Source organism: Canis lupus, chromosome 16 (assembly GCF_048164855.1).
Source record: "Canis lupus baileyi chromosome 16, mCanLup2.hap1, whole genome shotgun sequence".
In the NCBI taxonomy this organism is placed as follows: Eukaryota; Metazoa; Chordata; class Mammalia; order Carnivora; family Canidae; genus Canis; species Canis lupus.
Genome location: NC_132853.1, coordinates 39,166,083 through 39,227,030, shown reverse-complemented (window position 1 = coordinate 39,227,030; position 60,948 = coordinate 39,166,083). Strand labels below are relative to the sequence as shown.

At 38.8% G+C, this 60,948-nt stretch overlaps 3 protein-coding genes and 1 long non-coding RNA gene across 6 annotated transcripts in view; 3 read left to right on the top strand and 1 right to left on the bottom strand.

The window, feature by feature from the left end:
* Positions 1-15,638: 15,638 nt before the first annotated feature.
* On the bottom strand, positions 15,639-23,855 carry LOC140607512 (uncharacterized). Of its 2 annotated transcripts, none has more exons than XR_012009511.1 (3): positions 23,719-23,855; positions 17,566-17,666; positions 15,639-16,338 (listed from the first exon to the last, which is right to left on the bottom strand). It is a non-coding gene; the product is annotated as an uncharacterized lncRNA (long non-coding RNA). The 2 variants fall into 2 exon arrangements; XR_012009510.1 differs by having other exon boundaries at positions 17,591-17,666.
* LOC140607511 (keratin, type I cytoskeletal 26-like) lies at positions 15,925-21,540 on the top strand. Its single transcript, XM_072782204.1, has 8 exons — positions 15,925-16,449; positions 17,104-17,186; positions 17,573-17,729; positions 17,861-18,022; positions 18,131-18,256; positions 18,634-18,851; positions 20,281-20,348; positions 21,105-21,540. The coding sequence occupies exons 1-8, from the start codon at positions 16,021-16,023 to the stop codon at positions 21,254-21,256; spliced, it is 1,395 nt and encodes a 464-aa protein (XP_072638305.1). The 5' UTR covers positions 15,925-16,020; the 3' UTR covers positions 21,257-21,540.
* An 8,180-nt stretch (positions 23,856-32,035) lies between the features above and the next one.
* On the top strand, positions 32,036-39,203 carry KRT25 (keratin 25). The gene is made up of 8 exons (XM_072782203.1): positions 32,036-32,717; positions 33,220-33,302; positions 33,726-33,882; positions 36,357-36,518; positions 36,602-36,727; positions 37,118-37,335; positions 37,938-38,005; positions 38,830-39,203. Exons 1-8 carry the CDS (start codon positions 32,289-32,291, stop codon positions 38,937-38,939), a joined length of 1,353 nt encoding a protein of 450 aa, XP_072638304.1. The 5' UTR covers positions 32,036-32,288; the 3' UTR covers positions 38,940-39,203.
* Positions 39,204-58,603: 19,400 nt separating this feature from the next.
* KRT24 (keratin 24) overlaps positions 58,604-60,948 on the top strand; it is a 5,025-nt gene continuing 2,680 nt past the window's right edge. Inside the window, exons 1-3 of one of the 2 annotated variants that reach the window (XM_072780486.1) lie at positions 58,616-59,158; positions 59,399-59,598; positions 60,403-60,485. In XM_072780486.1, the coding sequence (XP_072636587.1) occupies positions 58,954-59,158; positions 59,399-59,598; positions 60,403-60,485 (488 nt within the window). In that variant the 5' untranslated portion in view covers positions 58,616-58,953. Of the gene's footprint in view, positions 59,599-60,402; positions 60,486-60,948 lie in introns of both variants that reach the window. The other variant, XM_072780485.1, reaches the window with a different exon arrangement.

Below are 60,948 nucleotides of genomic sequence, written 5' to 3'. Positions count from 1 at the left end.
AAAACTCTTCAGAGTGTAGGGATAGAGGGAACATTCCTCAGCACCTTAAAAGCCATCTACAAAAGCCCACAGCAAATATCATTCTCAATGGTGAAACACTGGGAGCCTTTCCCCTAAGATCAGGAACACGACAGGGATGTCCACTCTCACCACTGCTATTCAACACAGTACTAGGAGTCCTAATCGCAGAAATCAGGCAACAAAAAGAAATAAAAGGCATTCAAATTGGCAAAGAAGAAGTCAAACTCTTCCTCTTTGAGGATGACATGATACTATACATAGAAAACCCAAAAGCCTCCACCCCAAGATTGCTAGAACTCATACAGCAAATCGGCAGTGTGTCAGGATACAAAACCAATGCCGAGAAGTCAGTGGCATTTCTATACACTAACAATGAGACTGAGAAATTAAGGAGTCAATCCCATTTACTATCACACTCAAAAGCATAAGATATCTAGGTATAAACCTAACCAAAGAGGTAAAGGATCTATACCCTAAAAACTATAGAACACTTCTGAAAGAAATTGAGGACGACACAAAGAGATGGAAAATATTCCAAGCTCATAGATTGGAAGAATTAATATTGTGAAAATGTCAATACTACCCAGTGAAATTTACACATTTAATGCAATCCCTATTAAAATACCATGGACTTTCTTCAGAGAGTTGGAACAAATCGTCTTAAGATTTGTGTGGAATAAGAAAAGACCCCAAAAAGCCAGGGGAATATTGAAAAAGAAAACCAGAGCCGGGGGCATCACAATGCCGGATTTCAAGTAGTACTACAAAGCTATGGTCATCAAGACAGTGTGGTACTGGCACAAAAACAGACACATAGATCAATGGAACAGAATAGAAAATCCAGAAATGGGCTCTCAACTCTATGGTCAACTCATCTTCAACAAAGCAGAAAAGAATATCCCCCGGAAAAAGGACAGTCTCTTCAATAAATGGTGTGGGGAAAATTGGACAGCCACGTGCAGAAGAATGAAACTAGACCATTCTCTTACACATACACAAAGATAAACTCAAAACGGATGAAAGATCTAAATGTGAGACAAGAATCCATCAAAGTCCTAGAGGAGAACCCGGGCAACACCCGTTTTGAACTTGGCCACAGCAACTTCTTGCAAGATATATCTATGAAGGCAAGGGAAACAAAAGCAAAAATGAACTATTGGGACTTAATCAAGATAAAAAGATTCTGCACAGCAAAGAAACAGTCAACAAAACTAAAAGACAAACTACAGAATGGGAGAAGATATTTGCAAATGACATATCAGATAAGGGGCTAGTATCCAAGATCTACAAAGAACTTAGCAAACTCAACACCAAAGAAACAAACAATCCAATCATGAAATGGGCAAAAGACATGAATAGAAATTTCATCAAAGAAGACATACACATGGCCAACAAGCACATGAGAAAATGCTCTGCATCACTTGCCATCAGGGAAATACAAATCAAAACCACAATGAGATACCACCTCACATCAGTGAGAATGGTGAAAATTAACAAGACAGGAAACAACAAATATTGGAGAGGATATGGGGAAAGGGGAACATTCTTGCACTGTTGTTGGGAATGTGAACTGGTGCAGCTACTCTGGAAATCTGTGTGGAGGTTCCTCAAAGAGTTAAAAATAGAACTACCCTACGACCCAGCAATTGCACTGCTGGGGATCTACCCCAAAGATACAGATGCAGTGAAACGACAGGACACCTGCACCCCAATGTTTATAGCAGCAATGTCCACAGTAGGCAAACTATGGAAGGAGCCTCGGTGTCCATCGAAAGATGAATGGATAAAGAAGATGTGATATATGTATACAATGGAATATTACTCACCCATTAGAAATGACAAATACCTACTATTTGCTTCAGTGTGGATGGAACTGGAGGGTATTGTGCTGAGTGAAGTAAGTCAATCAGAGAAGGACAATAATTATATGGTCTCATTCATTCAGGAAATATAAAAAATAGTGAAAGGGAATAAAGGGGAAGGGAGAGAAAATGTGTGGGAAATATCAGAAAGGGAGACAGAACATGAGAGACACCTGACACTGGGAAACGAACAAGGGGTGATGGACAGGGAGTTGGGCGGGGGTTGCGGTGACTGGGTGATGGGCACTGAGGGAGGCACTTGACAGGATGAGCACTGGGTGTTATGCTATATGTTGGCAAATTGAACTCAATTAAAAAAAAAACAGGAGAAAAATTGGAAAATTAAAAAATTCGTAGAAATTAACTAATACTCCTAAATAACCAATGCATAAAAGATGAAATCAAGAGGAAGAATTATTTTTAAATCTTGAGACAAATGAAAATGAAAATTTAGCATATCAAAACTTATGGGATGCATCAAAAGCTTACTACGAGGGAATTTTATCATGATAACCACCAATATTAATAAAGAAGAAAGTTCACAAATAAACAATCTAACTTTACGTATCAATGAACTTGAAAAAGGAGAAATTAAGCCTAAAACTAACAGAAGGAAAGAAATAATAAAGATTAGAACAAAAACAAATGAAATAGAGACTAGAAAAGAAATAGATAAGATTAACAAAACTGAGAGGTGGCTTTTTGAAAAGATAAAATCGACAAATCTTTAGCTGAGTTCTACCAGAGAGAGAAAGGACTCAAAAATTGTAAGTGAAAAAAGAGACATTACAAGTGCTGCCAGAAATACAAAGGATTATAAAAGAATACTGAAACACTAAATGCCAACAAATTGGATAATCTTTTTTTTTATATAGTAGAATACATTTATCGAGTTTAATTAAGTAGCAGATACTTTTCCAAGCACTCTACATGGATTAACTCTATTATCTCTTTTTTTTATTTTTTTAATAAATTAATTTTTTATTGGTGTTCAATTTACCAACATACAGAATAACACCCAGTGCTCATCCCGTCAAGTGCCCCCTCAGTGCCCGTCACCCATTCACCCCCACCCCCCTCCCTCCTCCCCTTCCACCACCCCTAGTTCGTTTCCCAGAGTTAGGAGTCTTTATGTTCTGTCTCCCCTTCTGATATTTCCCACACATTTCTTCTCCCTTCCCTTATATTCTCTTTCACTATTATTTATATTCCCCAAATGAATGAGTCCATGTAATGTTTGTCCTTCTCCGATTGACTCATTTCACTCAGCATAATACCCTCCAGTTCCATCCACGTTGAAGCAAATGGTGGGTATTTGTCGTTTCTAATGGCTGAGGAATATTCCATTGTATACATACACCACATCTTCTTTATCCATTCATCTTTCGATGGACACCAAGGCTCCTTCCACAGTTTTGCTATTGTGGACATTGCTGCTAGAAACATCGGGGTGCAGGTGTCCCAGCGTTTCATTGCATCTGAATCTTTGGGGTAAATCCCCAACAGTGCAATTGCTGGGTCGTAGGGCAGGTCTATTTTTAGCTCTTTGAGGAACACACACAGTTTTCCAGAGTGGCTGCACCAGTTCACATTCCCACCAACAGTGTAAGAGGGTTCCGTTTTCTCCACATCCTCTCCAACATTTGTTGTTTCCTGCCTTGTTAATTTTCACCATTCTCACTGGTGTGAGGTGGTATCTCATTGTGATTTTGATTTGTATTTCCCTGATGGCAAGTGATGCAGAGCATTTTCTCATGTTCTTGTTGGCCATGTCTATGTCTTCCGCTGTGAGATTTCTCTTTATGTCTTTTGCCCATTTCATGATTGGATTGTTTGTTTCTTTGGTGTTGAGTTTTTTTTTTTTTTTTTTTTTTTTTTTTTTTTTTTTTTTTGGTGTTGAGTTTAAGAAGTTCTTTATAGGGATCCCTGGGTGGCGCAGCGGTTTGGCGCCTGCCTTTGGCCCAGGGCGCGATCCTCGAGACCCGGGATCGAATCCCACGTCGGGCTCCCGGCGCATGGAGCCTGCTTCTCCCTCTGCCTGTGTCTCTGCCTCTCTCTCTCTCTGTAACTATCATAAATAAATAAAAATTTAAAAAAAAAAAAAAAAAAAAAAAAAAGAAGTTCTTTATAGATCTTGGAAACTAGCCCTTTATTTGATAGTCATTTGCAAATATCTTCTCCCATTCTGTAGGTTGTCTTTTAGTTTTGTTGACTATATCCTTTGCTGTGCAAAAGCTTCTTATCTTGATGAAGTCCCAATAGTTCATTTTTGCTTTTGTTTCTTTTGCCTTCATGGATGTATCTTGCAAGAAGTTACTGTGGCCGAGTTCAAAAAGGGTGTTGCCTGTGTTCTTCTCTAGGATTTTGATGGAATCTTGCCTCACGTTTAGATCTTTCATCCATTTTGAGTTTATCTTTGTGTATGGTGAAAGAGAGTGGTCTAGTTTCATTCTTCTGCATGTGGATGTCCAATTTTCCCAGCACCATTTATTGAGGAGACTTTCTTCCAATGGATAGTCTTTCCTCCTTTATCGAATATTAGTTGACCATAAAGTTCAGGGTCCACTTCTGGGTTCTCTATTCTGTTCCATTGATCTATGTGTCTGTTTTTGTGCCAGTACCACACTGTCTTGATGACCACAGCTTTGTAGTACAACCTGAAATCTGGCATTGTGATGCCCCTGGCTATGGTTTTCTTTTTTAAAATTCCCCTGGCTATTCGGGGTCTTTTCTGATTCCACACAAATCTTAAAATAATTTGTTCTAACTCTCTGAAGAAAGTCCATAGTATTTTGATAGGGGTTTCATTAAACGTGTAAATTGCCCTGGGTAACATTGACATTTTCACAATATTAATTCTTCCAATCTATGAGCATGGAATATTTTCCATCTCTTTGTGTCGTCCTCAATTTCTTTCAGAAGTGTTCTATAGTTTTTAGGGTATAGATCCTTTACCTCTTTGGTTAGGTTTATTCCTAGGTATCTTACGCTTTTGGGTGCAATTGTAAATGGGATTGACTCCTTAATTTCTATTTCTTCAGTCTCAGTGTATAGAAATGCCATGATTTCTGGGCATTGATTTTGTATCCTGTCACGCTGCCAAATTGCTGTATGAGTTCTAGCAATCTTGGGGTGGAGGCTTTTGGGTTTTCTATGTAGAGTATCATGTCATCGGCGAAGAGGTAGAGTTTGACTTCTTCTTTGCCAATTTGGATGCCTTTAATGTCTTTTTGTTGTCTGATTGCTGAGGCTAGGACTTCCAGTACTATGTTGAATAGCAGTGGTGAGAGTGGACATCCCTGTCTTGTTCCTGATCTTAGGGGAAAGGCTCCCAGTGCTTCCCCATTGAGAATGATATTTGCTGTGGGCTTTTCGTAGATGGCTTTTAAGATGTCGAGGAATGTTCCCTCTATCCCTACACTCTGAAGAGTTTTGATCAGGAATGGATGCTGTATTTTGTCAAATGCTTTCTCTGCATCTATTGAGAGGATCACATGGTTCTTGGTTTTTCTCTTGCTGATATGATGAATCACATTGATTGTTTTACGAGTGTTGAACCAGCCTTGTGTCCCGGGGATAAATCCCACTTGGTCATGGTGAATAATCTTCTTAATGTACTGTTGGAATCTATTGGCTAGTATCTTGTTGAGAATTTTTGCATCCATGTTCATCAGGGATATTGGTCTGTAATTCTTTTTTGTGGGGTCTTTGTCTGGTTTTGGAATTAAGGTGATGCTGCCTCATAGAACGAATTTGGAAGTACTCCATCTCTTTCTATCTTTCCAAACAGCTTTAGTAGAATAGGTATGGTTTCTTCTTTAAACGTTTGATAGAATTCCCCTGGGAAGCCATCTGGCCCTGGACTCTTGTGTCTTGGGAGGTTTTTGATGACTGCTTCAATTTCCTCCCTGGTTATTGTCCTGTTCAGGTAATCTATTTCTTCCTGTTCCAGTTTTGGTAGTTTGTGGCTTTCCAGGAATGCGTCCATTTCTTCTAGATTGCCTAATTTATTGGCGTATAGCTGTTCATAATATGTTTTTAAAATCGTTTGTATTTCCTTGGTGTTGGTAGTTATCTCTCCTTTCTCATTCATGATTTTATCAATTTGAGTCTTCTCTTCTTTTTAATAAGGTTGGCTAATGGTTTATCTATCTTATTAATTCTTTCAAAGAACCAACTCCTGGTTCTGTTGATCTGTTCCACAGTTCTTCTGGTCTCAATTTCGTTGAATTCTGCTCGAATTTTAATTAACTCTCTTCTTCTGCTGGGCGTAGGGTCCATCTGCTGTTTTTTCTCTAGCTCCTTTATGTGTAAGGTTAGCTTTTGTATTTGAGTTCTTTCCAGTTTTTGAATGGATGCTGGATGCTTGTATTGCGATGTATTTCCCCCTTAGGACTGCTTTTGCTGCATCCCAAAGATTTTGAACGGTCATATCTTCATTCTCATTAGTTTCCATGAATCTTTTTAATTCTTCCTTAATTTCCTGGTTGACCCTTTCATCTTTTATCAGGATGGTCCTTAACCTCCACGTGTTTGAGGTCCTTCCAAACTTCTTGTTGTGATTTAGTTCTAATTTCAAGTCATTATGGTCTGAGAATATGCAGGGGACGATCCCAATCTTTTGGTATCAGTTCAGACCCAATTTGTGACCCAGTATGTGGTCTATTCTGGAGAAAGTTCCATGTGCACTTGAGAAGAATGTGTATTCAGTTGAGTTTGGATGTAAAGTTCTGTAGATATCTGTGAAATCCATCTGGTCCAGTGTATCATTTAAAGCTCTCGTTTCAATTGAACACCAATAAAAATTATTTTATTTAAAAAAAATAAAGCTCTCGTTTCTTTGGAGATGTTGTGCTTAGAAGACCTATCAAGGGTAGAAAGAGCTAGATTGAAGTCACCAAGTATAAGTGTATTATTATCTAAGTATTTCTTCACTTTGGTTATTAATTGGTTTAAATATTTGGCAGCTCCCACATTCAGGGCATATATATTGAGGATTGTTAAGTCCTCTTGTTTGATAGATCCTTTAAGTATGATATAGTGTCCCTCTTCATCTCTTACTACAGTCTTCGGGGTAAATTTTAGTTTATCTGATATAAGGATGGCTACCCCTGCTTTCTTTTGAGGACCATTCAAAGGTAAATGGTTCTCCAACCTTTTATTTTCAGGTTGTAGGTGTCCTTCTGTCTGAAATGAGTCTCTTGTAGACAGCAAATAGATGGGTCCTGCTTTTTTATCCAGTCTGAAACCCTGCGCCTTTTGATGGGGTCATTAAGCCCGTTCACGTTCAGAGTTACTATTGAGAGATATGAGTTTAGTGTAACCATGATATCTATTCAGTCCTTGTTTTTGTGGATTGTTCCACTGAACTTCTTCTTAAAGGGGAATTTTAAGAGTCCCCCTTAAAATTTCTTGCAGAGCTGGTTTGGAGGTCACATAGTCTTTCAGTTCCTGCCTGTCTTGGAAGCTCTTTATCTCTCCTTCCATTTTGAATGAGAGCTTCGCTGGATAAAGTATTCTTGGTTGCATGTTCTTCTCATTTAGGACCCTGAATATATCCTGCCAGCCCTTTCTGGCCTGCCAGGTCTCTGTGGAGAGGTCTGCTGTTACCCTAATATTCCTCCCCATAAAAGTCAGGGATTTCTTGTCTCTTGCTGCTTTAAGGATCTTCTCTGTATCTTTGGAATTTGCAAGCTTCACTATTAAATGTCGAGGTGTTGGACGGTTTTTAGTGATTTTAGGGGGGGATATCTCTATTTCCTGGATCTGAATGCCTGTTTCCCTTCCCAGATTAGGAAAGTTTTCAGCTATGATTTCAAAAACGTATTCTGGCCCTCTGTCCCTTTGGCGCCCTCGGGAACCCCAATTAAACGTAGGTTTTTCTTCCTCAGGCTGTCGTTTATTTCCCTTAATCTGTCCTCATGGTCTTTTAATTGTCTGTCTTTTTTTTCCTCAGTTTCCCTCTTTGCCATCAACTTGTCTTCTATGTCACTCACTTGTTCTTCCACCTCGTTAACCCTCGTCGTTAGGACTTCTAGTTTGGATTGCATCTCATTCAATTGATTTTTAATTTCTGCCTGATTGGATCTAAATTCTGCAGTCATGAAGTCTCTTGAGTCCTTTATGCTTTTTTCTAGAGCCACCAGTAGCTGTATAATAGTGCTTCTGAATTGGCTTTCTGACATTGAATTGTAATCCAGATTTTGTAATTCTGTGGGAGAGAGGGCTGTTTCTGATTCTTTCTTTTGAGGTGAGGTTTTCCTTCTAGTCATTTTGCTCAGTGCAGAGTGGGCCAAAAACAAGTTGTATTGGGAAAAGGAGAAAAAGAGAGGAGAGAAAGAAGGAAAGAAAAGAGAAAAAGAAAAAAGAAAAAAGGAAAAAAGAAGAAAAAGAGAAAGAAAAAGAAAGAAAGGGGGAAAAAGGGTGGGGGAAGCAATCAGAAATTAAAAAAAAAAAAAAAAAACACGGGGGAGTATCTTCTGATTCTGTATACTTTAAGTCCCTTGACTTCCCCGGGAACTTGTCCGTCTAGCTGGTCTTCTGGGGGAGTGGCCTGTTGTGCTGATTTTCAGGTGTTAGCAGTTGGGGGAGCTGCTCTGCCCCCTGCCTGATGCAGGGCTCAGTGGGGGTTGTTTACCCCGTGAGGCCCCAGGAGGAACAACCGCAGTGGCAGCGGCCAGCTCTGGAAATCTGGATTCAGCCCCCGCAGTAACCCCGGAGCTCTCCGTCTGCAGGGCCTGGAGGCTCCGGGGTGGGGCCGCTGATCTGCTCAGCTCGGGGCAGGAGCGTCCTTGCTGTCCTGGGCCCTCCCGGCCTCTGCCTGTCCCGGGGAAGGCCGGATCCTGGGCTGTGTCCCGGCGCCCAGTGCTCCGGGGCCTGCGCTGTTGGATTCGCGCTCCCGCCCCGCAGCCCCCTCCGCGGAGCCGCCGCCCGAGCCCCTCCGAACTGCTCCGGGTCCCGCCGTGCGCGCTGCAGCCCTTAGGGAGCTCGGGGCACTCTCCTGGGCGAGCAGGTGTCTGTTACTGTCCCAGGGAGCCCGAGGGCATCCCCGCCCTCCTGGGGTCCTGCTCCAACTCCCTGCGAGCCCCTTTCCGCCCGGGAAGGTTGGTGCAGCTCCTGCTTCTCCGGGACGGGGCTCTCCTGTCCTGGGGACACTGCCCCGGCCTTAGCCCGGCTCCTCGTGGGGCCCCTCCCCCTCGGAGGCCTTTTGTTTCTTTATTTCTTTTTTCCCATCTCCCTACCTAGATGGAAGCGCGAAATCTTCTCACTGTAGCGTTTCAGCTGTTCTCTCTTTAAATCTCAGGCCGAATTCGTAGATTTTCAGGATGATTTGAAGGTTATCTAGGTAATTTGGTGGGGACAGGTGATTTGGGGACCCTACTCTTCCGCCATCTTGCCCCTCCCTCCCAAATTGTATAATCTAAAAGAAATAAATTCCTAGAAACACACAACCTCCCAAGAGTAAATCATGAAAAATAGAAAATCTAAGCAGACCAATGATAAACGAAGAGATATAATCAGTAATCAAAAACCCTTTCAACAAAAAGCCTAGGACCAGGTGTTTTCACTGATGAATTCTACTATTTACAGAGGAATTAATGCCAATCCTTCTCAAGCTCTTCCAAAAACTAAGAGGAGAAAAAAACTTCCAAACTCATTGCATAAGGCAGCATCTCTCTTATACCAAAGCCAAAGATGCTACAAGAAAAGAAAATTACAGGCCAATATCCTTGATGAATATAGATGCAAAAATCTTCAATAAAATTCTAGCAAAACAAATTCAACAGCACACTAAAAGAATCATATATCATGATCAAATGTGAATTATCCCTGGGATGCAAGAATGGTTCAACATACACAAATCAATAAATATTATATACCACATTAGCAGAAGGAAGGGTAAAAATCATATAGTCATCTCAATAAATAAAGAAAAAGCATTTGACAAAACTTGACAGTTTTTCATGATAAAAACGCTCAACAAATTAGTTATAGAAGGAATGTAACCCAATATAAAAGGCCATATAAAACAATACTACAGTTAATATCATACTCAATGGTGAAAAACTGAAAGCTTTCCTGCATACTAGGAATAAGAGAAAAATGTCCACTCACCCCTTTTATTCAATACTGGAATTCCTAGCCAGAGCAATTAGACAAGAAAAAGAAGTAAAATTATCTCTGTTTGCAGAAAATAGCCTCTTATATATAGAAAACCCTAAAGACTTTATCAAAAAACTGCTAGACGTAATAAATAAATTCAGCAAAGTTGCAGGATACAAAATCAACATTAAAAAACCAGTTACATTTTTATACACTTATAATAAATTATCCAAAAAGAAAATTAAGAAAACAATCCAATTTATAATAGCATCAAAAAGAATAAAATACTTAGGAATAAATTAACTAAGGAGATAAGAGACTTGTACCCTGAAAACTACAAAACAGTATTGAAAAATATTAAATCAGACACAAATAAATCAAATGACATCTCATCTTCACTATCTAGAAGAATTAATAATGTCTAAATAGTCATATTACCAAAGCAATCTGCAGATTTAATGCAATCCCTGTCAAAATCCCATTGGCATTTTAAAATAATAAATAGAAAAAAATCCTAAAATTCATATTGATACCAAAAAAAAAAAACCCTTAATAGCTAAAGCAATTTTGAGAAAAGACAAATCACACTTCCTGATTTCAAAATACATTACAAAGCTAGAGTAAATAAAACATCATGGAAGACGTAAAGATATGGAGAAATTAGAACACTTCTGCACTGTTAGTGGGAATACAAACTGGTGCAGCCCCTAACAAAAACAGTATGACAGTTTCTCAAAAAATTAGAATTAGAAATACCATACGTTCCAGCAATTCCACCTCCTGATATAATCAAAAAAATTTGAAAGCATGATCTTAAAAAGATATTTTTCACCCATGATCAGAGCAGCAACTAAAATACAAGCAACAACTAAATATAAGCAACCCAAATGATCACTAATAATGAATGAATAAGCAAAATGTGGTGCATGCTTACAGTGGAATATTATTCAGCCTTTAAAAGGAAGGAAATCCCGATACATGCTACTACAAGGAGTATGTTAAGTAAAATAAGCCAGTCACAAAAAGATAAATACCATATGATTCCACTTATATAAGGTACCTAGAGTTGTCAAATTCATAGAGAGAAAAAATATAGAATGGTGATTTCCAGGGGCTGGGAAGAAGAGAATGGGGAGTTATTGTTTAATGGGTATGCTTAAGTTTTGCAAGATGAAAACAGTATGGAGATGTATATTGGTTGCACAACATTATGAATGGATTCAATGTCACTGAATCATACACTTAAAAATAGATAAGGAGGGACACCTGGGTGGCTCAGTGGTTGAGCCTCTGCCTTCAGCTCAGGGCATGATCCTGGGTCTGTGGATTGAGTCCCAAATCGGGCTCCCTGAGGGGAACCTGCTTCTCCCTCTGCCTGTGTCTCTGCCTCTCTCTGTGTGTCTCTCATGAATAAATAAATAAAATCTTTTTAAAAATAGATAAGGAAATAATTTTATGTTCTGTGTATTTTACCACAATAGAAAGAATAGAGAGCCCAGAAATAAATCCACATATATACATTGCCCTAAATTCAACAAAGGGGCCAAGGATATGTAATGGGAAAAAGATAGTCTCTTTAAGAAGTGGTATTGGGAAAACTGAATAGTCACATGTAAAAAGGGCCCCATGTGAAATTGGGCCTCTATCACACACTATACACAAAAATCAACCCAGAATGGATTAAACACCTAAACATAAGACCGAAAACAGTAAAACTCCTCAACGAAAACATAAAAGATAATATCAAGTGTGTTCAGGGTGGTATGGCAATATTGATGGGAGAAAGCTCCTTGACATTGGTCTTGGCAATGATTTCTTGGATGGGACACCAAAATAAAGGCAACAAAACCAAAATATGTGCAGGATTTTTTAAATGATTTCCAGGAAAGAATCAATAATAGTGATACCCAGCACTTTGAACTCTATTCTAAGCATCATTTAATTCTCAGAACTCTATGAGATAGGTACTATTGTCATCCTCTTTTATACATAAGGAAACTAAGGTAGACTGTGGCTAAGTAACTTTCCCAGCATCACACAACTAATAACTGGAGTTGCTGGAATGCTAATCCAGGTGTTCTGGCTCAGAGTCTGTGCTTAACTCCAACATAACACCATGCTATTGAGAACCTCATGATTCCAGTTTCCTTCTAGTGAGAGAAGGGAGGAAAAAACTAAGCACATTCTGAACTCCAATCAGTCAAGATTAAGCTGCCATCAGAGTCCCTTATAAAGAGCAAGGGACCCTGCAAAGTGACTTTGGGTAGTATCTGATTTCATTTCTCAGGTCCACCATTCACTTCAGGGCAAAGTGGAAGTACCAAAACCAGGGAAGCCATTTTGTGGGAAGAATTAGCACACCAGAATCTGATTCCCAGAAAAACTAGATAGCTAGTGATAAAACAAACCTCATTCAGTCTGAGAAAAATACCATTTCAACTTGGATAACAGAAATGTAGAGTGTAAATTTTAAAAACCAGCAAAAAATATTGAAAAACCTAAATGTGAGACAGAAATCCATCAAAATCCTAGAGAACACAGGCAACAACCTCTTTGACCTTGCCCACAGCAACTTCTTGCTAAACACATCTCCAAAGGGCAGGGAAACAAAGGCAAAAATGAACTATTGGGACTTCATCAAGATAAAAAAGCCTTTGCACAGAAAGGGAAACAATCAACAAAATTAAAAGGCAACTAATGGAATGGGAGATGGTATTTGCAAATGGTGTATTGGATAAAGGGCTAATATCCAAATATGTAAAGAACTTATCAAACTCAATACCCCTAAAAACAAAAAAATCCAGTCAAGAAATGGGCAAAAGACATGAAACAGACATTTCTCCAAAGAATATATACAAATGGCTAACAGGCACATGAAAAAAATGTTCAACATCATTCAGCATCAGGGAAATACAAATCAAAACTACAGTGAAATAACATCTCCCACCAGTCAGAATAGCTAAAATTCACAACTCAGAAAACAACAGATGTTAGCAGGGATGCAGAGAAAAGGAAACCCTTTTACACTGTTGGTGAGAATGCAGACTGATGCAGCCACTCTGGAAAACAGTATGGAAGTCCTTCAAAAAGTTAAAATAGAACTATGCTATGACTCAGCAATTGCACTACTAGGTATTCATCCAAAAGATGCAAACATAGTGCAATGTTTATGGCAGCAATGTCCACAATAGCCAAAATATGGAAGGGCCCAGATGTCCATCAATAGATGAATGGATAAAGAAGATGTGATATATGTATACCACATATATTACTCAGCCATCAAAAAGAATGAAATCTTGCCATTTGCAAGACATGGATGGAACTAGAGGATATTATGCTAAGCAAAAAAGTCAGTCAGAGAAAGACAAATACCATAAAATTTCACTCATATGTGGAATTTAAGAAACAAAACAGATGAATATAGGGGAAGGGAAGAGAAAATAAAATAAGATGAAAACAGAGAGAGAGACAAACCATAAGAGACTCTTAACTATAAGAAACAAACTAAAAGCTGCTGGGGGGAAGTGAGTGGAGGGATGGGGTACCTGGGTGATGGGCATTAAGGATGGCATGTGATATAATGAGCACTGGGTGTTATAGGCAACTGATGAATCACTAAATTCTACTCCTGAAACTAATAATACACTCGATGTTAACTAAATTGAATTTAAATTTAAAAAAACTTTAAAGATATTGAAACAAGTTTGAAATTAAACACTAAATTTATCATATGATTGTTAGAATAAGATAATGTGATGAATTTCATTATCCTGAGGTGAGCAGACATTTACACTGCATAATTTACAGTTCAATTCAATTATTTTGGAGTACCTAGAACATGTGTATTATATGAACATTCTAGTACCTAATAGAGTTTCAAGAAAGGATAATGATATATGGTTGAATATTTCTTACCATGAATAAAAATAACCACCCTCAAGGAAGAGATGAATGGATAGAATTCATTAAGTCTATCCCCCACTTCTGGAAAGGACTAAAATCTATCTAAATTTCTGTAGCAGGTATTAGTGTAGAGGAAATCCATGATTAAGAAAAGTCAAAAGATTTGCCCTGATGAGTAAACAGATGACAGTGTTTTCAGGAGTTAAGCATCATACATTCCAATCCTGCTTGGATATAAAAATGCTTTGTGATCTGTGTTGCCACTTAGCTTCACAGCCAACTCATCCCCGAAATGGTTCTGATAATATATGCTTAACTTGTTCCACAAAAGATTACAAGTTAATTAGTATTTATAAAATACCTAGAGATAAGTAGATTACATTAATAATACTTTGCAGCTTCATAATACTTCTTGTACAAGTCTCAGGACTTAAAAACTATTACCCTGACCCCATATTCTATTTTTCTTGTTTTATTCATGGGAAATTTGGGCAAAAGATTAAAATTGTGACCAAGTCACAACAAAATCAATAACAACTCTCTAGGGCAGCCTTGGTGGCTCAGCAGTTCAGCGCTGCCTTCAGCCCGGGGCGTGATCCTGGAGTCCTGAGATCAAGTCCCACATTGGGCTCCCTGCATGGAGCCTGCTTCTCCCTCTGCCTGTGTCTCTCCCTCTCTCCCTCTCTCCCTCCTTCCCTCCCTCTCTCTCTCTCTCTCTCTGTCTCCCATGAATAAATAAATAAAAATCTTAAAAAAAAAACAATTCTTTAAATATAAACTGCATCTCTTATCACACATTATTCTGAAACTGTTGAGATGGTCTGAATTACAGTTTTATATATATTTGGTCAAAAAAATCCAGGCATTCTGGCCCACCAATTATTATCTATCTTTCAGGAGCAATAATGTTGGGTGTTTCCAAATTATTTGATACTCAGAGCATTGAAAAATCTCATTCAGAAAAAAAAAATAGTTTCAAAACAATCTAAACCCATAATCAGTAACTAATCAATTTGTACCATTATAAATCATAGAGACTTGACCCTGTCTGACATGTTCACTTTATTATAATAATTTAAATAATTAACATTTACAAAATGTTTGTGCCCTTCAGACTGTTTTACAGTCACTAATTATTTAAACTACCCAACATGCAGTGTTATTATTTTCTTTTGCCCAAGAGGGAAATGAAGCACAACCAAATGGAACGACTTCCCATGGGCATTAAGAAAAGAGAACGAAGAGGCTGCTTACCTATAACAAACAACTAATCTTTCATCTCGAGTACCATAATTATTGGTTTCCTAAGGAGGGATGAAAACACATCTCTCCTTCATATATCTTACTCCTTAATTATCAATAGGAAATTCCAAAATAATTCTGAATACTTAAAATACATAAATTTAAGCTAAAAGGCAGTACGCAGTATTTTTGAGGTAGAGAAATGAATTATTTGGAAACTTAGAAGTTTGTTGAATGGATACTCTCCTAGACTAAGCCAAGAAATCTCAATACAAATAGTTTTCTGACACTGCCACATATTCATTAATTTCAGTTAAATTCATAAGCAAAGTGTTGCAGGACTTCTCTTACTTCTGTTTCAGCTTTAAAAAATCAATTAAAAAATTCCCACTACCAACAGATCACTGTATATTGAGAGCATCTAATATTAATAAGAAAGGAAATGCCCAATAAAGCATGAACAATAGACATACTCCATCAACATTTGCAGGAAAAAACCAGTGGAGATTTCTCATGTGAATTATTCTTTATTATCTAGAGGAAAAAAAAACTAGACTCTCTTCCAGAGGTCAAAAAGATGTATGTTTACTCACATTTAATATTGACCTTTGAAACTATGATTTAGTATTACTCGGCCAGGCACCTTTTCATAGATCAACATACCCTTGGGGCACCTTTCCACCTACAGACTGGACACAATTAAAAATCATCCAATTATGAAAAACAACAATTAGGGAGCAAGTAATTTTTATTACAGATTGAAAGTCAAGACTGAAAGAACCTACTGAGACCTATAAAAGGCCAATGGAGATCACTTCTTCACTTCTATGGATGGTGTGCTTTTGCTTTGCTCCTTGCTGAGAAAGGGTCACTCCACTGTACTGTCACCATGTCTTTTCAACTTTCTAGTGGAGCTAGGAGAGTCTGCTCACGAGCTAGCCCGGGGTGGCTGTCTGGTGGCGGTCCAGGCTTTGGAGCTGGGAATGTGTGCCGTGGATCTGGAGCAGGAAGTAACATTTCTTGTGCTCTTGGGAGCATTTCTTCTGGAGGAGGTTTCTATCATGGTGGTGGGGGTGTCTGTGCTGGTTTTCTGGGAAATGAGCATGGCCTCCTTTCTGGGAATGAAAAGGTGACCATGCAGAACCTCAATGACCGCCTGGCGTGCTACCTGGACCATGTACGAGCTCTGGAGGAGGCCAATGCAGACCTAGAGCAGAAAATCAAGGCCTGGTATGAGAAATATGGGCCTGGTTCTTGCCGGGGACTAGATCATGACTATACTAGATATTTCTCTATCATTGAGGATCTTAAAAAGCAGGTAAGAAATATGGACTTCCATAATTTTACTATAGACATTGGGTGTACATAACCTAAAAGAGACAAAATATAAATTATAAAGTGCTTAAAATTTTGACATGATGGGGCAGCCCAGGTGGCTCAGCGGTTTAGCGCCACCTTCAGCCCAGGGCCTGATCCTGGAGACCTGGGATGGAGTCCCACATCAGGCTCCCTGCATGGAGCCTGCTTCTCCCTCTGCCTCTGTGTGTATGTGTGTGTGTGTGTGTGTGTGTGTGTGTCTCAGGAATGAATAAATAAAATATTTTTTAAAAATTTTTTGACATCATGTAGAATTTGCTCACTCTCCATTCCCAGTGCTTAAAGCAGTGTCTTGGGGGAAAAAAATTATATAATTAAAGACAAATAGTTTCAAAACATATAACCACCTTGTTGATCTTATATTTAGCTCATATTTTTAAATCAAGAGTATAAAAGTATCTGTAATTGTAAAAACTTATACTTTGCCTCTTAAGCTCTGGCTATTCGTTATCTGAAGAAAAAGCCAGATTCCTTTCACATAGAAAAAAATGACACTAAAGCAGATACTTGATGGGTTGTGAAGAAAGAATCACATTGAAATCTGGACTCGCCCTTAACTATCAGCACCTATTTTTGTACAATCTATCCTATTTAGATTATTTCTGTGACCACCAGTAACTCCAGCATTATACTACAAAATGACAATGCCAGACTGACCGCTGATGACTTCAGGCTGAAGTAGGTGAAAATAATGTAATTAATTATAATAAAGGTAAAATACTACAGTTGGAGTAAAAAAACAGACCTTTTGCTTTAAAAACCGAGATATGAGACTAAATCACTGAAGAAATTAAATGTGCCCTTACAAAAAGAGCTATCATAAATTTTAAACATTTTGATTTAACTACAAAGCACAGTGGATGATAAAAACTGAAGGCACAACTCCTCCAAAACAATCACCCTAAATCAGTAGGTATTCCAAAGTGTATCATCTCTTTGCCGATGTGGTAAGTTTCAGAAGCATGGACAGAACATCCTGTCTTTTGGTATATGAGATGTTGGAGAAAGTTAGGCTTTGCACCTGCCTGGGATTACAATTCTCAAACACTTTACTAACCTTTCAGGTATGAAAACGAACTTACTCTACACCAGAGCGTCGAGGCCGACATCAATGGTCTTCACAGGGTTCTGGATGAGTTGACCCTTTGTACAACTGACCTGGAGATACAGTTTGAAACACTCAGTGAGGAATTGGCATACCTCAAAAAAAATCACGAGTCGGTGAGGGACCCCACAGGTGGCTTCAGATAGTATCTGATTTCATTCCTCTCAGGTCCACTGTTCACTTCAGAGCAGAGGGGGAATATCGGTCAAAATTTTACCTTGGGTGTTAATACTGATCCCTTTTCCAGGAAATGAAAGTCCTGCAGTGTGCAGCGGGCGGGGATGTGAATGTGGAGGTGAACGCAGCCCCAGGTGTGGACCTCACAGTCCTGCTGAACAACATGAGGGCCGAGTATGAGGACTTGGCCGAGCAGAACCGCAGGGACGTGGAGACCTGGTTCAACGAGAAGGTATGTCTATGGCAATGACATAGACAAAGGTATGTCTATGGTATGTCTATGTCTATGGTTGGTAGACCACTGAGCTGGTCACTAACCCTTCTGATGATTATGCTACAGAGTGCTTCACTGCAACAGCAGATTTCTGATGATGCAGGAGCGGCCACCACAGCTAGGAATGAGCTGACGGAGCTGAAACGCAATCTGCAAACCTTGGAAATAGAACTTCAGTCAGTCATGGCTACGGTTCGTAGGAGTCCCCACTGATTTGAATGTGTGTGTGCATGTGAAGAGATAAATGTACTTCTAACAAAGTATATATAACTAATCGCATATAATTTAATGTGTATAAAATGTGGTAGATCATAAGAACATTGTCCCTAAACATGACTTCTGACTTAACAATCCCAAAACTTAAAAATCAAACTTTTCTCAATGGGGAGAAAAATGTTTGTTTGTTTGTTTGTTTGTTTGTTTGTATAAAGAATTCTGGTTTACGCTAATTTTTCCATTGAAAAGATTTAGACTTTGTTCAAATGCTTTTTTCCATCTTGAGAATGTTTCAAATATGAACATGCCATTTATCTGTTACCCACACAAGCCTTGCTTTGTTCTTCCTTCAGAAACATTCCTATGAATGCTCCCTGGCCGAAACGGAAGGCAATTACTGCATCCAGCTCCAGCAAATTCAGGACCAGATTGGAGCTATGGAGGAAGAACTGCAACAAATTCGCACAGAGACAGAAGGCCAGAAGCTGGAGTATGAACAGCTCCTTGACATCAAAATATTTTTAGAGAAAGAAATAGAAACGTATTGCAAATTAATAGATGGAGAAGAAAGGTAAATACTAACTTGTGAAAAAAAATCATCTCACATCAACTAGATTTTATTGGAATCCACGTACACCAGTATCATATCCTAGAACTTCCTACTGTAAGGATCATATTCATCTGTGGTCTCAGGAATTTATTATTGCACCCAAGTTAAATGAAAACAGGCAGCCATATCAAATGTCCAAGTATGTGAGGTGTGTGTGTCTACAATAACACATAGGATGCTTAAATACCCAATGTTAAGTAATCCCTGTACTCCAGGGGGAGTGATTCTGTGATTTAATGTTGGAGCACATTTCCTTTAACAACACACTCTATATTATTGGTGCTTCACTAGTGACCACATGTGCACCCTGTATGAGGTGAGCTATTACATTTTCATTTGAAAGATGAACAATGACTATTTCATTGGCGAAGTCACCATAGCTTGGTAGCCAAGAGCAACAGCCCTGGAAATGTAACCGTGGGTGAATGTGAACACATGGCTTAACCTCTTTATTTTTTTTTTTAATTTTTTTATTTATTTATGATAGTCACACAGAGAGAGAGAGAGAGAGAGAGAGGCAGAGACACAGGCAGAGGGAGAAGCAGGCTCCATGCACCGGGAGCCCGACGTGGGATTCGATCCTGGGTCTCCAGGATCGCGCCCTGGGCCAAAGGCAGGCGCTAAACCGCAGCGCCACCCAGGGATCCCGGCTTAACCTCTTTAAATCCCAGTTTCCTTATTGGTATGATTGTGATGACACCAAAACAACACTTTGTGTTCATGACCATAATGCTTCACTGTGTAGGTAAAGTGGTCATGAGAGTGGCTTGCACCCAGAAGGTACTGGGTAATCATCAGTGTCTGTTACCACTAAATGCTTGCCCATGGTCCATAGCAGGAGTCCATACCATCTCCTGCATCTTCCAAGGCTAGTGTCAGCCCTCTACAATCTATTTGCATAGGAACTCAACAATGATGCTCCTTGGAACAAAGTGCTCATTACAGCATTCCTTATTCACTTCTTCCACTATACATTTCATGCCATGTTCTGGCTAAATTTTTACACTATACTTCATTTTCAGTGGTGTAAACTGATTGCATCATCACTCTATATTTTCTACAGCACTAGCCCACCGCCTTCTGCATTGTGGCATCCTGAACATCTTCACTGGCCAGAAGACTCACTGAAAAGTCAGAGTCAGAAACTGGAGTCCCCAGATAGTGAGACAAAAGAGATAGCTGGTCACAAGGGGATTTCTGACCATAAACACTCATTTACTCTCTCCCTTCACTATACTGGGGTCATGAAAAGCTTACTTATATGTCTTTTAAACATAAGAGGAATTGAATCCTGTGGAAACCAGAACTCCAAAACTTTTATTCCCGATTCAGTTATTTATGAGCTTCCTCATGAAAGAAAAAAATGCAACAATTACTCTTCTCTTCACAGAAAAAGCAAGTCCACATGCTACAAATCAAAAGGACGTGGGCCCATACATTCTGAAAATCAAGTCAAAGGTACAGAAGGTTTTTTTACTTGGTATAAATCTTTTCAACTCTAGCAATTTTATTAAATAAGTCGCTTATTTGTAAACTAAATCAAATTGTTCTAAGGTTAATTGCAGTGAATGAAGAAATCAGGGGTCATTATAGCAGCTGGGTTTTTTTAAAAGATTTATTTATTTATTCATGAGAGACACACAGAGAAAGGCAGAGACACAGACAGAGGCAGAAGCCAACTCCCCAAGAGGATCCCGATATGGGACTCGATCCCAAGACCCCAGGATCACACCTTGAGCCAAAGGCAGACGCTCAACCACTGAGCCACCCAGGTGCCCCATTATGACAGCTTCTTAATGGTTGCATTTTTATATTCCTGTAGAACAGGCATTGTGAAATTTCTGAAATGGAGACTCAATCCCCAAACATTTTTCTTACCTAGAACCTATTATTTTCCCAGTTTCAATTCTTTGGTGAAAGAGCTACTGTATTTTAAACCACAAAAGTAGGCCAAGTTGGCATTTAAAAGAAGACATTACTTGCCTCAGGCCAGTACTGACCTGATAATTAGGTTGCTTTAATCTACATTTTACTTAAACTTTCAAACACTCATTGTTCTAAAAGACAGTGGTAAATATAAGATAGTTCTGGGCCTTGCTGAGCAGTCTTCAAACACAGTCTTGCAAACACTATTTTTTAGAAGCATACCATTGTGACTAAGTACCTTTCAGCCTATTAAGAATGAGTACTAAATTTGCATTTATTTTATTTTAGACTCAAAAGAAGAAATTGTTGTCAAAACAGTGGTTGAGGAACTAGATCAACTTGGTAATGTCCTTTCATTGAGGGTCCATTCAGTTGAAGAAAAATCCTCTAAAATAAGCAACATTACAATGGAGCAACGAGTGTCTTCTAAAGCACCATAGTGAGAAAACAAGTTATTTTAAAAAAACAAAACAAAACAAAACAAAAAAAAAAAAAAAAACCAGAGCCTGCCTTTGCAAAATCCCACTGGCCAAATAACCCAAGGAAATAATTCATTTCTGTTCTTAAAAATGCAAGGGCTAGAATTTGTTTTCCTTCTCTTCTTTTTCTCATGTTCTTTCCATGTAATCCTTCTCAGGAGTAAGAAAAATCTTGTTCTCATTATTTTGTTTCTATTTCAGGGTACTTTTTGGGCACTCATTAAAAATTTTTCTGTTGCAAATTATTTCTGATGAATCTGGTGCTTTTGAATTTCTACAGTTGATCCCAACGTGACAGTACTAAGAGTAGGTTGGTAAAATAAAGTGCCTCACACAGTCACATTTACTTCAATTCATGATTAGATAAATTGGATAGAGCACCAGACCTAATCTCTGGTCTCAAATCGGCCCCTGATCAATCATATAAATAACTAGATCTCCTTGGGCTTTTGTGGATGGAAAAGAAGAGTATCCCCGTTGATCACTAGGATTTGTTCACCTTTATAATGGCCAGTCTGCATGGGTGTTCAGTTAACATGAGTTTGTTGAATTTGAATTTTGATAGCTATTTTTCCATTTTGCAGTACATTCATCTTTCTGCTCCAACCCCAGGGGAGAAAGCTTACTGGTTCAGAATAGTGGAAGAATTCTCAAAAACAACAACAAAAATACATGTTCAAGGAACTGACTGACTCTCTAGAATCCAGGAGAGATTCAGGACTTAGAAGAACCAAGTATGATGGTGAACCAGTCTGAGAGATAAAGCTGAGAGCAGGGTGACTGACAGGTGAATTTACCATGACAGAAATGCATAAGCTTCAGATCCCTCATCAGTGCAGGAAAGGCCCTAGCATTATGTTTATAGAGTCATTTTTTTAAAACTGTTGCAAAACTAAGATAACTTTAGCACCATCAATTAAGTCTCCTATCTCTTTCCACTCCAATTTCTCCTCCATCACTCTTTCCCTCATGTCTGGGGTGATCTATCATGTCTAAGATGGGGTGACCATACAATGTATTATGCAAATGTAACATTTGAGAGAGAGTTAAGGATGCTACTAACCAGATGTTTTAGCAGATGTGAACTGACCTATTTTGGCATTTACACATAAAGTCACCCTAAGTCAAGAGGAAGTTAAAATGAGTGTGATGGAATATATTAATGACGTTCTCATCATTTCCATGGGAGGCTTCCAGGAATATTCCTACTGCCCACTGTGCCCATGCAGTATCATATTATAAAGGAACAAGGTTGCAAGTTGTGACATGAACAAATCCTATAACACCCAGGCCCAGAAATATGTAGATAACAGAAGAGATATAAGGTATGAAGTGTGTGGAACAGAAGCTCATCTATGGAAAAATCTTTTTAGTCATCAAATGTGTAAAATTGTGGAGAATTAATTTTCACTGATGCCTACTAAAGACAAAAATCTCCTTCTGTCAGGAATGTAATGGGTAATGTAACATATTTATTGTTTTTAGTATTGCTCTGTGCTCCTTATATACAAGAATTTTTATAAATTTTATTTTTGCACAATTCCTATAAAAATCTTCACATATGACAACTCCATACTTATGAGAATTGCATTCCCCTGGGAGTGAGCACAAGGCATATGGCTCTTTATAACTCATTTTAATGCACTCTACAGAACACTCCAGAGAAAGAGCTCCACAACTATGTGGACAAGCTGATTCATCTTGTGGAGGTCAGCCAACCTCCCTCTTCCCCACTTCAATGCTTGCACACTGAGCCCATTGTCAAAGTGGCCATTGTGACAAATATGGAGGCTATAGCTCAGACTCCATCTCTCTAAGGCTGGTCAAGTTATTGACCTGCCATCAGCAGACATAGAAACTGAATATATTAATGAATATTCATTCCATAGAAACTTTTTTTAGAAGGAAAACTAATCATATGCTGTCAGGATGATTCTGCTGAATCCCTTTATCTTGGAGGGAACAACAAATTTTCCTTAACAAAAGTAACACATTTCATTCAAATATAGGTTTGCCTATCAATTCCTGCTAGCACTACCATCTGAGGAACAAAAATTGAGTAAGCTTCAGGCCCTCAGAACAGGCCCTGGATCTACCCCTAGCAATTGGTTTAAAGTCAGAAAGCTTCCAGAAAGATAGCTTCCAGAATGGCTTCCAGAAGGATAAAACAGAGACAATTGGAGTAAAGCAATATCAGAAGAGATAAAGAGCTAAAATTTTTCCAGAACTGATGAAAGACACCAGTTCACAGATTAAAGAAGTCCTATGCATTGAAATAAAATGAACTGTACAGGAATCAGATCACAGTAAAGCTGAAGACAAGATAAAAAGAAATTCACATATGGATAAATCATAGTGAAACCACAAAACAATGAAGATAATAGAATATCTTTAAAATCAGGCAAATGGGGAGAAATGTTTACCTTCAAGTGAGTGGCAGCAAGAATGAACGCCAACTTCTCAGCAGCAACAATGGGAATCCAAAGGACAGTAGAAGGATATCTTCAATGTGCTGATAGAAATCCTAAATGCCAATAAATGTATGAGTGTTCAACCTCACTAGCAATCAGAGAAATAGAAACTGAAACCACATGAGATACCATTATCTAACTCCCAGCTTGGCAAAACTTTTTAAATATTTGGCACAATTTATCCATTCTACTGTTGAATTGCTTCCAGTTTGGGACTAGTATGAATAATACTACCATAAACATTCTGTACATGGCACCTACTACATGTGCATGTGTTTCTCTAGAGCACAACCCACATAAATGCTATCTACAAGATTCACTTCAAACATACCAAATACAGGTAGATTGAAAGTAAAAGAATGGTAAAAGATATATCATGAAAACATTAATCCAAAAAAAATTATTTTTACTTTGTAAATACATGGGGTGATGGATATTCTTGACTTACTGTGGTGATCATTTTATAATATATACATATATGGAATCATTATGTTTTACACATGAAATTAATACAATGTTACATGTCAATTATACCTCCATTTTTTTAAAAAATTTAATTTACTTTTAATAAATCAGGAGTGGCTGTATTAGTATCAGACAAAGCAATCCTAAATATATAAAACAAAAACTCTCCCAAACACATGAAGCAAAATCTAATAGAGTGGAAAGAAGTAATAGACAAATCCATTAGAATGCATATTGCATTATTGCATTTATGTAATATTTGTGAAATAAAATAATTACAGAGATGGAGAACAGATTCATAGTTGCCAGAGGTTAGAGATTGGGAGGGAGGAGCAGGTGTGGTTGTAAAGGGGTTAGCATAAGAGTCTTATGAAAATGGCACGGTTAAGTATCTTGATTATGGTAGTGGCTGCATGAGGCCACACATGTGTAAAATTGCATAGAGCTACAACATATCCACTTGCACACACGCACACACACACACAAATAAATGTTTATATAACTGGCAAAATCTGAATAAACACTATGAATTGTACTAATGTCAATTTCCTGAATTTAATACTGTACTACAGTTATCTAAGATGTTAACATTGGGGAGCCTGGGGATCCCTAGGTAGCTCAGCAGTTTAGCGCCTGCCTTCAGGCCAGGGCGTGATCCTGGAGTCCTGGGATCGAGTCCCACATCAGGCTCCCTGCATGGAGCCTGCTTCTCCCTCTGCCTGTGTCTCTGCCTCCCTCTCCCTCTCTCTCTCTCTCTCTCTCTCTCTCTCTCTCTCTCTCTGTCTCTGATGAATAAATAAATAAAAATCTTTTAAAAAAATATTGGGGAGCCTGGGTGAAAGGTGTACAGAACCTCCCTGAATATTTCTTCATAGACTTTTGGACTTTACTGTAAGTCTATAAATATTTCAAAACATTTTTTTAATTATAGAAGAAAAATCTTTATAACTCTGGTTTAGGCATAAATTCATTAGACATGACATCCAAAGCATGATTTCAAAGAAAAATATTCATTTGGACACCATCAAAATTAAAAAGGTGTGCTCTTTGAGAGACATTATTTAAGAAAATGAAAAGACAAGACATGGATTAGAGAAAATGCCTGAAAGTTATCTATTTGATAAAGTACTGCAACTAGAATATATAAAGAATATTCACAACTCAATAGTAAGAAAGCAGGGATGCCTGGTGGCTCAGCAGTTGAGCAACTGTCTTCAGCTCAGGGTGTGATCCCGGGGTCCCGGATTGAGTCCTACATCGGGCTCCCTGCATAGAGCCTGCTTCTCCCTCTGCCTAGGTCTCTGCATCTCTCCTTCTGTGTCTCTCACATGAATAAATAAATATAATCTTTAAAAATAGTAAGAAAACAAATCTGATACATAAACAGGCAAAAGAACTGAACAGCTGTCTCACCAAGGGAGAGATATGAATGGCAAATAAGCATATGAAAAGATGTTCACCATTATGAGTTATTAAGGAAATGAAAATTTAAACCACAGCAAGATACCACCACGCATCTATTAGAATACACAAAAAAAATATATTTTTAAAGCTGGCAATACTAAGTGCTGGTAAGGATAAGGAGCAGCTAGGACTCTCATTCATTGTTGATGAAAATACAAAATGGTACAACCACTTTGGAAAACATTTTGCCCCAGTTTCCTATAATATTAAACATACCCAGGGATCCCTGGGTGGCTCAGTGGTTGAGCATCTGCCTTTGGCCCAGGGTGTGATCCTGGAGATGGGATCGAGTCCCACATGGGGCTCCCTGCATGGAGCCTGCTTCTCCCTCTGCCTGTGTCTCTGCCTCTCTCTTTCTCTCTCTGTGTGTCTCTCATGAAAAAATAAATAAATAAATAAATAAATAAATAAATAAATAAATAAATAAATATTAAACATACATCTGTATATATGACCCAGCAATCCCACTCCCTCATATTAAATAAAATCAAACTTACATTCACATTTTAAAAAGCCTCTATGTGAATATTTATAGCGGCTTTATTCATATTCATCATAAACTGGAAACAACTCATGTCCTTCACCTAGTAAATGGATAAGCAAACTGTGGTATATCAAAAATAAAAAGGGAAAACTGTCCAATAAAAATTAACAAACTTTTAATACACTCAGCAGCATGAATGCATTCAACTGTATTAGTGCTAAGTAAAGAAGTCAGACACAAAGGATAAATGGGCAAGAAAAGCAATCAATGTTGCCTAGAGCTGGGGCTATGGGCAGAGGTTGACTACAAAGGGATACAGAAGAATTTAGGGAGGGGGTAAGGGAACTGTTCTATATCTTGACTGTGGTAGTGGCTACATGACCATGCATTTGTCAAAACTTATAGAACTGTATGCTAAAAAGGATGAATTAATAAATTTGACCAAAAAGAACTGGCAAAAACATTTTAAGGAATCTATCCTAAAGAAAAATGTAAGTTCAGCCTTATCAATAATAGCAATAAGCTGAAAACAATCTGAAGGTCCTTTAATAAGCTAGTGGTTAAACAAATTACTTAATATTAGATTTTGCTCTGAGTAATAGTAACAGAATAACAGGACTTTACACTGTTAGAAGTTTATTTCTTTCACACATAAAACTCCAGAGATAGAGCATTCAGGGCTAGGATGACATCTTTGCACCAGAACATCATCAGAAACCCAAGATGTTTGCAGTTTCCCACTCTACCAGAGCCAGGATGTGGCCCTGGTGCATGGTCCAAGATGAAGCTTCAACCATCCAATTCAGCCATCACACCCATGCTGGCAGGATAAAGGAAGGTGAGAAGATGGGACAAAGACTTGTGTCAACTTCTTAAAGTCTCTAGAACATGCCACATATTCTCCCACTTCCATCACATTGGTTAGCTTAAGGACATAGCCACAGCTAGCTGCAAAGAATGCTGGAGAAAGTAGTCTTTATTGTGGGCAGCCATTGCCCAGTTAAAAACTGGGGGTCAACCAACAGCTTCTGCAACATTAGGCACCTATTTGTGCTCTGTGGCGTATTATGTAAGGTAAACAAAGTTACAGAACAGTGCATATAACACAGATGATTCACGTATGGCATTTGTGTATTTACCTGCTATATATGTGTGCAAATGCATAGAAAACCATTTGGAAGGGTGAAAACATCTGGAAGAGTCAAGTAGTCACCTGGAAGAGGAGGGAGGACAAAAGTGAGGAAGGACTTTAATGTTTTACTTTATACTCTTAGATGTATGTTTTCATGCAGAACAGAATTGTGGTTACCAGGGACTGGAAGGTAGGAATATGGGATAGGATGGCAAGAGGGTACAAACTTTTAGTTATAAGATGAATAAGTTCTGAGGATCTAACATGTAGCGTGGTGACTAAAGTTAATTATACTGTATTGCATTCTTGAAATTTGCTGAGAGTAGATCTTACCAGTTCTCTCTCTCTCTCTCTCTTTCTCTCTCTCTCTCACACACACAAAGGTAGCTGTGTGAAGTGGTGAATGTGATAATAACTTGATTATGAGAATCATTTTACAGTGTATACACATATCAAATCATCACATTGTACAGTTTAAATACATTACAATTTTCTTTGTTCAGTATGCTTCAATAAATCTGGAAAAAAACAAAAACTGGGGTGAAAAGAATAAAATGTAGCAAAAGTGACCAGAATCACTATGCAAATATCAATTGTATTTCTTATGTAGTAAAGTTTATCTAGAAAATGTGATTTCTAAAAGATATCTTTAACAACAATATCAGATAAATAACTGGAAATTATGCTAGAAAATGATATGAAAGCACATATGGAAACATAACTTTCTACTGAAGAACATTAAGGAAGATCTCAATAAATGGAAATAATACTCAATCTTTTGGCTAGACATACGCAACATCATAGGGATGTCAATTTTCCTCAAATATCTTTCTAGATTTAAGGCAAATCTTAGGATCTTATTGTATATAAAAAGCTGATTTTATTTTTCTCCATGACATTTGTTGAGAAGAGAGAGAAAAGGGGGCAGAAGATTTATTTGAAGCAATAATAGTTGAAAACTTCCTGAATCTTTCTGAAAGAGAAATCCAGATCCAGGAAATACAGAAAACCCCCAAGAAAACCAATCCAAAAAGGTCTGCACCAAGACACAAAGTAAATAAGATAGCCAAAGCAATGATAAAGAGAGAATTTTAAAATCGGCAAGAGAAAGGAAAGCATTCCATACAAAAGAAACCCCATAAGGCTATCAGTGGATTTTTCAGCAGAAACTTTGCAGGCCAGAAAAGAGTGGCATGATATATTCAAAGTGCTAAAAGGAAAAAATCTGCAGCTAAGAATACTCTATCCAGCAAGATTTTCATTCAGAGTAGAAGGAGAGATTGAGTTTCCTAGAAAAACAAAAGTTAAAGGAATTCATGACGAGGAGCAAAATCAGCCAAATCCCCATCACACACAATGTCATTGGCCTGTTGGTCCCAAATCCACAGTTCAGCCCTCTTTTGCCAGAATTATCATGCACTGCCAGACACCTACTCACTGCCAAGTCAACACATCTTCACCTCAGATCAACAAGGATTCAAACTGACACTCTTCCCCTCAAATCCCAGCCCCTGTGCTCAAGTTTGTGCACAAAAGTGGGCATAATTATAATAGCAGAATGAAGCAACCCAAATAGTGACACAATTCTGTGGAATATATAATGGATAAAAGGAGTGTGCTAGGCTGAGAACATCTCCAACAAGCACATCAAAGAACAAAACATACAGTGTGATTCTGGTTACTAAAAGAAACAAACCCAGGAAAAAGTAAAACAAGACAAAATCAGAGAGGAAGACAAACCATAAGAGACTCTTAATCATAGGAAACAAACTGAGGGTTCCTGGTGGGGAGGGGGGGTTGGGGAATGGGATAACTGAGTGATGGGCATTAGGGAGGGCACCTGATGTAATGAGTACTGGGTGTTATATAAGGCTGATGAATCCTGAAACTCTACCTCTGAAACTAATAACACACTGTATGTTAATTAACTGAATTAAATTTTTAAAAAAACAATGCCCTCAAAAAAAAAAAAAGCTGATTTTAAAATTTATATAAAAGAGGAATGGAGAAAGAATATTTGACTTAACATTGACTTGATGGTGTGGAGTTGGTGTTCTTGCCTTACCAAATATCATGTTATATTTTGGAGCAATTGTGACTAAAATGTCATGGTTCTGACACAAATAGAAAAATAGTACCAACTGAACCCTCACCTATATGAAGATTTTATTGAGGAGGCATTGGACACTTTCTTTATGACAACATGGCATTGCAGGGAAAGGATGGTACCATTTGGTAAATATGCTGAAGTAATCATTATCCATATTTTTTTAAAAAAAGAAACTTGATTCTATATCAAACAATAAAAACAAGAAAAAAAAGAATAAAAACAAGAATACTTAAAAACGATTCCAAACTACCAAAGCCTTACATGGGAAATGCAAAATGAGTAAATGTTTAGAAAACAATATAGGAAAATATTTGTATGACCTTGGAGAATTAGTCATTTCTTAGATAAAAGAATCATGAATTTAACTTAAATTTTTAAAAATGTAAAAAATAAAATAAAATGTGCTAAAATAGAATTATTTCAGACCCCCCCCCCAAAAAAAAGAATCACAATCCAAAAATAAAAAAGAGTGATAAATTCAACCTATTTAACAATGAAATTATAACGGGTTAATATCCAGAATATATAACAAACTCCTACAACTCAACAACAACAAAAAACAAACAACATGAATTTAAAAATGGGCATAGGATCTGAATGGACATTTCCCTAGGTAAGATACTCCAGTGGCCAACAAGTACATGAAAAGATGCTCAACGTCATGAATCATTAAGGAAATGCAAATCGAAACTATCATTAGATACCACCTGATATACATTAGGATGGCCACTATCAAGAAAAGAAATAAAGAGAAAAGAACAAAGGTTGGTGATGATGTGGAGAAATTGGAACCCTTGTGTACTAGTGATAGCAATGTAAAATAGTGAGTTAATATGGAAAGCAGTATGGCAATTCCTCAAAAAATTAAAAATAGAATCACCATATGATCTAGTAATTCCACCATGGGGTATATTCCCATGAGAAATGAAAGCAGGGATTCAGACAGATATTTGTTTTTTTAAAAAATAAATTTATTTTCTATTGGTGTTCAATTTGCCAACATACAGAATAACACCCAGTGCTCATCCCGTCAAGTGCCCCCCTCAGTGCCCGTCACCCATTCACCCCCACCCCCCACCCTCCTCCCCTTCCACCACCCCTAGTTCGTTTCCCAGAGTTAGGAGTTTTTATGTTCTGTCTCCCTTTCTGATATTTCCTACCCATTTCTTCTCCCTTCCCTTCTATTCCCTTTCACTATTTTTTATATTCCCCAAATGAATGAGACCATATAATGTTTGTCCTTCTCCGATTGACTTATTTCACTCAGCAGAATACCCTCCAGGTCCATCCACGTTGAAGCAAATGGTGGGTATTTGTCATTTCTAATGGCTGAGTAATATTCCATTGTATACATAAACCGCATCTTCTTTATCCATTCACCTTTCAATGGACACCGAGGCTCCTTCCACAGTTTGAAGACAGATATTTGTACATCCATGTTTGTAGTAGCATTATTCACAACACCCAATAGGTGAACTCAACCCTAATGTCTATCAACTAATGAGTGGATAAACCAAATATGGTATATACAGGTAATGGAAAATTATTTAGTCTGATAAAGAAAAGAAATTCCGACACATGCTACAATATGGTTGAAACTTGAAGACATTTTGCTAAAGGAAATAAGCCATGGGCAGCCCAGTGGCTTAGTGGTTTAGCACTGCTAAACCAGGGCACAACCCTGGAGACCTGGGATCGAGTCCCACATCGGGCTCCCTGCGAGGAGCGTGCTTCTCCCTCTGCCTGTGTCTCTGCCTCTCTTTCTCTCTGTGTCTCTGAATAAATAAATAAAATCTTAAAAAAAAAAAAAGGAAATAAGCCAGTCATCAAAAGATAAATAATGTATGATTCCACTTATCCCAAGTGCCCAGAACAGTGACTGGCGCATAACAGGTTTTAAATAAGTATTTGTTAAATGAAGGAACGAATGACTCTGTAACAGCCTCACACCCATAATAAGCATTCAGAGAAATTCTGTCCACAAGTCAAATTCCAGATGTCTCAAAAATTTCCAAAATATTCAGGGTTTTCAATAAATATATGGGAATCCACACCCAGTAAATAGTCTACTGATAACTTTGACCTAAACTAAACCACAATAAAATAAAAAGAGGAAATATTTCCTGCCAGGTTTGCCTCAGGTTTTGCAGGGTCAGGAAATATGTTAATGTCCTTCCGAAGTCCCACAACACATAACAGCAATTAGGGGTGTGTTCCTAATTGCAAAATGGATAAGAGAAGACAACTATCCCCAAACCTAAGTAAGTGTCAACAGAAGATGATGCATGTCAGCCAAAATGGAAGTTAACTTCCCATTAGAAACAGTGCCAAGAAGGAGGGGGAAACCAGTGATTGGAAGGACCATTTAGGGGAATAACAGTTACAAGTCTGTTCTCTACTTATGTGGAAAGAACTGTGGAAAAAAAAAAAGTAGAAAAAGTCTCAGAAACGTCAATATCTATTAGCATAATAGCCCCAAACCATGAAGCCAGATTTTTACTGTGTGCTGGACTGATGAGTCTTATCTTCTAAGGACATAAGTGAAAAATGACTCACTCGCAATTTAAAAATGTATCAAGGAAACACATTGCTCCACCCAGACCCATTTCTCAGATAACCACCAACCTGAGGGCAACTGCCCTCCTACAGAAAGGAGCCCAGCTAAGTTAGTTACTAATTAGGAAAAATCATCCAATTACACTGACTTGCTGAGGCTGGCAAGCCATGTTTTACTTTATGTAGGCAGAATTTCATCTAGAACACACTTGAGAATTATCTATAAAAAGGCAAACAAAGCAGTGGAGACGAGGAGGCACTCCATTCTGGCTCTCTCCAAGACAGCTGTGCAACGCGTTTGCCCTGATACCATGTCTCTTCGACTTTCCGGTGGATCCAGGAGGTCCTGCCCCCGTCCTACTGCAGGATCCCTCAGGCTTTCTGGCGGGACAGCCGGCTTTGGAGCTGGCAATACTTGCAGCATGCCGGGAATTGGAAGTAGTTTCTCTTGTACCTTCGGGGGCAGCTCATCAGGAGGAAATGTAGGGGGAAGCAATCTCTGTGCTGGCTTTACACTGAATGAGGGGGGTCTCCTTTCGGGCAACGAGAAGGTGACCATGCAGAACCTCAATGACCGGCTGGCCTCCTACCTGGAGAATGTGCGTGCTCTGGAGGAGGCCAATGCTGACCTGGAGCAGAAGATCAAGGGCTGGTATGAGAAATTTGGGCCTGGTTCTTGCCGTGGTCTTGACCACGACTATAGTAGATATTTCCCGATAATTGATGATCTTAAAAATCAGGTAAGAAATTACACCTCATGATTATTTTTACATACTTTTATTTCTAAACATTCTTTTCCTTTCTTCACTGAATACTAAAAACATTTCTCATCATTATATGTGATATCTTTTTTTAAAAGATTTTTATTTATTTGAGAGAGTGAGTGATAGAGCTTGAGCAGAGTGAGGGGAAGAGGGAGAAGGAAAAGCAGACTCTGCTGAGCAGGGAGTCTGACCCGGGGCTTGATTCCAGGTCCCAGGGATCTCGACCTGAGGAGAAGGCAGATATTTAACCAACTGAACCATCCAGGCACTCCTACCTTGTGTAATTTCTTAAAGGGAATTTCAATTTAGCATTGGAAATAAGCATTCAGTAGATTCAGCTGGTGAACCTCATGATAAAAATGTCACTATCTTAGTAACTATATTATTTTTTATTATTCCCATTCCCTAATCTTAAAAAGAACTTTTGTTTTATGGTTGTGATAAATTGCCCTTTAAAAGTCAAATTCCCCATTTCCAGATCATTGCTTCCACCACCAGCAATGCTAATGCTGTTCTGCAGATTGATAACGCCAGGCTGACAGCGGATGATTTCAGACTCAAGTAAGTAGGCTCAAAGAGTGAAAAAGATACCTGGGAATTAACACAAAGCATTAAATTTAATTAATTTTTTGAGACTTCCATTAAATATTACCAACTTTTATTTCAACACTGGTAAAACACTTGGATTTAAAACAAGCAGAATGTGAAATAAAATAAACTGAATATTACTACTTTTTTATATTTTGGCTATGAAATATAAATTATGAACTGCTATAAAAGCAATGTCCAATCCTCTAGTTCATTTTCTACCAAAGAAATCCCTCAAATTAAAGAAAATAACCATTATTATGCAATATACTTTGAAAATGTCTCTTGTGGCCAAATCTGCCACTTCAAAACTCCAGGATTCTAGCACTTGATCATCAATTGGTGACTATTTCTCCCACTATATGACATGCTAGAAAATCATTAATATTCCTTAAGGTATGAAAATGAGCTGGCTCTTCACCAGAGTGTGGAGAGTGATGTCAATGGGCTACGCAGAGTTCTGGATGAAATCACCTTGTGCAGAACAGACCTGGAGATTCAGTATGAAACCCTCAGTGAGGAGATGACTTACCTGAAAAAGAACCATAAGGAGGTAAGAACTGCCTATGTGCATTTTGCTATCCCTCTGCAGACACCATCCATCTGGGAGAAGATAATGCGCTTGACTTTTAAATAAGAAATGGGTAGTGATCAAACCATTGTCAGAGAGGCATGAGGCATGAGTTGTCTTGAAAAATGGCAGTGTTTGTACAGATTCACCCTAGTTCTCTCACCAAGTTTCCCATGGGAAAAGAAAAAAAAAAGAATCCTGTTTTCCAGATTAATCAGCATTACAAGAGTAGTGTTTGGCTAGGTAATCATAGCTAAATTAAAATTGGACAGGTAAGAGATTACATCTAATTACATAAAATAAATATACTGAAAGGATATCCTAAGAAAACTAGATCTAAACTTCTATATATTAGTGGCAGACTTTAAACACTTAAACATTTACTTTGTATACACATTAAATATATACATTTAATATTAAGGTATATTCTTAATAAGTGTGTCTATAAAAATAGTGAGACTGAAAATAAATTGTATCAAAGTCCTTTCTTCCAAATAAAGAGTATACTTCAAAGCAGTCACTGTTGGAAACTAGATAAAAAATCATATAGCCACTTCTTTGGGATCGCTTTTAGAACCACTGTCTTCCAGGGGGGTGGGGATCTCTATTCTTTGAAAATAATTTACTATTTTTAAACAGCCAAAAGGCTTCTATAATCAAGCCAAATACTTAGAGCAGGAGGTTAGGCTAAAAATGCTACTTGATTAGCCATGAGCCTGTCTTGTAAAAATAACTGAGTTAAGAACAATATATGGGTTCAAGCATGGGTATAGCCCATTGTTGTCACTCAACAAATTTTTGACAAATTGAATGCCATCGATTTTTTTTAATGCCTCAGTTACAGACAAACCCAAATGCTTCTCTTTTGTCTTTTTCTGCTTGAACTAGGGGAATGTTCACTAAATCCTTGGAAGTAAAAACCACATCTGGTACTAGAGAAGATTTGGGACCACCAGGGAGGAAAGAATGCTAGAATCACCTAAGGGACTTGGGGCAAGAGGGAAAGGAAATCTCATTATTAATCATCATAAGGACCAATCCAAATCCAGGACATGGGTGGGGAGGAGAATTTCTGCAGTAGAGACATAAGTTGAACCAAATGATTTCAGTATACTCAGTCTTAGTGGCGATGTCTGCCAACCTCAACCTTGTACCTCCCAAGAGCACACACTGCAGATGTAATAACAGGTGGACTTTGACTGCAAAACTGATATTCCAACTCCTACTATGATGACAATGATCATAATAATTAACATTTATTTAGCATGTATACACCAGGTATACTGTTGGTCATTTTACTAATCGTTCTTTCACACTTTTCAACAACTAGACAAGGATTTTTATCCTCTACTTTCAGATAAGAATATGAGATTTAAAGATGTTAAGCAACTTTCTCAAGTTCACCCAGCCACTTCAAGGTAGAACCATTATAACACTGTAATATCCCTGTGTAAGCTTAATAAGTTCTTAAGCAGTTAGGATTCTTTAGAGGAGGATGTGTGCTTCCTTTATTAATTATAAATGAATATATTTATAAGTCTAAACAAATAAATAAACATAAATATTTATAATTATTCCAATTGTTCAGAATTACTCAGACTCAGCCCCTCCACCCTGTCCATGCTGTGTTCAACATCTTGCTGAGTCAAGAACACATCAAAGCTGCTCACTAAGTGGAATGAAGATCAGTCCACCAAGGTGGAGACGTTTCACCTGTAAATGAGTAGAGCAAGAGATGATGGCTAATTCATTTTAAATACCTTTTTAAAGACTTTTTATTTATTCATTTGAGAGAGAGACAGCACAAGCATGGGGAAAAGCAAAAGGAGAGGGAAAAACAGACTCCCTGCTCAATTGTTAGCCAGATGTGGGGCTTGATGCCAGGACCTGGAGATCCTGAGCCAAAGGCAGACTTCAACCACCTGAGCCACCTAGGCAGCCCTCTAATTTTAAATATCTTAAGAATTTTCATTTGAAAAAGGAATTAAGACTTTCTGTGCAACAGAACTAAAACCCACGAATTGGAGTTATAAAAAGCAGGACTTGGGGCACGAGGGTGGCTCAGTGGTTGAGCATCTGCCTTTGGCTCAGGTTGTGATCCCCAGGTCCTGGGATCGAGTCCCACATCAGGCTCCCTACAAGGAGCCTGCTTCTCCCTCTGCCTATGTCTCCGCCTCTCTCTGTGTGTCTCTTATGAATAAATAAATGAAATCTTAAAAATAAAATAAAAAGCAAGACTTTGGTTCACCATTTGGAAGAGCTCCGGAGCAATTTAAAAACTCTCTCCTTATGAAGCAGGCTCCTTCGTGAGATGGGAAACATAAAAAGTAGAGGAGGGTCACTGCCCAGCCCAGGAGGTGAAGCCAGATGAACTACAAAAACCCTTTCAAAGCTAACCCTCTAGGCTTTCTACAATATTCCCCGCATTTCTGAGCTGCACAGTTTTCTGCCTCTAGGAAATGCAGGTTCTGCAGTGCGCGGCGGGAGGGAACGTGAACGTGGAGATGAACGCGGCGCCCGGGGTGGACCTCACCGTCCTGCTGAACAACATGCGGGCCGAGTACGAAGCCCTGGCTGAGCAGAACCGCAGGGACGCCGAGGCCTGGTTCAACGAGAAGGTGAGTCTTGCCCCAAAAAAGATCCCTTTGGATTTGTGAGGGTCACAAAACTAAGATTTGTTCCCTCCCTTCTACTGTTTCAGAGCGCTTCGCTGCAACAGCAGATCTCTGAGGACGTCGGGGCCACGACCTCAGCTAGGAATGAATTGACGGAAATGAAGCGCAACCTCCAAACACTGGAAATTGAACTTCAATCTCTCTTAGCCACGGTATGAAAAGGACAAATTCTCACCATCTCCTGGGGTATCATTTTAAATATGTGCCATTTGGTTTTAAAGCCCTTAACCATGGTAAAAAATATATATATCTATATATCTCCATGTCTGTTTATGTAATTAACCTAGAACACAAGAATAGGATTTTACATAGAACAGCTAAAACAGCAACACTAACATCTCTAGCTCATTCTACCAAAAAGAGAGATGTGCTCCTTTTCGAGAATGTCAGAGTCTTATTAACTATGTAAAATCAAACACAATTGTAGACAAAATTAACAAGAGAAGAAAGTCATCTATCAGAGCAAATTTCTGCATACCCATCTCAGGGGGTATGCATCTCAGGGGGTATGCATCTCAGGTTTTTTTCTTGTTTCCTGACAGAAACACTCCCTGGAGTGCTCCCTGACTGAGACCGAAGGCAACTACTGCACACAGCTTGCCCAAATCCAGGCTCAGATCGGGGCCCTGGAGGAGCAGCTGCACCAGGTCAGAACCGAGACGGAGGGCCAGAAGCTGGAGTATGAGCAGCTGCTCGACATCAAGGTCCACCTGGAAAAGGAAATTGAGACCTACTGCCTCCTCATCGGTGGAGATGATGGGTAGGTAAAATAATTTACAGGGAAGATGTCCTGTAGTGAATCCACTTGATGCTTAGATCCCTGGAAAGTGACCATAAACTGACATGACTGCATTTATAATCATGAATGCTCAATGTTAAACCTAACACATGACCACCAAGATACAAATTATCAACATCTTACAAAACCAAAATGGGACAAGCCCTGTATGAAAGGTATGACAATTAAAAATATCACCTCTTGATACTAAAGCAGAATAGTTCCAGCTGTATAACCCACTGCAACTGTCCTCACCAAACAGCTAAAGAAAATGCAAGAGCAAAGTTAGAATAGAAAGGGTTCTGTCTAGGGGCTCCTGGATGATTCAATTTGTTGGGTGTCCAACCCTTGATTTCAGCTCAAGTCATGATCTCAGGGCCATGGGATCAAGCCCCACATGGGGCTTTGTGCTGAGCGTGGAGCCTGCTTGAGATTCTCTCCCTCCCTCTCACTCTGCTCCCCCCACCCCCTCACTCACTCACTCTTTCTAAAATAAAGACAATCTTAAAAAAAAAAGAAAGGAAGAAGAGGTTCTCTCTAAATCACTCTCTTTTGTGAGTTTCCAACAATATGTGTGTTCACAGGGCTTGCAAGTCTGGAGGTTACAAGTCTAAAGATTATGGATCTGGAAACGTGGGAAATCAAGTCAAAGGTAATTAAAATGAAATTCTGTTTTTATGCTGTGCTGTTTCATTTGTAATGTCCAGCTTGGTTGTTTTTATATTCCCAGGGCTTAGTAAGAGTAGATATGATAAAGGTTTATAGTACATATATCAGCATGTGCTGGGTGTCTAACTTTAGTGATATGTGTTAATTTAAACAAAGTAATATGTCACCATGCTTTTAACCAACCAAGAAAGCAAAATTCACCAAAAGTTCATCTATTTGTGCTTACTGCATAGTCCATCCTATTAAAAATCCTATTATTCTTTTAACTGATATAATTTCTTATTCAACCTTTTTTTTCTATTTTTTCATTGTGGTAAAATACACAGAACATAAACTTTACTGTCTTAGCCATTTTAAGGGGACAGTTCAGTGGCATTAAGTACATTTATATTGTGGTACAACCAGCAACACTATCCATCTCTATAACTCTTTTCATCTTGCCCTATAACTAGTAAACAATAGCTCCCCATTTCTTCCTCCTCCCAATCCCTGGCAACCACCATTCTTCTTTCTCTCTCTAAGTATTTGACTACTCTAGGTCCCTCATATAACTGAAATCATACAATATTTGTCTTTTTGTGCTTATTTCACTTAGCATAATGTCTTCAAGATTCATCCATGTCATAGTATGTGTCAGAATATTTTTCTTTTGAAGGCTGAATAATATTCCATTGTGCATATATACCATATTTTGTTTATCTATTCATCCTTTGGTAGACACTTGGGCTGCTTCCACATTTTAGCTATCCTGATCTTATTTATCCTTTTTCAACTCTCTAAAATCTCCTTTTAAATTTTAATTTTTAGATCTGGCCAAAGCCATAGTGGTTAAGAAAGTTCTGGAGGAGGTAGACCAACGAAGCAAAATACTTACTACTAGGCTCCACTCCCTGGAAGAGAAATCTCAAAACAATTAATTTAAGACACAAGAGGGAGCATTTGCCAGATACTCTCAAAGAAGAGAGAGCATTATGTCTGGAAAAATGAGCAAGCCTAAGAAAAATGCCTATCTTATTTTCTTTCTGTTACTGAAATATAAGCACCGTCTGGGCAATCAATAGTGGTATTTCCCCATTCGTCTGAAAGAATGTCACATACAAATATGATGACTCACTTGACTGCCCTACAGAAAATGTTGTCAATTCTTTGTATTCAATAAACCTTCTTCCTTTAGCAAGTTACCACCTATGGTTTGCCTTGTCTTTAAAACGCTTGTGTCTGTGGTACAGAGGTATGAACACCTAACAGCTTTGAATTTATATGAAATGTTTTACAAAAAGTTGACAGGCTTCCCCTCTAGATTTTCATGAGGCTTTCCCAATAATTCAAAATAAGATAAACTCAGAAGGAATAAAATACTTCCACTTAAATCCCCAATCTGCCTTAATCCCCAAGCCTCTTCTCTTTCATAATAGCTTTGATGTATACATTTCAGGTTCATCTGTAAAATAATAATACTACTTATCTCAAGTGGTTATTGTAAAGGTTAAACAAATAAATTATTGGATCATGCACTTATGGAGCAAGCATTCAATAAATGCTTACTCAGTTTTTAATATTCGATATTTATAATGATGAATTTTCAAATCTCATTTCCTTTTTTAATATGTATTTAAACAATATTCCAAGTACAAGAGGTTAAGCAAAAGTTCTGGTTTAGAATTCAAGTTCTATTCATTTGTATTACAAAGTATGCTTGATGCTTATAACTCTCTTGACCAATGGATTCATCTCCACTAAAGGGAAATAAATCAGATGAACTGAAAACATAATTTTCTCAGATCAAATATTGCCCCTAGATACTTTGTTGACTCTCAGTCTTCTACGGGTGGACTCTCTATATTGTGATCCATCCGTGAAAATTTGGTCTCAGGCTTCATCTGAAAATTAAGCAGAAAAGATACTAGGATCCTTGAAAGACAGTAGAATTATCCTTGAATTACTTTTATTATCTTCTTCTAATGAATCTTAACCAGAGGCCACTATAGTCAAAACACCTAACAATATCCTCCACCAGATTATGTGAAATAAAACATTATAGTCATAGAGAAAATTCCACTTAGAAAAAATATCTTGTAATTACCCAAATGCTGAAGGAATTTATACCGCCTTTCCCACCTATCATCAAATCCTACCCCATTAAAGGGATACTGCCGAATGTAAATTCTTAAAACTTACACATTTTTATACATTTGCCAACATTTATAGCCCTGTACATATAAAAAGGATGAATTTTAAAACTTCTGTAAATTACACCCAGTAGTGTCTGGAAGCTATTTCTCTATCTCACAAGAACCAATTCTGTACATCTTTTCCCAACCCCCCATTTGGTGATGTCACTTGATAGCTTGAAATCAACCATGGAGAATGCATTTATATGAGAGAAATTGGCTAACACTATAAATCAGGACTCCCTCCTTCTCTGAGAGTTGGTTATTACTGATTGCACCTCAATAAAAATGACTTTTTTAAAAAAAACTCACAATGTTTAATTTTTTGTTGTTGGTTTTTAGAGAGAAAGAGTGCATGTGCAAGCTGGGGTGGGGCGGGCTTTGGTGGGGCAGAGGGAGAGGGAGAGATAGAATCTTAAGCAGACTCCATACCTAGCACAGAGCCCAACGTGGGACTCAATCTCACAACCTTGAGATCATGATCTGAGCTGAAATCATGAGTCATATGCTCAACCAACAGAACCCCCAGGTGCTCCAAACACAATGTTTAATGTTTAAGTATGTGACCTCTATGACCTGGCCCAGCTTATCCCTCTACTCATATCTTGTACTACGAACCTCACCCTCAGTTCTAAGCATACTGCCTTTTCTTTTATTCCTTAAATGCAAGTTCATCCTGCCTCAGAGCCTTTGGGTTAACTGTTCCCTCTGCCTGAAATGCACTTTCCCCGGATTTCCCTACAGCTGGTTCCTTTTTATCATTCTTATTAGAAGAGCTATTTCTGACCATTCCAGCAAAAGTCCCTAATATATCACGCTGTCTTATCTCCTTCAGAACACTCATCACCATACAAAAGTGTTCCAGTGGTGAGTTTTTGTAGAGTGACAACTTTTGCCTGAAAAAGGGGACTCGCCCCCCTGAAAAAAGGGGGCATAATATGTCCACTGGAAGGACCAAGGCCCTCCACCCCTATGTCCTCCAGGGTGAGGGGCCTAGAATGTCTCACCAGAGCCAAGCTCCCATTCAAGATGAAGTACTAGTTGTCTGCATTGGACACAGAGAGTCAATTAGCTTCAGTGAAAAAAAAATTATATTAAAGGGATAAGGAGATAGTTGAGGGTATAGATGCAAGATGGTTTGGTTTGCATATGAAAGCATTATCCTAGCCAAATACTTTGCTATCTAGGCTAGCCCTAGGCAGCAAGCTGTTTAAGATGCCAAAACATCATAAAATATAGAACATAAAAAGCATGATTAACACAGGGGCAGGATGGCTCTTTTACATGGGGTGGTCACTGGAGATGTCCCCCTCAAGTGGAACATTTGAGCCTCAGTCCAAAAGGATGAGAAGAAGCCAGTCATGAGAAGCTCTGTAGGCAGTTAGTGCAAAGACCTTATGAGGAAAAAGGTTGGCGTGTTCTAGAAACAGAAGCATGGCCAGAGCAGAGTGAGCAGAACAGAGTGAGCAGAGAGAGTGAGCAAAGAGGAAGGAGGTTAAAATGAGGCTGTGGAAGAAGCTGGACCTTTTTCAGAAATCAGTGGGAAACCATGGGAGGATCAGACCAGAGTGCCATGATTCTGGAAAATTAGTCTGGTTGCTGTGTGAAGAATGAAGTAAGTTACATGAGAAATGGTAGAGGTGTGGCCTGGCTGTGAAGACTCCTACCCATCCTTCAGGAGGAAGCCCTTCCTAAAACACCCCTCCTGTGGCACTTAGGTCCATATCCTCACTCTATGTGAGGATAATTGCCTATCTACCACCCAACTCATGATTTGTCTGATTGCAAGGAAGGTCTTGAGAGCAGAGGCTATTTGTATCCTCCCTGAATCTTTAACATCTAGCACAGGACCAAACTCTGAGCCGAATGAATGAATAATGTCTCAGGCCTGGAACAAAACAATTCGAAATTGTATCTAAGGCCTAAAAGAAATTTAAATAATTAGTCATTGATATTGTTAAGTGCCAAAATAAATTTGGATCATTTTACCTTGTACCACACTTAGGGTAGTAAATATCCAAAAGGCACTGATTAAAATGGGTCCCAGAGAGGCAGATCATCAGTTTGAGGGATGGGGCTTGTATAATAGTTTTCCTGAAATAATTTAGGCAAAAAATTCACCCATAATCTGTATTGTAACAAGAAACCATTCTATAGTAACATAGCCAAACTGCACAGAACGATGATTGCCCGGTGTAACAAAACAGTGATCCTCAACTCTGTTCAATGTATGTCCCCTTTGGGATAAACATGAAAACAACATGCCAATCCCACAGAATTCTAATAGGCACTCTCCCCCACCCCCCTCAGTTGAGACTGCTATTACAAAAGGTTGCCGGTAGGGCTTCGGCAAGTTCTGCCCTACACTGGGGTGTCCAGCCCACACTCCACTCCCCAAGCTGAGCATCCAAGAGAGGTACCTTTTCTATTTTGTACAAATTTACAGGAAGGAGTAATAGCAGTGCTGGTGCATGTCATTAAAATGCCAAAATATTTCACAGGACTATTAAGTACTACTGCCCAGAGAGCTCCTAATTGCCCTCAACTATGGCCCCAAGCCTCTCTCTATGAGTCCCTCCCCACCACCCAGTCACTAAATATGTGATGCATAGCAGAGGCCTCTAGGACCCCACTCCAGACTCGCCAGCTGCCAGTGCTCGTTCTGTCTGATCCATCAGTGATCAGATGCTAAATATTTTAAATATCACACCGGGTTGGGGCACCTGGGTGGCTCAGTGGTTGAGCATCTGCCTTTGGCTCAAGTTGTGATCCTGGGGTCCTGAGATCAAGTCCCACATCGGGTTCCCTGCAGGGAGTCTGCTTCTCCTTCTGCCTATGTCTCTGCCTCTCTCTGTGTCTCTCATGCATAAATAAATAAAAATCTTTAAAATAAACAAGTATATATCACACCTGGTTTTATCCCTTTTCCTTTGTTTTTTTAATTTAAATTCTCTTAATTAATATATAATGTATTATTGGTTTCAGAGGTAGGGGTCAGTGACTCATCAGTCTCGTATAACACCCAGTTGCTCATTATATCATGTGCCCTTAATGCCCATCATAGTTGTTTCTTTGTTTTCTTGTCCACATCCGTAGAAAAGCCTTAAGGAGCCATTTACAGGCTCAGGAATGGTCTGTTGTATGATATAAAACCATATTCTACTATTCCAGGAGGTCAGTTTCCAGGGCACAAAAAGAATGACCAGACCAAGAGCTCTGTGACAGCTCAGACTGGAACTGTGGTCCTGGCCCCAGCTGGCAGGTCAGAGCAGCATGGCTTGGACCTTCTCTTCCTATTCATCTCATTAACAAATCCGACTAACATATCAAACTAAAGAAAAATATAACTCTAACTTACTTGTTAGAGAAGGCAGTATCAACGCACAGTTAAAGGGTCAGACTCTGAGCTGCCTGAATTCAAAATAATTTATACCTATTTCCAGCAGTCTGTTTTTGACAAAGCTATCTAACTGCCCTACCCCTCCATTTCCTTACCTGTCAAATGGGGATAATAATGATAATTCCATCAGGAGGTTATTATGAAGAGTAAATATTCTATTGATGTAGTTTGAAAAGTGTTTGGTTCATCTTCAGCCCTCAAAAAATGTAGCTAGCACGATGAAGAAATAAAATTGTAATAATTAAGTTCATGATATCATAGAACTTTAAAGACGTCGGAAAACGTAGAGATAATCAAGTCCAAATTTCTCCCAAAGGCTACTGGGTCCCCAAGGGCATTCAGAGTCATCCATGGTACTCAGAATGAGACAAATAATATTATCAATCCTTTTAAAGATGAATGATAATTCTCCCTACTTTTCAAGAAGGTTCAGGCAATGAATTTAATAAATCAGCCAACTAAAACAAAAGCATTCAGGAGGAAAATGACCTAATTCCAATAAGTGTGCTGCCAAATGGCAAATCTACAAAGAAAACACAGAGCACAGATCCCAATCCTGTCCTTTGTGATGCTCATGCCTGCAGGAACATGGTGCCCAGCGTGGCCAAGATGTTCCTACTCAGGTGGGAGGTACAACCTGGCATGGTGGTAACATGCTTAAACTAGTGTCTAATGCAGGAAGTTGCTGAAAGCTTTCCAGAAAGGGAAAAAGAACATCACTGCCTTGGTTCATGAGGGCCCTCTCGCTGCTTGATATAAAAAGGGGTATATTTATACACAGTACTGAGAGAATGTAGCTATACATTTTTAATGATCTAGAAGATTTAGTAACCTTGAAGCATAAAAAAGTATATAGGTATCAGAGAGATCTATTTAACATTTAAACACTAATTTTTCCAAATCTTTACCCTCTACCTATATAACTCCATACAGACCTTTTCCACCATAATTTTATGCTCTGCATTAGGCTGTGGCTAATCTCAAGTCTTAAGATGCTACAAGGACTTGGAAGCTGTATTGGAAAATAAAAAAGGCAGCATCCCTTCCTCTCTTCCCTGAGCTCTGCTCTGCGTAGATTGGGGGGCCCCAGGGCCATCCTCAGGTTCAATGATTCCCCAGAAGGACTCACAGAACTCAGAAAAGCTATTACATTCATGCTTATGGTTTATTATTGTGAACAGATACAGATTAAAATCCACAAAAGTAAAAGACACAGAGGGCCAGGTATAGAAGAGACCAGACACAGTCAAATCATACAAACTGGGACTTACTTCTCCCAGAAATGACTTGCAACAAAGGAAGCTCACAAAACCTTGGTGTCCAGGGTTTTTATGGGGGGGGGGTGTCAATCATGTTGCCAAGAGGGACCCATGTGTCACCCATGTGACACACCATAGTTACTCATTTTGCAGCCCCTTCAGAGGCCACACTAATACAGGGTAGCCCAAGGACCCCGTCATAAATCCTTTTGTTCCATAAACTATCTGGCATCTACAAAGGCACTGTCATCAGGCAGGATCTTCCAAGGCTTAGAGGTAATCTCTCAGGAGCTGGGTAAGGGCCAGAACTTTCTTTGGAATGTGCAGGGTTTGGGCATCCTAAGCCTGCTGAGTTAACCCATCACTGCCTATAGGATCTCACAGCAGAGCCCCAAGACAGGCCAGTATTCAGCTCAGAGCAATCATTCCCTACAACTTACTCCTGAACCGTCAGAATGGATGAGCAATCCATACTCAAGGCCTCCACGTCCCTCTGTAGTCAAGTGTAGCTCATGGTACAATCCATCTTTTCTTAAAGTGAGTTCTACCTTAGACACCTTCTTGAATATTTAGCATCTGTCAGGTCCCCATTGATCTGCACTGGCATATACCCAAAACCCATCCACAGAGAAGACTTACGACACATTCAGAGAAGGCCCCTCAGTTCCCACATAAAGCAGAAGATGAAAACAATAACCCCTGGGTGTACCTAAACCTCCACTAAGGATCAGAGGGATTTAATAGTGTTTGGAAGCATTGACTATATTGGAGGGATAGATATGTATGTGTGTGAGTGAGAGAGAGAGAGAGAGTGTGTGTGTGTGTGTGTGTGTGTGTGTGTGTGTAAAGAATACTTGAAACAAGGCAAGCTTGATAAAAATTAACATGCACTGAAACCATTTTCCAGGCAATTAGACAAAAACAGGAAATTCTATCAACACAAATAGGCCTGTCTCCGACATATCAGAAAATAGCATTTCCTAACCTATTGCTACAATTCAGTTTCTAGGCCTAGAAACTCAAGGAGAGAGAAAATACAAATTTTAAGTACTTACTTAACTCTAATATAAAAAGTCATCTTCCAGGAAAGCCTGGGTGGCTCAGCGGTTTAGTGCTACCTTCAGCCCAGGACCTGATCCTGGAGTCCGGGGATCAAGTCCCATGTCGGGCTCCCTGCATGGAGCCTGCTTCTCCCTCTGCCTATGTCTCTGCCTCTCTCTCTCTTTCTCTGTGTCTCTCATGAATAAATAAATTAAAAATCTTTAAAAAAAAATCTCATCTTCCAGGCATTAAACTCACTCCTCCCTGCTTCCTCACCTTCAACATCCATTTCTCTTAAAGTCTGGAGATAGAACTCAAGAAAACAAACACAAGCATCACAATTAATCAAATAGTGATCATATATTATGTTTATAGATCACTTTAGAATTTAAATAAACAGATATATAACAAAAATTTGATCTTCACAAAACCCTGGAAGATAAGAAGTGTGATGACCATTTACACAGATCAAGAGTCAGGCTCAGAGATGTTGCCAATCTTGTCCACAGTCTCACAGAAATTAAGCGACAGTATGGGACCTGGACTCAGGTCTCCAAACTGCCAGTCCAGTGCTTTCTCCACCCAACACACTACCCTATGAATTTGGCAAGGATTTCAAAAATCTCAGTCCCTTGAAACTTATTCCACAAAAGGTAATTTTATACAAAACGTTTTAAAATATGTGGGGAGACATAGAAACTAATAGATACAAAATTCTTTTCTTCAACATGGACCTGAGATGTTTAATTTTATGCTGCCAGTCAATACAAAGTGAACCAGAAATAAGTTATATTCATTTCATTAAGAAAAATTCACTACAGGCGCCTGGGTGGCTCAGTGAAGTGCTAGACTCTGGGTTTCGGTTCAGGTCATGGTCTCAGGGTTGTGAGATCCAGCCTGGCAGCAGCTCCCTCAGCTTGGAGTCTGCTTGAGATTCTCATTCCCTCTCCCTCTGCCCCTTCACTCCCCTCTCATTCTCTCTCTGTATCTCTAAGATAAATAAATATTTTTTTAAAAAAAGAAGAAGAATTCACTAAAGCAAAAACCAAATGCTTCTAGATTAATGAAACAAGTGTGATTGCCACTGAGTCACAGGAACAATGGGTGGCCAGGGACACCTCCCAGAGACTCTCAGTAAAGGCAACAACCTCAAAGAGAATGTGTCAGCAGTCAGAGAGCATCTGATGTAGTGAAATGAGTGTTGAGTGAAGTCAAGAGACCCAGGTTCTAATCCTGGCTCTTGCACCAATGAACTGTATTACATAAAAAGAAAACATTAATCTTTAAATTTTATTAAGTTTTTACTTTTAATTCCAGCGTAGTTAACATACAGTGTTATATTAGTTTTAGGTGTATAATATAGTGATTCAACACTTCCACATATTACTCAGGGCTCATCACAAGTGCACTCCTAATCCCTCCCACCTATTTCCCCCATCTCCCTAACCCTGTCCCCTCTGGGAACCAATGGTTTGTTCTCTACAAGTAAGAGTCTATTTCTTGGTTTGCTTCTCTCTCTCTTTTTTTCCTTTGTTCATTTGTTTTGGGAAAACATAATTTTCAAGCTTTGGTTTCCTTCTGTATGAAATGTTCTGACTGCCCTTCACAACTCTAATAATTATTTGATTCCATTAACATGTACAAGTGTGGCTGAAAACTGCAAAAATGATGTGGAAATTCAAGTGTGAATAGCAGGAGAGATTAGACAAGAAAAGGATGTCCTATTTAGAGGAACAAAAGGCCTTGAATGTGATGAATCATTAGAACAAACTTTGGAGAAATGATACTTAACACAGATTAGGGACAGTGGTGTAGGTTTAAGTATAGGTTTCCATGGTGATAAACACACCTACAGTTAAGGCAAGTGTCATGATTAAAAAGACCAGAGGCTATGATGGTGGGCTTTTCTCGTGTGAAAAGCATACCATCTAGAACTTCAGTTCCCAGGATACACCATCAACAAGCTGCTGATTTGAAAATCAAAATCAATACAGATTTGGTCCAGGCAGAGATTGCAGCAAATATTATCCAGTAATTAAAAAATAGATGAGTCAAGCAAGAAACCTACACTCCTCAACCTTTCTTTTTTAAGATTTTATTTATTTATTTATGAGAGACACAGATAGAGAGGCAGAGACACAGGCAGAGGGAGAAGCAGCCTCCATGCAGGGAGCCTGACACGGGACTCGATCCCAGGTCTCCAGGATCACGCTCTGGGCTGAAGGCAGTGCTAAACCACTGAGCCACCAGGGCTGCCCTCCTCAACCTTTCTTATAGGTAATAGTTTGGTGGGATTTTTAAAATAAAAATAATTCATAATCTTGCTTTCTATTTTTTAGGTAACTGGTCCTAGGGCTTAAAATCCCAGAACTTTTTTTAAATGAGCAAAGACGTAATTGTTATTGATTACATCAATTTGTCATTAAAAACAAAAGCAGTCTTCAGTTCAAAAGGGGATGGTATTCCAAGAGGTTTTTAAATAAAATTTTCTATTTCACTAACACAGTTCATACTTGCCATATGCCAAGTATTACTTCTGATTTTTTTCTTTTTTAAGATTTATTTATTTATTCACTAGAGACACAGAGAGAGAGATAGGCAGAGACATAGGCAGAGGAAGAAGCAGGCTCGCCACTAGGAGTCCAATGCGAGACTCAATCCCAGGACCCATGGTAACTCTACAAAATAAGAACCGTTGTCTTCATTTTGCATGTGGGAAAACGAGCATACAAAGATGTTAAGTAACTTTCTCAACATCACACCACTGGTAAACAGCCAAACAGTAACTAGGGAACTGGCAGTCCAAAAAATGTGGTTCCAGGATTCCAGCTCACCATGCTAACCTTTTGTAACTTGAATACATTTTCCTACAAAAACAAGGTCATAAATAGTTATAAAGTTCCACCAGAGCCAATTTTAACCACATGTAGCTGAGCTGAAATTCTGTAGATCTATCAACACGTATCCCTGTTTCCCGGCCCAATATCTGTCAAAGAAAAAGAGCTCAATAAAAGTTTGTTGAATTTAATATAAAACAGATACCCCTACTTATAACATTAGCACTCTAGGACAACCTGAAAGCCCCACAGCAGGAAAATGAATGTTCTCCTCTCCAGCATCTCCTACATCAGTCCCAATAGTTGGTGGTGGAAAGTAATTTGGGCAACTGGACCTTATAGAGGTGGCACAGGTTTTTGGAAACATGACAGATGGGATTTTGGTTTTAGCAACAGGGCTGCAGCACAGAACTTCAGCGGCAAAACTAGGAGAGAATCCATTTCTGCCACTGGGTAACAGGAAATGGCTATACATCTGTGGCAGAAGATGGTGTGAAGTGCATAATGGGAAGACAAGTGAGCTTCTAGGACCAAGCTACATGGAAACTGGGTTTCTAACTGGGGCAACTATTTGTAAACAAGGGAAGATGATAAATCAGCCATCAGCAACCAAGAGTCTACAACTAGGTCAGCTGCTGGGATACTAATAATCTCTCTCATTTCTCAGTGGGGAAAAAAAAATGTAAATTATTTTTCTGACAATTTCTTAACATTATAAAAATTACATAAGAGAAGGCTTGGTGTGATCATATAAAATACAACAAAAATTATACACAGGTCCTCTAAGATCAGGGACTGTGACTTGTCAATTTTATTGCCAAGATCAAACAGAGTGGTTTTTGCAAGATGCTCAAATACTAACTGATGAAAGTTGACTTATCACTGTATGTAAAATGTAAACTAACAAGATAATAAAAGAATGATAAAATAAATGATCGAATTAAATAATAAAATGATAAGATAATAATAGGATAAGTTATAGAATTATAAAAAGAAAATAATAGAATAAATAGAATAATTGATAATTGAGTACTAAAAAATAGACTCATAAATGAATACAAATATCCCCCACTTTTCAAAAATTCATGGATATACCACTTCATTTTTATGAAAGGCATATATTTGGACCTGATTTTTCTAACCAAAAGAAATCAAAAGAGGATTTAGCTTTTATAAAAGCATGAAGGCAAAGAGAGATCTGTATCAAGAAAATAATATACAGTGAAAAGCAAAACCAAATTAAAAGAAAACATTTTAAACCTTAATAAAACATGATCAAAATTCATTCCAACACCAAGGGTAATCTGCAGCTAGCCAAGGGACTCTACAGATTTGGGCTACAAGGATTTCAATCTTGTCCTAGCTGCAGTTTGGTGCCACCTCCTGGCAGCTGTCTTCTCTGTCCAAAATTAAGACAGGATTCTGGGACCTGTCAACTTCCATAAAAACAGTAGTTCCAGGAATCCACAGCCTGTTTAGTTGGCCTGACTCATCCTCAGCCTTCTATTCCCCAAACTCCCCTTCCCTAACCACTGCCCCCCACCTTGCCTGTCTACCTGCCACATATCCCCATCTCACCCAAGAAAATAAGAACTTTAGCTCACATTCTTGGAGGCTGGATGCAGAAGGGGAATCAACAGTCAATCACTTTATGTCTAAATTTTCAGCAATGCCACCTGGTACCAGGCATTTTCACTGTTCTTGTCATATATAACTGCCCAAGGGCTGATGTTTCCAGTATATAAATTCACAAACAGATCCATAAGTAAAAGATAACCATCGTGCTAAGAAATGGATACATGATACACACAAGCAATTCATAAAAGATGAATGGCCAACAAACATTACAAAGCGCCCCCATACCCAACATTTCTCATATGCAAAGAAAGACATCAAAACAGGTCCATTTTGTTTAGCAAGGGTGTAGGGAAAAGGCACTAATGCATTGCTAGATGGAGTGTAAACTGGCAGCAATTCAACAACAGGTATCAAAGGCCATTAAGAAAAGAGGCTATTCTTAGAACCAGCAATTCCATTCCTACGACAGTTATTTATTATGCGCTCATCCTTCCAGCAGTGACTTATCATAGTGAAAATCCTGACATAATAAAATATCCCATAGCAAAGAATCAATAGACTGTTACCAAACCACCATCAGAGTCTATCGAAGGAGTGTCATGCAGCCAATAAGAATTTTCAGGTTGGGGGGATCCCTGGGTGGCGCAGCAGTTTGGCGCCTGCCTTTGGCCCAGGGCGTGATCCTGGAGACCCGGGATCGAATCCCACGTCGGGCTCCCGGTGCATGGAGCCTGCTTCTCCCTCTGTCTGTGTCTCTGCCTCTCTCTCTCTCTCTCTGTGTGACTATCATAAATAAATAAAAAATTTAAAAAAAAAAAAAAAAAGAATTTTCAGGTTGGTGTATTGGCCTGAAAAGATGTCAGCCAACTCCTGAGAAATGAAAAATAGAGTTTCAAGAGAATAAATACAGTATCATCTACTTTTTTAAGAAAATAATTGTTCATGAATTACATACATGCTTGTTACAAATCTGGAAGAGGGGCACCCGGGTGGCTCAGTCAGTTAAGCAGCTACCTTCAGCTCAGGTCATGATTCCAGGATCCTGGGATCAGCCGTATGTAGGGCTCCCTGCTAATCAGTGAGTCTGCTTCTCCATCTCCCTCTGCTCCTCTCCACCACTGCTTGCTCTCTCTCTCTCTCTCTCTCTCTATCTCTCTCTCAAATAAATAAATAAAATCTTTTTTAAAAATCTGGAATAATGTACATCAAAATGTTAATAGTGACTATTGGTGGTTAGTGAAAATATGAGTGATCTTTATTTTCTGCTACATGTTTATATGCATTTTCCAATTTTTCTGAGATAAACATGTACTACTTGTACAATTTTTAAATCTTTAAAGAAAAACTGCATGTTTAAGTGTTTTCACAATGAATATGTTCCTTTTAATTTTTTTATCTTTCATTTATTTTATTTTTGTTTTAGAGAGAGCATGCATGCTGAATGGGGTGGGGGGAAGGGGCAGAGGGAGAGGGACAGAGCAAATCTTAAACAGGCTCCACCCCCAGCATGGAGTCCTATGCAGAGCTGGAGCTCTTGACCCTGAGATCATGACCTGAGTGGAAATCAAGAGTTGGATGCTCAGCTGACCAAGCTACCCACACACCACTTCTTTTTGAATTTTTAAGGGAAAATAAAAGAAGAGCTAAGTGGTAAGTAATGTGGTGGAAACTGCAAGAACAAAAGAAAGAAGCATGTGGGGAAGCAGGGAAGCTGGTAAATTAGGAGTTGGTAGGTAGAGCAAGAAAAGTGTTCAAGAGGCAGGCCTTGAGGGGTAGTAAAATTTGGATACACAAAGGGAAGAAAATAGGGCATGGTTTGGGTCCTTGGCTCTAGGACTAATCATGTCAAAATGCTTCTAGAAATATTCAGTCCTCTACAATGAGTAGGTCACGGCTAGTACATAACATCCATTAGTTCTTTTCAGAAATATTTCTGGGGCACTTGAGTGGCTCAATGGTTGAGCATCTGTCTTTGGCTCAGTTCTGGCTCAGGTCGTGATCCCAGGGTCCTGGGATCAAGTCCTGCATTAGGCTCCTTGTGAGGAGCCTGCTTCTCTCTGCCTATGTCTCTGCTTCTCTCTATGTCTCATGAATAAATAAATAAAATTTTTTTTAAAAAAAAAGAAATATTTCTGTCTGCTTTATGCCCTGGATTTACTTTGGGAGGGACATAGGCTTCTTCAGTACCCTCCAACCAAAGTTCCCTGGGCACCCCGTTTCTCTGTCTTTCTCCAGGGTACAGACACCAGAGAAGAAGAATAGTTGCTTTCTGGGACCTGCTCTTCATTCAGTATAGCTCCCACATCAGAGCTAAATCCCATCCTTTTTTTCCCCTCCTTGGAAAGATCTGGCTTCATAGCCCATGTTCCTGCAAATCCACTGTGTGGGTTCCCTGAACACTCTGGTAACCCTATCAGGTGGCCCCTTGGGCCCTAACATCACAGCCAAGCCTCTCTAGCCAGGCTCAAAGCTGTGTACTATCTACTCAGACTTGCCTTATCCCTTGAGCCTTTCTCATTCCAGGTCACAGCTCGACCATGGTTTCTAGACAGCTCTGCCCTCCTGGGTGAGCCCTGTGCCCCTTTTCCCCCCACATGCCCCAGGGCCAGTGCAGATAGGCTGTCTGCCTGAGCCCGCCCTAGTCCCTGTCTCTGGACTGAGCCTTGACTAGACTGGTCTGATGAACATTGAGATCACTCACAGAGTAGTAATGATTTGGCTAATTACTAGAAAGCTCTCCAAGTGTGTCGCCATTGATTAGTGTAAGCTACTCTCTTATAATTATTTTAATCTTTCCTGTACCATAGTTGTGTCTCCTATCTCATTTCCAGTCTTGTATATTTTGAATCCTTCTCTCTTTGCTTTAACCAGGCTCACAAAGACGTTGTCTATTTTGACCAATGGTTTGCAGTAGCCCATTTCTTACCCTCTGCTTTGTCTTGACCAAACTTTTAGAGTTTGGTCTCTAAAGAGAAAGGAAAGAGAAGAGCCAACTAGAATTGGTCAATTGTAACTCAGATTGAAGAACATTGCCTTGAAAGAATTCCTACCAAGCATCCTCAGTCAGCTGCCTTTATCAGGCCTTCCCTGGGGGATCAGTTAAGAAGGGCCTCTAACTCAGGTTAATTACAATCTATTCTAACCCCTAATTTGGCACAATTGCTACCAAATAAGCAGGACTCTCAAGCCAGTTCTCAAGTACAAGAGCTGAACTTTGCAGCCTATGCATTAGTAACAAAAATCCCTCCTCATTTGTAAACATTTCCTAAATCTGACCAAGAAGTAATTCACTAAATTGCTAAATATTAGATTTTGAAGGGCACTTGAAAATTATGTAGTCCAGTAGAATAGTTTTACAGTTGGGGGAAATTGTGGCCTCATCTAGAGACATCTAAAAAAACAGAATTTGAGAACAATTTTTATAAAATTTTGCTACAGTCCTGGTGGAAAGGGGTCAGAGAACATGAACAGGTGAAGATGTCTTCTGACCCCATTAGATCAAATATCATTCATTCAATGAAATAATTATATTACCACTGGGATTCCTTTATTGAAGGTCTGCAGCCTTTCTGAGATCAGAGGGACAAAGGATTTTGAAGGCTTGAGCCCAGAGAGACAGAGAGGAGAATGCCTAAAGGTTGACTTCACAGTGGCAAGAGACACGGGAGGCTGGGCCTTGCTGCTTATATTACAGTCTGGGTTAAATATGTCTGTGGGTTCTCCAAAGGCTAGTGTCTCTCTGGCATGAATAAAGATCCAAGGGACTTTTCAAGCAAAAATGATCAATAAACTCTCTCTTACTTCAATCTGTATTGGCTTTGACCATGGAGGACAGAAGTCCCTGAGCCCCAACAAAGTCATTTGCCCATTCTTTTAACTCTCCATAAACTGATTAACTGATCTTCAGGAAAACTAGAAAATTGAGCTGCTTGAAGAGATTCTAGAACATTCGATCTCAACAAGTACAAAGCTGAGTCATTTTCTCCAGAATAAAATTTAGCAAAGTGGCATGACCAAACCAATGCTGGTGGAGAAGAGGAAGCTTAGCTGAAACCATAAAGGGAAAGAGTGAAAAGGGCACTGGAGAATAGGATAGGAAAAGCAAAGAAGGCATGAAGGAAGAGAAGCAGTCACAGAACTGGTGGATTTCTCCCTTATTTTTGTAGGTGATTTGGTGTCCGGAGATAGCACATGGCTGAAATCAATTTATGGATAATGGCATCTCAGGACATGTATTACTGCAAAACAAACAAAAAAAATTCTTTTCTTTCTTCCAAGTAGATGAGCCTGGTAGGACTCACAGTGGCTACCATCAGGGCACAGCCTAAACTATGATTCTCTACAGTGGCTGTCCCCAGGTGCTTCTGACATGGCCTTCTCTCCCCGCTCCCCAAACAGTGTTTCCTTTCACTGACAAACTTCCAACACACATGTACACACACACACACACAATCACAAACCCAGATGGCAGAGAATAGAGGTTTTGAAGACAGAACACAGAGTAAGGGATAAAAGTGACCAGTTACCATGTTGTTCATGAAGAAAGTCGAGCCTCACTGTGTTTTAATCATTCAAGGAATATTTATCATTTATCTACAATGTATCAATTTTACAAAAAGGCTGTGCACACTTCAAAATGGAGCTTTTCCTTTTTTCCATACTGTCTGCCACAAAAGTTTCTGCAAACACCCAACAAATATTCTATGGCCAGTTACTTCCCTTTGCTATTCTGATCTTATGCTTCCATCTGAAACCCATGTAACATAAAGTTCTCTACAACAAACAGAAGATAGGAGCCCCGAGTTCATTCTACTCTCAACCTAAGATTCATCAAGGGTAGAACTTTTGATGGCTGGCTCTGGTTGGCTCTGTCAGTGGAGCCGGTGACTCTTGAGCTGAGGGTTGTGAGTTTGAGCCCCACATTAGATGGACAGTGATGTAGAGATTACTTAAAAAAAAATAAAATCTTAAAAAAAAAAAGAAAAAAGATTCATCAGGAACAATATGCCACACCTTTCAGTGGTTGGTTTCCCTACCAATCTAAAAACATGCACTATATTAATCTGAATATTTAAAAAAGTAATAGCAATCCATCTGACAAAAAAAATGTCAATGGCTATTATCTACAAATCATTCTGCACTCATTGCAGAAGTTTTATTCTATATTGAACCATAGTTATATGATTATCTACAAGTAAAATAAACTGCTAACAAGAAGCTATTCAAAACAATATAGAACTGAGGGCAACATTTAACTGAGCCCGGACATTGGGAACAGGGGGAGTCACTCTGTTTCTTTTAAAGGATATTAGATTGAACAACTCCTGGATGCCAGGCACTGAAACTGGCATTTCTGAAAATTATGTTTCACTGGAACCTCACCAGATTCTTGAAGCTTTCAGTTTACAAATGGAAGAAATGGCAAGAACTAATTTGTGAGTTTTGGCTCACAAATTTATTATTTCAAATAAAGAGAGTGAGTATTAAGTTTGGAGGACGTCTTAAAACAATGAGGGCCAATATCTACTAAAGAATTCTAATACTTCAGGCAAGAACAAAATTGTATTTTTACATGCAATTAAAAACTTCAATCTGCTAAACACTGATGTTCTAGAATTTGCAGATCGTAGAATTAGGATGAGTCTGTTTAATAGGTTTACCCATTCAAAAGGAAATGCACATAGACCCATAGAAAGAAAGCATTAAAAATGCATGGAAAGGAGTATTAATGAATAGAAGAAAATCCTGTGGTTTACAACTACATTTACTTATACACTGCCTCATTAGGCAAGGAATTTGAGGTAGTAATGGCCATTTTATTGGTTAAATGCCCTTCCCAGCAGTCCTCTCTGAATACAGAGTATCAGGGAAGCATCTTAGAACTTAATTTTGAATCTGAATTTGAAAAACGAAGAAATATATGTCAGCATTAAAAATTATATCAAGAAGAAAGCTAATATATATATATATATAATTATATATATATGTATATATGACACAAGATGGAATACCTCAGTTGTCACAAGCTTCTTCAGTGAACACTCAAACATCCAGCTATCCCAAAACAGAAAATGAATAAAGCTGCCAAAGTGAAAAAGATACAGCTCACATAACAACTAAAAATACAAATCCCAAACAAAATTTGAAGGCCAAAGATCCTGGGGTTTTTTGTTGTTTTTTTGTTTGTTTGTTTGTTTGTTTTCTCATTCTTTCCACTTAAAGCTCTTTCTACCCGGGCTCTGAAATTTCTTGGTTTCATTTGATTTCTTTCACTTAGCTCTTGTTCCTTTCTCTAAACCTTCTTTTAGCCAAACATTTCATAAGTTTAAAAGGGAAGAGAAGCCCAATGATTGTTTCTCCTCTTCAGCATTTTTTTTTTTTTCCTCTTCAGCATTTATATACCATTAATCAGTAGTGCTTGGGCTTCCCTGGTTTCCTACCTCTGGGGAGGGATGAGACAAGATGACCAATATACCTTAATGAGTGATGCATTTTTACCTGCCTTAAAAGGGTGTGATGAAAATTACTCCCAGCTTAACAATTTAAGGTTTATAAAGCACCTTGTCCGGAGAGATGGCACCCTACATATATTAACATACCACTACCGTGAAAACAGGACAGGTAAAGGTAAAGGCTAATTCCTTTTAAATTTTTTTATTTATTATTTATCTGAGAGAGAGAGAGAGAGAGAGGGAGAGAGAGAACGTGCAGAAGCAAAGGGAAGGAGAGAAAGAAGCAGACACCCCACCAAGTAGAGAGCCCAACTTGGAGCTCCAGCCCAGGACCTGAGCCGAAGGCAGATAGATGCCCAACCAACTGAGCCACCCAGGTGCCCCTAAAAGCTAATCCCTGAAGAGTTACACAGCAAAGGGAATTATCCCCTATTTAATAATGTGTCCTAATCAAAGGCAGTCCGAGGACAAATTAAGAGAACATAGAACACTGGATGACAAATGATAGATGATAAAGATTAAAACACACACATAGTTTCTAATAGAGATTGCCAGGATAAAAGTTTTAAATAAGCAAAGCCACTACTTGAGCATAAAGCCAAAGGAGGCCAAGAAATATTTTTAGAAGCATCTAACTTTTTTTAAAAAGACACTTTTTAAAAATTGTGGTAAAATGGACATAAAATAAAATTTACCATCTCATTTGTAAATGTATGTTCAATAGTGTTAAGTACATTCACATTGTTGTGAAACTAATCTCCAGAACTCTTTTCATCTTGCAAAACTGAAACTATATCCATTAAACAGTTCCCCATTTCCCCTCCACTCAGACACTGGCAACTACTATTCTATTTTCTGTTTCTGAAATCGACGACACCAGGTACCTCCTATAAGGTGAAGCATACAGCTTGTTGTACATGTCTTAACAAAACAAAACAAAACCTTTTAAACCAAAGAAACTACTAGCAGAAGCCAACGGAAATAATCTAAAGTACAAAAGGACAGAAAAACAGGAAGCAGAAAGTGAACTGGGGAAGATTCTAGATTTTGGTATATATAAAATGATCCCAATCATAACATTAGTTATCGGAAGTGGATACGTATCTCTTCTAAATATCTTTTCAACAAAAACAGAAAAAAAAAAAAAAAAAAACATGGGCAGAAAGTAGACTAGGGGAACTCCACATTATAGTATCTACAAAATGACTCCAGGAATAACATTGGTTAGCAGAAGTGGATTCAGATCTCCTTCTCCAGATACCTTTAAAACAAAGATGCAATCAGCAACATCTCTTAGTTTCTTAAGATTTGATTGCAAAGAAGGAAGTTGGTATCACTATCTCAGGCTCGAATCCAATCAGAAAGAAAAAAAATAGTAATTCAATCAGAAAGAAAAGCATCTTTGTACCATCACACGGGTAACAATCAACTCCCATCTGACACTAAAGCAATCCACCTAAAAATGTTTCCAATCTCTCCAGGATAGTCCCTGCTCAAATAAACATGTTCCTGAGATCTAATAATACACATGTACACATGTATTATATTTAATTTTTTCTTATTTACAGTGAAAATACGAAGATCTCAGAATACAAAAAAAAAAAAACTTCAACACAAACATGCCCTTAGAAATATGCTGATTGAAATAATCATAGAAAAGAACAATTAAGTGAATCTAAAACTAATGCTGATGCTAAAGCTAATTTCAACTTTAAGAACATAATATGAACAAAAGTTACAAGTTTGATGGGAAATTTCCATTCTCATCATATTAAGTATTTTAATTGCATTTGCTAATCTGGGGATGTGTTCTTCAATTGGGAAATCATGAAGCAAAATGAATAGAATTACTCTTTCAGAAAAGAATCGTAAGTCATCAAAACCTCTGAAAGATTAAAACTGTAATTCTGGGGAAAAAAAAGCTTTTGCTTTACTCCACCTTATTTTTTTCTTGCTATAGTAAATGCCCCGAGGCTCTGACCTAGCTTCGGAAAAAGAGCCAGTAGAGTGGGTTCACAAAAAAGAAATTATCCAATTGCAGATTAGCAAAACTATCACAGGGATTAAGAAGTGACACAGAAAAGGAACACCCTAAAAGTCTGTATATAAGGGCCAAAACGGCAGCTTGCAAATACATTCTTCACTGTTACCTTTCCTATTCACCTGGACAAGCTAAACGTTTGCAGAAGTACCATGTCTTGCTCATCTCGTGTCTCCTCTTCCAGGGCTGGAGGCAGTGGCTTGGCCAGGGTGTCTGTTGGTGGGAGCAGCTTCACCAGTGGAAGCAGATGCGGCGTAGGGAGTGGTTCTACCCGGGGCTTCCGAGGAGGAACTGGCAGCTGTGGCCTCAGTGGGGTATCAAGCAGTGGCTTTGGAGGCAGCTTTGGAGGAGGTTTTGGTAGCTGCTCAGTTGGGGGTGGTTTGGGAGGAACTTCAGGCTCTGGGGCTGGCTTTGGTGGGGGTTCTGGCTTTGGTGGGGGTTCTGGCTTTGGAGGGGGTTCTGGCTTTGGTGGGGGGTCTGGCTTTGGAGGGGGTTCTGGCTTCGGTGGTGGTGCTAGTGGAGGCTTCTACAGCTATGGTGGTGGTATGGGGGGTGGTATGGGAGGTGGTATTGGTGATGGGGGGCTTTTCTCTGGAGGTGAGAAGCAAACTATGCAGAACCTCAATGACCGCCTGGCCAGTTACCTAGACAAGGTCAGAGCCCTGGAAGAGGCCAACACTGATCTGGAGAACAAAATCAGGGAGTGGTATGACAAATTTGGGCCTGGGTCTGGAGATGGTGGATCTGGAAAAGACTACAGCAAATACTATCCAATAATTGAAGATCTCCGGAATCAGGTGAGACCCTGACTATTACTGTGTTTCTACTATTTCTGTGTCTTTTGCTCTTATTCAGATTATATCCTGTAATGAAGATTTCAAGTCCAAGAATTATTCAAAGACATATTTGCTTGTTGCATATGCAAAAATTGGTACTTGGTGTGTTTTAACTATGACAGTATTGTATATGACATCCAACCACACTAATTATCTGTTTGCATCTCAAATTTGAGTATTTCTACATAAGAACAAAATGTATAGAATGCGAAGCAGCTATTTAACATGTACATATACAAATGGTGGCAATGAGTCAACACTAGCCTAATCTAATATTTTTGTGATTAATTCTGGCAGGTTGACATGTTTTAGTGTCTTGCTAGATTTAAATCATCTTTACAACTTTTTCCTCCTAGAAAATCTGGTGCAAATATTGTATGAGCATGTGGCAAAATCTGAAATGTTTATCCACTGTTGTATGGGAAGTATTTTTTTAAAGACTTTTTGAAGTAAAATTCACTTTTTGTTCTACTTTTGGAAAGAACTTCAGAATAACTGTTTCTCCAAAGCAGCAGAAATAAGCAGAGGGGCTGTGTTCTAATAAAACAATGTTCCATGCCTATTTTGGTACATGTGTAAACTGTTACCTTTTTACAGAAAATTGTCATCCAACTACACCAGATTATCAGTAAAGATGTCATTACTAAGCAAGTTTTCAAAGCAATTTATTTACCTTTAAAAGCCAACTCGAAGGACATCTACCCTCACAGGTGGGCATGCCAACACAGGTAAAAAGCATCTGTGATTCTGTTATTGCCTTTCTAGATCATTACTGCCACTATTGAAAATGCTGGGATCGTTTTGCAGATCGACAATGCCAGATTGGCTGCTGATGACTTCAGACTCAAGTAAGAAAAGGGAAGACTTGCAAACAAATGTTATGGGGGAAAATAAAATGCAATCTGTCTGTTTCATTGATTCTAAATTTAAAGAAATATCTTTTAGGGCATCAAGACCTAAACTGACAAACATTCTGAGAGTAAATTTTAAAGACCATCACTCCACTCCAATAAGGAACAAAAAAGAGGCAAATTAAAGATGAAATTTTTGTTACAAAAAAAATGGCCGTCAATAAATTAATATTCAGTTCATAATTTTCTTTCCAGGGGAAAAATTCCTAAGAGAAAACTTAGTAGCCTTCATTTATCAAATAGCTTGGGGTGGAGGGGGCGGGTAGAGTGTGCCTGGTTGGCTCAGTCAAAGGGGCATGGGACTCTTTGATCATGGGGTTGTGAGTTTGAGCCCCTAGTTGGGTGTAGAGATTACTCAAATAATAAGCAAATAGCTCAAGGAAAAATCTTTTTCTTGAAT

Coding starts and splice junctions, on each gene's coding strand:
- LOC140607511 (XM_072782204.1), top strand. CDS start 16,021: ATGTCTTTTCAACTTTCTAGTGGAGCTAGGAGAGTCTGCTCACGAGCT. Junction 18,023..18,130: donor AGACCTGGTTCAACGAGAAG/GTATGTCTATGG, acceptor ATTATGCTACAG/AGTGCTTCACTGCAACAGCA. Junction 20,349..21,104: donor TTCTGAAAATCAAGTCAAAG/GTACAGAAGGTT, acceptor ATTTTATTTTAG/ACTCAAAAGAAGAAATTGTT.
- KRT25 (XM_072782203.1), top strand. CDS start 32,289: ATGTCTCTTCGACTTTCCGGTGGATCCAGGAGGTCCTGCCCCCGTCCT. Junction 32,718..33,219: donor TTGATGATCTTAAAAATCAG/GTAAGAAATTAC, acceptor CCCCATTTCCAG/ATCATTGCTTCCACCACCAG. Junction 36,728..37,117: donor TTCAATCTCTCTTAGCCACG/GTATGAAAAGGA, acceptor GTTTCCTGACAG/AAACACTCCCTGGAGTGCTC.